This window comes from Pelodiscus sinensis, chromosome 30 (genome assembly GCF_049634645.1).
Source record: "Pelodiscus sinensis isolate JC-2024 chromosome 30, ASM4963464v1, whole genome shotgun sequence".
NCBI lineage: Eukaryota > Metazoa > Chordata > Testudines > Trionychidae > Pelodiscus > Pelodiscus sinensis.
In genome coordinates, this window is record NC_134740.1 from 5,096,702 (window position 1) to 5,166,492 (window position 69,791).

At 55.1% G+C, this 69,791-nt stretch overlaps 3 protein-coding genes and 1 gene segment (V, D, J or C); 2 read left to right on the plus strand and 2 right to left on the minus strand.

Moving 5' to 3' along the window:
* Positions 1-13,969: 13,969 nt before the first annotated feature.
* LOC142821131 (olfactory receptor 10A7-like) lies at positions 13,970-14,911 on the minus strand. Its single transcript, XM_075911930.1, has one exon. The coding sequence runs from the start codon at positions 14,909-14,911 to the stop codon at positions 13,970-13,972; it is 942 nt and encodes a 313-aa protein (XP_075768045.1).
* Positions 14,912-29,209: 14,298 nt separating this feature from the next.
* On the plus strand, positions 29,210-30,181 carry LOC142821132 (olfactory receptor 10A7-like). Its single transcript, XM_075911931.1, has one exon. It carries the CDS (start codon positions 29,210-29,212, stop codon positions 30,179-30,181), a length of 972 nt encoding a protein of 323 aa, XP_075768046.1.
* Positions 30,182-39,243: 9,062 nt separating this feature from the next.
* On the minus strand, positions 39,244-42,449 carry LOC106732663 (immunoglobulin heavy variable 1-2-like). The segment is given in 3 exon segments: positions 39,244-39,385; positions 41,701-41,989; positions 42,407-42,449. Coding segments are annotated over 3 exon segments (474 nt in total).
* Positions 42,450-67,519: 25,070 nt separating this feature from the next.
* Positions 67,520-69,791, plus strand: part of LOC142821133 (olfactory receptor 6Z7-like) — a 3,590-nt gene continuing 1,318 nt past the window's right edge. The window contains exon 1 of the mRNA XM_075911932.1: positions 67,520-68,398. Coding sequence (XP_075768047.1) covers positions 67,616-68,398 — 783 coding nt within the window. The 5' untranslated portion in view covers positions 67,520-67,615. The remainder of the gene's footprint in view (positions 68,399-69,791) is intronic.

Sequence of the window (69,791 nt, forward strand, 5' to 3'; positions counted from 1 at the left end):
GGGTCACCCACAGCCCACTGCCCTGCATTGCCACCAGCAAGGTACCCCCCACTACGTCACACCCCTACCAAACTCTTCCCCTCCTCTCTCTCTGGATTACCGTCCCATTCCTGTCCACACGGACATTCCTAGGCCCCTTTCCTCTCCGATTGCCAGCTCCTCTGCAAGGATGTGAGCCTGGGCGTGTGATTCTGAATTAATTCTAAGCGCCAACAGCATCTGGGCCCGGGGTGTGTATGTATGCCCCAGGTAGCGCCATCAGTAAGTTCAAAGGTCACTCCCGGGGAACAAAGTGGCCTCTTCGATAGGATGCTGCAGGGACCCAGAACAGCCCAGGTTGGGTTTCTTTGAAAGGGGTGGGATTTGAGGAGTCAGGACAGTGTGTTAGGGCCGGGGAATTGCAGATAGAAGCAGACTATACGAAGGACTTAACTTCCGGGATTGAACCTCTATATCCCTATATGCCCTGCTCACCGACGGGCTGTGGACAGGCTGTTTTTCAGGGGCGGGGCAGCGCGCTCAGACGCAGCGCTCAGCAATAGCTCAGGGCGGGCGAGCTGTTGCAGAGATGATGTGAAAGCTCCCAGGAGACGGGGCTGGGATATTCCGCATGGTTCGGGGGGATCGCTGGTCAGCGGCGATTTCAAGGACTCAGAAGATTTCAGTCCCCCCTCTCCCACACACAGAGCCCCCGGTACAATGGTTCAGACCTTGATACAGGGAAGCATCGAAGAATTTGCCGAAATCCGGCTCTGGGCGGGACAGTTTTACATTTCAGCCCAGTTCTCAGTCTCTGGCTGCACGTTGCACTCTGCTCTCAGCGGTGTCACTGGCTGCGGGAGACCTGCGGGAATATTTGTCTCGTGTCCCTAGAACACAGAGAGGTCCCGAAATATTCACCCGCTGCTCTGGCACCGACCTGCCCTTTCACACGGATCCCTGCGCTGACCGGACAGAACAGCCTGGAACTGCGAGTCGCTGCTGCCCCCTGCCGGGCGCTGGCAGAGCGGCTCTCGCTGCAGCTTGGTTTGTGTTCTGGGCTGAGCAGCTTTCTGCTCGCTGTGCCCGGCACAGTAATAGCGGGCGGTGTCCTCGGGCTGCAGGCCGGTCAGTTGCAGGTGCAGCAGGTTGTTGGGGATCTCCCTGGAGATGGTGAATCGGCCCTTGAAGGCCTCGGGTAGCTGGCGGAAGCCGAAGTTGGGTTTATATCCCCGATCCACTCCAACCCCTTCCTCGCAGTTTGGCGAAAACATCTAATCCCGCATCTGCTGAAGGTGAAGCCGGAGGCTTTGCAGGAGAGGCGCAGAGAGTCTCCGGGCTTCTTCACATCCCCTCCGGACTCCACCAGCTGCACCTGGGACTGGACCGGGCACTTGTGAATAAGGGGATGTTAGAAGAACCGGTATAAAAGCAGCGATAGTTGCCTGGGCTTTTGGATCTGTCATTTGATTAGGGGCCCAAAATACCTTCCAAATCCGCTACAATGAAAACCGTCGCGACCCAAAGTCTCATTGTCCCTGGTGCTGGAGGGAAAGTCCTCCAGGTACTGGCTGGTCACTGCGGATTGTCTCTGTGGGTGCAGAGTGCAGAGAGAGGCACAGATTGAAACAGGAACTTCTCACCCCTATTTGTATGTCCTGCTGCTTAAAACAGACCCAAGCGCCTTCCCCCTTGTGACGTAGTGGGGGTACCTGGCTGGTTTCTATGCTGCTGGCTCTGGGGTAACCCCCACTGGCTGCCGTGGGTACCACGACCCAGCAAAACAGGATGAGTCACTATGCAAACCAGTGACCAGACACCCCCCATGGAGAGGAACAAAGGAAGGTGGAATGCTGCCCTGGCTGGGGGGCAGGGCTGGAAGAGTGTTAGTTAGTTGCTGGCTGTCTGGGAGCATGGAGGAGACAGCCTAGGGCAAGGGGCTGGAGTTTAGGGGCCCAGTCTCCCCCATCTCCAGGGGGCCTGAGGCATCCTAGCCCAGCTCTGTGACCAGATTACATCTGTGCTGTGCTGTATCCTGGAGAGGCAATAAACTTCCTCTATTCCACCGGCTGGTGCAGTCTGTTTGTGCCATTTCTGGGTGCAGGAGACGGGGGACCCCCAACGCGCCGTCACACCCCTAGGCTGCGAATCTCTGGCTAAGGGCCCTGGGCGAAGTCAGACCCTCCCTTGCTGTGTCTGTGACGCGCTCAGCCCCAGGGCGATGGGGTGTCAGGTGGAAACGAAGCAGCTGCCGCGTGTGAGCCCAGTTCCTTGGTCATAAATCGAGGAGTTGATTTTCATCAGCTCATCTGGTCCCGGAGAGGAAGGTTTCCGGGTCCCCGCCCGTGCGGAGATGGGGTCAGTGTGGTCACAGGGTTGCACGAGGCTGGGGCTCTCACTGGAGGGTTACACATCAGGGGCTGGAGAGCGTGGTGGAGTCCTGGTGCCTTGCCAGGAGGGGGCAAGGAATGAAGATTTGGAATCAGTTCACGAGAGTGACACAGGTTCACGCAGGAGAAGGCAGCGATGATTTGTGTCGAGGGGCTCGGCGTGGGAAGGGCCGGGCGAGCTCCACACAAATAGAGGCCGAGCGATGGCAGGGTCTGTCCCAGCAACAGGGGAGTGACAGAGCCAGGGACAGATCCCAGTGGCCTCACCCCCCAAGGGCGCATAGTGGGATCTCAAGCCCCCCCCCCCCCTCCCAAAAGGCAGAGCAAGTTAGTTCTCTCTGTATCGTTTGGCTTTTCTAGTGTAGAGGGGGGCAGGGCGGGGATGGTGTTTTCCAAACCCCTTATATCCCGCGGGAAGAAAGACTCGGGACTCAGACTGTCCCTGCGCTCCGTGTTCTGGTCTGACAGACAATCGCCCCGCCCGGTCACTGCCCGACAGGAGCGTGTGGGCTGTTCGCATCCATCCCCGCGTGTGTCCTGATCTCTGAGAGGCCCCGCTCGCCCTGCTCTTCTGGCCTTGCCAGGCTGCTTAGAAACCGCTTCCCCTTTTTGTGCCAGGCCCGCTGCGCTCCGTGTCACTGTGTCTCCCCTGGCGCAGTAATAGGTGCCGGTGTCTGCAGCTGTCAGCGAGCGGAGCTGCAGCGAGAACTGGTTCCTGGCGGTGTCCGCAGAGATGGTGACTCGGCTTTGGAAAGACGGGGCGTATTCTGTAATCTCAACTGCTGGATACACAAACCCCATCCACTCCAGCCCTTTCCCGGGAGGCTGCCGGATCCAGTGCCAACTATAGCTGAAATCATCGATGGTCACACCAGAGACAGCGCAGCTCAGGGTGAGGGTCTCTCCGGGCTTCACTGTCCCTGGGCCCGACTGGACCAGCTGCGCCTGGGAGCGGACACCTGGGCAAAGGGAAACAAGGGAGGGAAAAAATGAGCCACCGAACCAACCCACGGATCTGTCCCTGATTTCCCCCACGTCCTTCTGTCTCCGCCACACTCACAGCGGGGGGCGGCGAGCAGGGCGAGGAAAAGCAGCAGAGGTTCCATTCTCATTCCCAGGCACTGAGGGAAACTCCCCAGTGGGCAGGGCCGGGCAGGGCTGTGTCTGGGCAGAGACTGAGGCTCCTAGACCTGGGGGTTTGTATTTGAACATCAAGGCCTTGGCCGGGATTTGCATGCGGGTCGCACCCCGGATATATAATGTGATAAAGGGACGTCTAAGGGGGTGGGGGAAGCGGTGGCTGGCGGAGCATCACGTGCGAGCTGGGATGGGGCGGTCACAGGGCTGTAGGAAAAGCCTTTCCCCTGAGTGCCACGGGCCTTAGGACAGGGCTCAGCAGGGTCGGTGGATCCCAGCCCCCCAGCTCCTGGGAATGGACAAGAAACAGACACAGAAGCAGCCAGTCGGAATGAGCTGCCGCGGGGATGAGCGGAGGGGAAGGTGGTTCCTTCTGTGTAATCATAGAATCATAGAATAATAGGACTGGAAGGGACCTTGAGAGGTCATCGAGTCCAGCCCCCCCCCCCCCCAAGGCAGGATCAAGCTCCGTCTACACCATCCCTGACAGATGTCTATCCAACCTGTTCTTAAATATCTCCAGAGAGGGAGATTCCACCACCTCCCTTGGCAATTTATTCCAATATTTGACCACCCTGACAGTTAGGAATTTTTTCCTAATGTCCAATCTAAACCTCCCCTGCTGCACTTTAAGCCCATTGCTCCTTGTCCTGTCCTCAGAAACCAAGAGGAACAAATTTTCTCCTTCCTCCTGAATAATCCTGAAGGGCTCAGACCGCAGACACCGCCAATGGGAAAAGTGGGTGGAGGGCGGGGGGGCGCTGGGCACTCGGCAACCGCTACAGACAAGCAGCTGCTGTGACAGAGGCGGAAATGGCGACTCGAAGGGGCGGTGCCGTTTGGGGGTTTGTGCCCTGAAGAGCTTTGGCTGCACCCGGGGAGGCGTAAGGGGCTTTCAGATTCTGCCCCTTCCAGTTTATGGTTTCGCAGGGACAGTTAGAACGACTTGACCTGACTCCCCACCCTCCCCCTGTCGAGAGCGGCCCCTCCCCCGCCCCCCGGAGAGCGGGAATCCCCTGGATAGGTGCTAATCGTGAGGCGAAGTGAATTCAGTCCCTAATGAAATCTGGGCAGTGAACTCACTCTGACCAGGTGTTTGACTGGGGCAATATGGTCCCGGCTGCAGAGCTGAGGGAATTGGTGGAGGTTCCATCATTAATGTAATGAGCGGCAGGGAGAAGCTTTCATGGGACACAGTTGGGAGAGTCCCCACCTGTGCAAGGGCAACACCAGCCAGAGATTTCCCGCTTGTCACAGCATGAGAGAGCAAGTGGAGCCCAGGCCAGTGGGACCCAGGACTCAGCAGCCCCATGGCTCAGGCTGCATCCCGGGGATCCCCTCCCAGCCTTTGAACAGCCACTGCAGATGTTCCCTGAGACAAGGCAGAAATGCGGAGCAGGAGCCTTCCAGGGCAGCAGGCATCGATCGCTCGGAATTCACACCCAGAGAGCAAAAGGCCTTTGGAAAGACACATCTGTTCCCAGCTCTGGCCCTGCAGGGCTTAGTGCTCTGTGCTCTAGCTGCAGGTTCCACGCAGGTATGTGGAGTTACTGGGTCTTTTCCTTGTCCCCATGTTTCTTAGGTGCCTCCTTCTGAGTCTTGAGAGGAGAAAACTGTTGGGATCTTTTGCCAACACTTGCCTTGCTGTGCACATGCAGAACTGTCTGATGCCTTAGGAGATGGAGGAAATGATGGGAAGAACAGACACATTTGCCCAGGCACCACTGGGTGCTGCATCCCTCCCCTCCACCTCACCTGACAGGTGCCTTGGCCAGCTTAGCCTGGTGCTGCCCTCTGGGACTTGTCTCCCACATGCTCCATGTGTTGTCAAAGAGAGGAGATGAGAGTAACTCTCCATTGCTGCCCGATCTGCAGAGGTTGCGCTCTCAGGGTCTCTGGGCACTCACACCCCCAGGGAATCACAACGGTCTTCCAGCTTGACAGTATTCTGAGAGTATTTTGAAATAACTGTCTGCTGTGTACACTTGGACTAAATTATTTCAGAATCATAGAATCATAGAACCACAGAGCTGGAAGAGACCTCAGAAGGTCATCAAGTTCAGCCTCCTGCTCTAGGTAGAACCAATCCCAACTAAATCAACCCAGTCTTGTCAAGCCGAGACTTAAACACCTCTAGGGATGGAGACTCCACTACTTCCCTAGGGAACCCATCCCAGTGCTTCACCACCCTCCTAGGGAAATAGTTCCTAATATGCAACCTGGATCTCTCCCACCACAACTTGAGACCATTGCTCCTTGTTCTGCCATCTGTCACTACTGAGAACAGCCTCTCTCCATTTTCTTTGGAAACTCCCTTCAGGGATTTGAAGGCTGCTATCAAATCCCCCCTCACTCTTCGCTTCTGCAGACTAAACAGGCCCAAATCCCTCAGCCTCTCCTCGTAGGTCATATTCTCCAACCCCCTAATCATTTTAGTTGCCCTCTGCTGGACCCTTTCCAATGTGTCCACATCCTTTTTGTAGTGGGGGAGGGGGGCAGAACTGGACACAATACTCCAGATGTGGCCTCACCAGAGACGAATAAAGGGGAATCATCACATCTCTGGATCTGCTGGCAATGCTCCTCTTAATACACCCTGATATGCAATTAGACTTCTTGGCTACAAGGACACACTGTTGACTCATATTCAGCTTCTCATACACTGTGACCCCCAGGTCCTTTTCTGCAGGACTGCTACTTAGCCAGTCCTCCCCCAGCCTGTAACTATGCTTGGGATTCTTCGGTCCCAAGTGCAGGACTTTGCACTTGTCCTTGTTGGACCTCATCAGATTTCTTGTGGCCGAATCCTCCAATTTGTTCAAGTCGCTCTGGACCCTCTCCCTGCCCTCCAGTGTCTACCTCTCCCCCCAGCTTAATGTCATTCGCAAATAGCGCTAGTTATTTCAAAGTAGCGTTGCAGTGTAGACCAACCCATAGACAAACCCTGGGGATAGAAACATCCCTTAATTCAAATTAATATTCAGAGTAATATATCTGTTCCCTTGCTGTAACAGTGCATGTCAGGGGAGATGCGACCTTCCAAAGCCGCTGGCATGAGCACTAAGTGGAGCCAAAGTCTCGTCCCAGGTGCTGAAGAGGAAAGTTCTCTGGGGACTGGCTGGTCACTGCACAGACCAAGGGGCTGCGAATAGTCCCCGCGGGTGCAGCCCGGGTAGAGTCAGATTTAACCAGGAAACTCGCACCTGGTTTGTGTATCACGCTCCCTATATTTCCAGCCCTCCAGTTCGATTCCGGGAAAAGCTTGGGAAATGGGTGTTTCGCTCTTTCCGAAATCCCACTAAAATCCTAGGGGAAATGGAAGCGGCTTCTAGTTAAACGGAATCAGGTGCCACGAGTTTCTAGGGAGCCCTGCACAGTGGGAACGCGTCCCTAACTGGCTCCGGAAAGGGGCTGTCAAAGCAGAAACCGAGGGAGGGAGAAATCGAGGAAGGAGCATCCGGAAAGAGAGAACAGAGGAAAGGACGCTGCAGCCTACGGCCGCCCAGCACCTCTTGGTCCCTGCGGATCGCTTTGGTTAGGGGATGCCGCAGAGAATAATTCCTTCAATTAGCTTTTTAAAAAGCATATATTGTGCAGGTTTTCTCTTCCTATGCGAATCTTTCTCCCGCTCCCTGCTACAAGCTGGGAAGGGCGGAGGGAGAGTCAGAGAGGGGAACATGTGATATCGGGAACAGCGGATACATTGACTTGGACACCTCCTGTCTCTGCCGCGAGTTCTGCCTGTGAACAGGGCCGCATGTGTCAGCAAGAGAAGGGAACACTCCCTGTGAAACCGGCCTTGCTAAGCTGTTCAGAGGCCGCTTTCACTTTTTGTTCGGGCCCCGCTGCGCTCAGTATCACTGTGGTGGGTCTCCGGGCGCAGTAATAGGTGCCGGTGTCTGCAGCTGTCAGCGCGCGGAGCTGCAGCGAGAACTGGTTCTTGGCGGTGTCTGCAGAGATGGTGACTCGGCCTTGGAGAGACTGGGCGTAGTACGTGGTCCCTTCTCTGGCTATTTGTCCCATCCATTCCAGCCCCTTCCCGGGCTCCTGCCGGATCCAGGTCCACCAGCAGCAAGTACTGGAGAGGGTGTCACTGGAGGGACCCGAGATGGTGCATGTGAGCGTGAGGGTCTCTCCGGGCTTCACCCCCGCAGAACCGGCCTGGCCCAGCTGCACCTGACAGAGGACACCTGGGGAAAGGCAAACAAGGCGAGCAGGGAATTAGCCACCCGAGGGATCTACCGGGGTGTCCTCAATCCCCTCGCTGCCGCAGAGACACTCACAGCGGGGGGCGGCGAGCAGGGCAAGGAAAAGCAGCAGAGGTTCCATTCCCATTTCAGACTCCCCGGCAGGCGGACCCAGGCAATTCTCTGGCTGGGCAGACACTGGGGCTCCCGGATTCGAAGATTTGTATTTAACAGGCAGCCAGGGCAGGGATTTGCATGCGGGATCCCTCAGTGGGTGTAAGGGACGGCACCAGGGAGGCGGGGCGGGGATGAGCGCTCAGTAAATGGCGATGTCCCCTTTACACTCCAGGGAAGCCGGGCGCCCTGGGCGGGTATAAGGGAAGTATTCGGTGCCAGCCAGTATCCCCCGCAGAGAGCCCTCAACCCAGCGCACCTTTCATTGCAATCGATGGCTTCCTGCAGGGGAAGCGTAAGGGGTAGAGCATGGGTGTGGGACAAAGGATTGGCTCTGTCCTCAGGATAAAGGGTGAAATTCACAACCACTCGACAGAATAATATTGGCGGAACCCCTGGCAGTTGCAGACAAAGGAGGGAAAGGAGTTCGCGGTGCGCGGTGCTTGTGCGCAAAATCCAGGTCTCCGACTCATCCCCTTCTCAGCCACAGATGCCCTGTGCGACCTTGAACAAGTCGCTTAGTCTGGCTGGGCCTTAGTCCCCCCTCGGCCACATGGGAATAGCAGGGAGGATGGAAGGGGCAATACCTTGGCCGGACTGTGAGGCTCAGGCCCTGAGGCGATGGCAGCCACCCAATGGCATATGGCATAAATATAAATAATCACAACATGCCAGCAGGGGCTTAGCAGCCTGGGAGAGGTGTGGTGCGGTCAGCGTGTGACAGGCTATAAGGGGGCCAGGCAGCACGGCGAGGGGCGCCACTGATGTGCCTGAAGCAGAGAGGTTGATGGAGAGAGGGAGAGAGAAAGACACAGTGGCACTTGGAGAGGAGAGAGAGAGTCTGTCTGTGCGCTGCAGGGAACTCGGAGACCCGCGCAGAGAACACCCCGGACTGTAGCGTGCGCGGACCCAGACCCCTGTGCGAGGAGTAGCTCTAGCTACTACAGAACGCCCCGATTCACTGGTTCCTGGCTCATGTCCCGGCTCGGAGAGGCAGGAGCAGCCCGGGGGCAGCAGTGAGATGTCGGGGCTAGAAGTTCCCGGGGCCTTTCCCTTCACTACCGGCAGCGAGACAAAAACACGGAGCAGGGGGCCGGGCGGGCAGGCTGATTCCCCACCTGGGGAGCTCTGATCCCCGGTGGAACTGGGGGTGCGAGGCGTCTCCGCCTGGGCGTGGGAGAGAGAAAAGCGGGGCTGGTTGATTTTCTCTCACGGCTCCAGAACAAAGAGTCCGAGTGTCCCTTGCTTGGCGCTGCTCGGTGCGGCGGGATCCGGACTCTGTGCGCTGAAGGGTCACACAACAGTAACCACAAGACTCCCCGAAGGAGCAGAATCCAAGGGACTGGACTTCAGCGCCAGTTCGCGTTCGCGTGACTCGCTGATGGGCGTGTCTCGGCTCCTAGCCCCGTTCTGCCCCATAACGGGCCGAGTGATTCGCTTGTTTGAAAGAAGGAACCAATCGATGCGGTTGCCCCTTGGGAAATATAAATATTCACAAGCTGGGGCGAGTCTCAGCTCTGTAGTTCTAGCCCCTGAGCAGAGAGGGGGCGGTGCTGGGGGTGGGGCTCACAAGGTTCCTTTGGACTGGAGCACCCCTGGCGCTGGCAGGAGGCTGGGAATGAATCCCCGGCCCAGCACTGACCCGCCCCACTGCCCTGTGCAGGGACAGAGAGAAACATTGGCAGGTGCTGCCAGAGGGAGACTGGGCCCATCGCTCCTGGCTTCGCTCCCTGGGATCCCTTTAGCTTCACTGAGAGGAGTTGTTTGCGGGAGGCGACAGCGCTGGGCCAGACAATGGAAACAGGACATGAAAGAGTTAATCCGTGACGTCAAAGTGCAGTAGCCTGCCTGGCCTTCGCTCCCCTGCGCCCCAGGCTGGTTGTTTGGCGCGTGTCTCTGCTGCCCCCGTGCGGCAGACGCGGGAAGTTCTGCAGCTCTGGTTTGTGCACGAGCAGCCGCAGGGTCCGTGTCACTGTGTGTCTTGCACAGTAATAGCGGGCGGTGTCCTCGGGCTTCAGGCCGGTCACTTGAAGGTGCAGCAGGTTGTTGGGATTGTCCCTGGAGAAGGTGAAGCGGCCCTTGAAGGCCTGAGCGTAGTTGATGGGAGATGAACTTGGGTGTATTTCCCCGACCCACTCCAGCCCCTTCCCGGGAGCCTGCCGGATCCAGCTCATCCAGTAGCTGCTGAAGGTGAAGCCGGAGGCTTTGCAGGGGAGGCGCAGAGAGTCTCCGGGCTTCTTCACATCCCCTCCGGACTCCACCAGCTGCACCTGGGACCGGGCACCTGCGATTTCCCTGTCTGGGCCTGCCTCACCTGGGAAATCGCTGAAGGGCGGGGTCTGTCTGTGTCTGTCTGTCACACACCGTATGACATAAGGACACGAGAACAGGCACGCAGCGTGGAACTTTCCCTACCGGGTCCGACCGCCAGGGCCGGATTAAGAAGGGTAAATAGACCCGGAGCGACCGATCCCCCTTTAGAACCGCGTACCCCGAACGGCTCGAGCCAGGTCCCGCAGGCTGCACTCCCCACAGTGGGGCCAGACCTACACAAGCTCAGCCATGTCCCAGCGCACAGCAGCTCCCCTTGTCACGCCCACTGCCTGCTTCACCCAGCAGCCGAGCCCCGACAAGCTACAGTCAATTCCCTGCGAGGCGGCTGCGGGTTCTGCAGCCTGGGTTTTTGTAGGAGCGTCAATAGGTTTCGTGTCGCTGTGTCTCGCACAGTAATAGCGGGCGGTGTCCTCGGGCTTCAGGCCGGTCATTTGCAGGTGCAGCAGGTTGTTGGGATTGTCCCTGGAGATGGTGAATCGGCCTTTCACGGCATCAAGGTACCCTATATCACTCCCACTGCCACTGATATAAGCGAGCCACTCCAGCCCCTTCCCCGGAGCCTGCCTAATCCAGTGCATGTAGTAATCGCTGAAGGTGAAGCCGGAGGCTTTGCAGGAGAAGCGCAGAGAGTCTCCGGGCTTCTTCACATCCCCTCCGGACTCCACCAGCTGCACCTGGGATCGGGCACCTGGGAACAAAGGCGCGACAGAAGCATTAATATCAAACATGCAAAACAAAATCTCCGTCCCTCTCTCCAGCGTATTTAACTAGAAAATACCTGGCAAAGCTGCCACCACGAACACTAAATAGACCCAAAATTTCATGTTCCCAGTTGCTGAGGGGCAGAGCTGGCTGGTAACTGCACAGACACCGGGAGCTGCGGGGTGTCTCTCCGGGTGCAGTCGAGGGAGGGAGAGACACCGATTTAAGCAGGCCCCGGTCACCGCCATTTGCATATTCCCCGCCTTATCAGAGACACAAACGCCTTCCCTGAACGAGCCGAGTCACTGCCATGGACTCTCCGGCAGGAGTCTCCGTCCCCCTCCCGGTGTGTTTGTGCAGCGCCTGGCACAGCGCGGGGGGTCCCGATGGGCTCTCACAGCTCTGGGGAGACACCGAGAAATGACGTCACTGAGCTCGTCATGAATGTCTAGGGGTTCCTGGGGATCGGCTGTGGTGAAGGGAAATATTTTCCCAGGCGTTAGTGGTTTCGGCTCACTTGGGGGGTGGAGGGGTGGATCCGTGTTTGTTGGGACCCCGGAGGTGCGAACATTTCCCCTCTCGGGTCAGGTTCGGCGGGATTTGCAGCTCCAGGCCTGGGGGCTCAGGGCGGTTTAGTGCGATTCTTCCCCCTTTACGCTGCTTGGGACACGCGAGCCCCAGTTCGCACCGTGTCTGTAACTCCCCCCCGATCGCTTCCCGCTGCGCTCGGTGAGTTCGATGCGGTGAGTGGCCCAAGCCGCTGGCCCATTTCTGGCCGCTCACCGGGATTGGGATGCGCAGCCGGAGCGAGGCACCTGCGTTGTCCCCGTCACACTCCCCCTCATTGGGGAACCCACATTTCTACCCCGGCCCCTTCTCTGCGACGCTCCCAACGCCAGCCCCGTGCGGACCGCGACTCACCAGCGCCCCCTGCCAGAGAATTTCTCCCCCGCAGCCTCAGGCGGGTTTTTGTCCGGGCGCAGGTAGGAATCAGCGATCAGTCTTCAGGAGTGAGGGGTCAGCGAGTCTGGGACTGTCCCTGCTCCCCCCCTTCCACCCCCAGTCAGTGTCTGCTCAGCCAGGCCCTGGGAGCAATGGCCCCGGCTCACACGCCGGGCGGTATCAGCCCGGGGAAGGGCGGTGTCTGACGGCGCTTTGCTCCCAGAAGCGTTTTCCAACCCACGTGGCATTTCTGCTCCTGAAATCACTAGTTCCTCCTCCCTTGGGACTGAAATCTCCGCGGGGGACGTGGTGGGACGGGGCAGCGGGGCAGCGCCGGGCTCCCTCGGGCACCTTTGAGATTCCAGGCCTAATTCACTCGGGGAAATCCGGCGTTCTCCGCCTCCCTGAGCCCCCTAGATACCAAGGGGCGGAATCAATCCCGGAGCCAGGCCCGATATGGGACGGAGCCTCCCCCGTTCCCTGCCCGGCTCGGCTCCCCCGGAATTCTGCAGGCGCCCGAGCGCACCTGGAACCGACATTTGGCAGGAAACGTTCCCCGGGCACCGACCCGGACACAGAGACGTGCCCCTGCCCGGCGATTGCAAAGTATCTGGCAAGCGGGGCGGGCCACTTGCTAATTCCCGGTTGGGTTCATTCCTCCTGACGCACCTGCCATTGGCCGCTGCCGGCAAACAGGACTGTGGGCTAGAAGGACCTCGGGTCTGACCCAACGTGGCCACTCCTATGGTTGCAGCTCTGGGCAGGGGATGGCGTTCCAGTCACTTGTCGGAGAAATGATAAAGGAACTCCTAGATACATCGACAGCTCAGGGGTCAGGCCGAGAGTTGTGAGTTCAAATCCTCCTAAAGCCTCAGGGACAGTGTCTACTTTTAAGTGTACCTAGATCCGTAGTGTGCAACAGGTTCACCTCTAATCTCTCTTCGGCTGCTTCTGTGTGGCTAGGTCGCAAGTTCAGAATTCGTTGGACGCAGCGGTTCTAGACGGTGATTGATCCTGCAGTGAGGGCAGGGGACTGGAGTTGATGGTCTTTGCAGGGCCCTTCCAGTTCCAGTGTTCGAGTCTGTAGGTCCCGCTTCCAGCCTGGCGAGGCGAACACCTCCCGCGGCAGAGGGACACTGGGCTGGCGGCTGCTCCTCTCTGGGGCTAGTAACGCCAGACCGGTTCTCCACGCGGTTAGTTTCAGTCCAGGTTTTCCTAGGTTCCCTCTCGCTGTGTGTATCTGGCGCAGCGATACAGGGCGGTGTCTGCGGGCTGCAGACCGCTCAGCTGCAAGGACACTGCCGCACGGTCACTGCTGCCCCCAGGCGGCTCAAGGCGGAGGTGCAGGCTGGGTTCTTGTAGAATCTCTACTAGGTTCTGTGTCGCTGTGTGTGCGGAACAGTAATAGCGGGAGGTGTCCTCCGGTTTCCCTAACCCAGCCCGTGCTGCAGCTGTTCCATTTTCACCTACGCAACCCTATGGGCCATAATCTTAGAACCCTTAACTGAGTACTGGGCACAGATGTAGTCTCCTCATCTCAAGAAAGATCTATTGGCATTAGGAAAGGTAAAGAATAGGGCAACACAACTGAGGAGGGGCTTGGAATGGGTCCCATGTGAGGAGAGATTAAAAAGACTTGGACTTTTCATCTTAGAAGAGAAGAGACTAAGGGGAGATATGCTAGAGGTCTATAAAATCATGACTAGTGTGGAAAAAGCAAATAAAGAAAAGATATTTACTTATTCCCTAAATATAAGAATTAGGGGTCACCAAATGAATTCAATAGGCAGCAGATTAAAAGAAAGAAAAGGAAGTTTTTCTTCATTCAGCACACAGTCAAGCTCTGGAACTCCTTGCTAGCGGATGTGGTGAAGTCTAGGACTTTAATAGAGTTCCAAAAAGAGCTAGCAAGACTCATGGAGGTTAGGTCTATGAATGTCTATTAGCCAGAATGGGTAGGAATGGTGTCCCTAGTCTCTGTTTGTCTGGAAATGGGTGAGAGGGGAGGGATCAATGAGGATTACCTCTTGTGTACTCTCCCTCTGGGGCACCTTGTACTGGCCACTGTTGGCAGAGAGGATCCTGGGCTATATGGATATTTGGTCTGACCCAGTGTGGAAGTTCTTATGTTCTTAATTCTCTGCAAGCTTTACACAGGGCCTCCTGGACCTCTCTGTTTCTCAGGGCGTAGATGAGTGGATTGACCAGGGGCGTCAGGACAGTGTAGGAGACAGAGAGAACTTTCTTGAAGTCGCTCAGGAGGTCGGTGGTTGGGAACATGTAGACAATCATGAGAGCTCCATAGTAAATGCTCACCACGATGAGGTGGGAGGAGCAGGTGGAAAAGGCCTTTTGCCTCCCAATCGTAGAGCGGATTCTGAGGATGGTCCTGAGAATGCAGATGTAGGACCCCAAGGTGAGTACGAAGGGGACGAGTAAGAAAATCAAGGCGACTGTGAACGCCAATGTGTCCATCAGCAGAGGGTCATTGCAGGAGAGTTTTACAAGGGGAATAAGGTCACAAAAGAAATGGTCGATACCGTTGGGGCCACAGAAGGTTAACTGGGACATTGGCACTGTGGTTATACAACAAGCAAGCAAGCCGCCTATCCAAGATCCCACAGCAAGCTGGAGGCAAGACCTGCCACTCATCCGAGCTGCGTAGTGCAGGGGGTTGCATATGGCTAGATACCGGTCGTAGGACATCACTGTTAGGAGGAGGCATTCTGAGCCTGCCAGAGCACCAAAGAAGTAAAATTGTGTGAGACACCCAGTGAAGGAAATTGTCCAGTCCCCAGTCAGGAGCCCGGCCAGCAGCTGGAGCAGGAGGGCGGAGCTGTAACAGATCTCCAAGCAGGACAAGTTGCCCAGGAAGAAGTACATGGGGGTGTGGAGGTGTCGATCGGCCACAACCAACACTATGACAACGATGTTTCCAGCCATGGTCACCAGGTAGATCACGAGAAAGAGCAAGAAGAGAGGAACCTGCAGGCCAGGAAGATCCCCGAATCCCAGGAGGATAAATTCTGTGACAGACGTTTGGTTTCCTTGTTCCTGCCTTGCCATGGGGTGTGTCTGTGGGACAGAAACAGGGTCACTGGGAGCAATAACTGACATTCATTGCAATATGGCAGCCTGTGGCACTGGACTTGGACAGGGGGTACAGACTCCCTGACAGATGTGACAGACGCTGGTTCAGACAGTCACTCCGGTCACTGCCTGGTAGCTAAAAGCTGAAGGAGGGAGGGGGAGCTGGGCCAGGAGGGAATATTTGACAGGGAGCTCCAGCAGAGAAACCAACCAAGCAAACAGGCCTGGGACTTGTAAGAGCCGGGTGAGGAGCTTCCCTTTGGCCTGGCCCCCGGTTCTCCTCCTCATCCGGTCCTTGGATCTCTCGCAAAGCCTAGGTGTGACTCAGCTCTGGGGGACTCATGGACACATGCAAATAAGGCCAAAGAGGGTGGGGGAGAGTCAGGAGTGCTGCCCAATCTTGCATAACTTGTACAGGACAGCGAGACCAGGGCAATTGGACCTGAAACAACCTGGTCCTAGTGCATCCCATTTTTATAAGAAAAATTCCAGAGACATCCGGAAAACTATTAATTAAGCACTTTTGCAATATTTTGGCCCAGCAAAATGTACCCTAAATATTGACATAATAGGTATCGTACACGATATGCAGTTGATTGGTAGTTATGACTAGAATCACCAAGTCTCGCTTTGCTGTAAATTGGGTTTAGTAAGGAGAATGATGGGAGGGAATAAGCAGGAATGACCCACAGGTTTTGCTTTTGCTGTAACTAGAAATACTGGAGCCCTTCCCCATACCCAGCATTCAAAGGAACCAAAACCTCCTGCCTGGTACTCTAGGTAGCATACGGATGAAGTACAACCAAACTAGGCTTAATTATTGTATGTTCATCTCCACCTTGAATGTGCAAGCAGGTGTGGTTGTCCTATCCCAAAAAATCTACACTAAGTATGGAAAAGGTGCCGAGAGGGCAATAAAACACGAGGGGCTTGGAAACAGTTTCAAAAGCGGGGAGAAGAAAAACATCGAAATTGCGCAGTTATAGATGGTCCGTGAAATCATGAATGATCATCTCCTGCAGGGGTGGGCACTAAAACTGGGCCATTTCACCAGGGTCAGCCCCTGCTGGGCTGCCGCCGCCATATTTACCTGCACCTGCACTGGTCCTGGAGATCGCAGCTCCCAGTGGCCAGGAATGGTGATCCATGGCCAATGGATGCTGTGTTCCCCGTACCTGAGGCGGTGCAGGTAAATGTGGTGGGGCCGGGGCCTACAGGGGTTAACCCCCAGAGACCGAACCCAGCCACAGGCCAGTATTTGCCCACCTCTGCCCCAGAAACGCGTCCAGCCTTGATTTAAATCTCAGCACAGCAGGAGAATCCCCCACAGGACAGGGTGGGTTATTCGGATGGCTCACTCCCCTCAGTATCAACACTGGGAACCTTTGCTCCAGTCTCTGTTGTTCTAGTTTCCACTTCCAGCCATTTCATCGCGTGACATTTCGGTTTGCTGGACCCAGCTCTGTGTTGCCCGGGTAGGTACCTACAGGCCAGGATTAAATTACCCAGCCAGCTTCTCCTTGCTAAGAGGAGCGTCTGGAGACTGTTACTGCAAGGAAACTTCCCAGAGCTTCAGACACTCTTGTGGCTCGTTTCTGAACACGCCTTAATTTCTCAGTAGCTTTTTTCAGATGGGCATCGCAAAACGGGACGTGGGATTTCCGCATGTGCCAAACACAGGGGAGAAAGGACACCTCTTCTCCTAGTAACTATTCCCCTGATTTAACAGCCAAGAAAGCAGTCAGCCTGTTAGGTCACAGGGTGACCCCCGCACCTGCTGGGTGTGGTTCATTGTCCCAGCTAGTGGCACCGACACCACCTACTGTGAGTGAGAGAGAATGAGCTCGCTCTACAGCCTCAGCGGGGACCCAGCTGTTGTTTTGCTCCAGCAGTAGCGGTTCTGAACCTTTTTCAGTCCACATACCCCTTGGTCTCAGCTAAACACATCACCTATCCCGCTGGGTGATAATATTTTTATAACTAAATTAAATAAATTACCTATACTTGAACATACGTGAACATCACGTACCCCCTGACAGGGCTTCATGCGCCCTTTGGGGGTCCATAGACCCTCGGTTCAGAACCCCTGCAGTAGAACCTCATGCCCAGGTTCAGTTCTGCCCGTCGGAGGCTCATGTTCTGCTGGTTTTTCACCACCCTGGAGATTTTTTTTTCAAACCCACTTTTCCTTAAGACTCATCCTAGAACATCTCACACAAAACACTTTCAGATGCCCCATTGCCGTTCATGTGCTTTACACGGAACAATATTTTTCAGCATTTCAAGGCTGGCAAACCTTTTGTGACGTAGTGGGGGTACCTGGCTGGTTTCTATGCTGCTGGCTCTGGGGTAACCCCCACTGGCTGTCGTGGGGACCACGACCCAGCAAAACAGGATGAGTCACTATGCAAACCAGTGGCCAGACACCCCCCATGGAGAGGAACAAAGGAAGGTGGAATGCTGCCTTGGCTGGGGGGCAGGGCTGGAAGTGAGTGAGTTGGTTGCTGGCTGTCGGAGGGCATGGAGGAGAGCCTAGGGGAAGGGGCTGGAGTTTAGGGGCCCAGTCTCCCCCATCTCAAGGGGGCCTGAGGCATCCTAGCCCAGTTCCTGTAACCAGATTACATCTGTGCTGCGCTGTGCTGGAGGAGCAATAAACCACCCTCAATTCCACTGGCTGGTGCAGTCTGTTTGTGCCATTTCGGGGTGCAGGAGACGGGGAACCCCCAACGCGCCGTCACACCTTTCCATGAAAATATATTCAGAATCCCACTATGGTAGATGTAAAGAATAAAATATTTTATCAGTGACAACAAGAAACCTGTTTAATACAACCACTGTGTGAGCTCAGAAAGTTTGAAGCTTTTAATGATCCCAAATTTATTCTAAAAGATGTACTTTCATTGTATCAGGAAAATACAATGTGTAAAAATATCAGTGCCCTACAGCCACCCCTCTCGGATTGCCTTTCATTTTTTCTGCCCCCAAATTAGTTGCCAAATAAAGATCGAATCTGCTCTCAGCGTCACATAAACCATACCATTCTATGGTAATTTCACAACTCAACCCACAACTTGGATTTTAAATAGAGGATATCTTCAGGATAGACATCCAGACTCAATGTAAAGAGTTCATGTGAAGGCATATTTACCACCTCTCTCATCCCAACCTGAACCCTAACCCAATAGGTAACAGCTCTCACTCTTTAAAACATGCACCTTACCTCTTGTTTCAATGTGTCTAACTTCAGTTTCCAGCCAGAGGATTTTTTTTTCTGCTAGATGAAGCAGTTTTGAACTTTCAGAAATCTGTTCCCCGAAAAGTCTTCTCTCCGCCTGTTCTTAAATAATCTGTTTGGATTGAACTTCACTGCTACATTTTTTCCTCCACCTTTCTGTATTCCTTGCTAGACTCTTTTTCTGTATCTCTTTCATTGAGCAACAAGATCAACACAGCAGCCAAAGTGCCACTTACTGTGCCTTCTAGTGACAGACTCAAGGAACTCAGTCCATTCCGTGTCACACAGAGACATTTCAGAAATGTCTTGGTTGCTCGTATGTAGTACCTACATGAGGAGTAAATTGGCTCTTCTAACAGAGACACTCAGAAATGCCCCACTGAATGGTGGTTGAAACAAGACAAATTCACACTAGACATAAGATGCACGTTTTAACATTGAAGATAATTAACAGTTTACCGAGGATTGTGATAGATTCCTCATAATGGACTGCTTTTAAATTAAAAGTGGATTTTTTTCTAAAAGTTCTCACCTTTTCAGACTGGCTGTGATTCAGATGCTGTAATCACAAATTAAATAAACGCCTCTCTCATTTTCCAAATTACTCTCTGTCAGTCTCCGTTGCTCTACCTCGCATGTTGCCTCTGCCCATCTGGGAAATAAACTTTGCCTGCATCCATTCTATAAATACGTTTTTTAAAGTGGGATGGTTTCATCTGGGCTCTGCCAATACCAGTGGGAAATTACAAATGGAAAAAGTTTCCTAGGACTTGTTGAGCTATGTAAACAAATTAAACAGAAAAATGGTCATCTTCTTTATGGATCACATTTTCAAAAAAAAAAAAAAACTAAAGAAGTTAGGTACAAACCTCCCATGGAATTCAGATGCTCAAATCCCATAGGACTCTTTGGAAATCCCACTCTGTAATTTGAAAACAGATGTCGGTGATTAATTATTTTTTTTAAATTTCTCACTTTTTGATTTTTTTTTCATTATTTTCCCCCCCATCAAAGTTTGGAAGGATGTTCTGAAAACACACTGGAAAATATTTCCCTTCAACTGTCACCAATTCTTTATCCATTTTGCAAGCACTTCTATGGATTGCATTCTTAAACACACAAACTGTAGGAGTTGTAGCAAATGAGTGTGTGTCAGAGTACCTGTGTGAATGAAGGTGTTCAGTGACCTTGAAAGTGAAAAACATATCTGAGGTGAAAAAAAATTAATTTACCTTTGTGAAAGCAAAAGTAAAAAAAACCCCTCCTAAAACTCTTCTTAGATCAGTTTCACCCCTGAAATGCATTGCTTCAAGTTTTACTGTTTTGAGAAACAACAATCAGTTTCACACATACTGAATAGGAAATGACCCAAAAGTAATGCACCACAAGCCAAATATGAGCCAGCAGTGTTACATGGCAAACATGATTCTGGGATGCATGAACATGAGTGTTGTGAGCAAGACACAAGAAGTCATTCTTCCACTGTACACTGCACTGAGACAAATTGTTCTCCTTGGCCTCTGATGATAGGAGGCAATAAGCTAAAACTGCAGCAAGGAAGGTTTAGGTTGGACATTAGTAAAAATGTCAGTTGTCAGGGTGGTTAAACACTGGAATAAGTTGCCTAGGGAGGCTGTGGAACCCCCATCTCTGGAGATATTTAAGAGCAAGTTAGACAGACACGTGTCAGGGACTGTCTAGAACGTACTGGGTCCTGCTGTGAGGGCAAGGGACTGGACTCGATGACCTCTCGAGGTCCCTTCCAGTGCTAGAGTTCTATGAATAATGGGTTGGTGCGAGGACAGTGGAGCAGCCTGGGACAAGACTCTCCCAACATGCAAACTGGTGTTTAATTAGGAACTGAACTATTTTCCTCATGGGGGGAAGCGAAAGAGACCCCCATTAGCCAGGCCCCTGACCCCTGTTAACCACGCCCCTGGCCCCCATTAGCCTCTGCAGGCAACATTCTCGGGGCAAGATGGACACGTGACCAAAAGTAACTGCTGCTCCTGGACGTGGCTGGCAAGTCCCTGCAGCCCCTGCGAGGCAGAGCAGGGAGTCGCCACACGCTGTCCTTGCCTGCGGACTCCGCTCCTGCAGCTCCCATTGATCAATATCAGGGAGCTGTGGCATCAGTCTGTAGCTGAGGGGCAGCACCTCAAACCATGGAGCCCTGCTGTAATTGCCAGCTGCTGTGAGGAGGGCTGTGGGACCAGGGCAGGTGTGAGTCTGACCTGGCTCTGCTGCTCCATCCCTGGGCCAGCTGTCCCCAGCCATTCCCAGGCTATGTCTACACTGGTGGGTTCTTGCACAAGAACACGTCCACACTGCCATGTGCTTTTGAGGAAGAACATCCATGGCAGTGTGGATGCTCACTTGTGCAAGAAAACTCTCATGGCCATTTTAGCCACAAGAAACCCCTGCCACGTGTCCACACAGCCCTCTTGCACAAGAGCTCTTACACTTGTTAGAACAGAGTGTAGCTCTTGCACCAGAAGCCCTCTCTTCCCACACTTGAAGCTATATCTAAACCTGCGGGTTCTTGCAAAAGAAGAGCCGTTCTTCTGCAGAGTGTCCACACTGCCCACCCACTTTTGCGCAAGAAGATTTACACTACGGCTTAGTAAGAGGCGACCTCTTGCACAAGAGCTAAGCTCTTTTCTTACAAGTGTAAGCTGTCTTGCACAAGAAGGCAGTGTGGCTGCACAGCAGGGTTTTCTTCACAAGAAAGCCCTATGGCTAAAATAGCTATCAGAGCTTTCTTCTGCAAGAGAGTGTCCACACTGCCATGGGCGTTCTTGTACAAAAGCACATCTTGCACATCACAGTGTGGACATGTTCTGGCACAAGACTTCTTGCACAAGAACCCTTGAGCAAGAAGCCACCACTGTAGACATAACCTCTCTGCCGGCTGAATGTGGGTGATGTAGCCCAGAAGTTTCCTGTCCCTTCCCAGCTCAGTATCAGCGTCTGTGGGGACATTCTCACACACACTTCAGTGAATCTCGAAAGGAGTCGGTTTAATTTCAGCGAGGCAGAGACTGCTCAGCCCTAGCGTTGAAGCCCCTTTGAAAATGAGATCCAAGCTCCCCAGTCACTTAGATGCTCATTATAATGACACCTGAACTGAACTGTTACAGACGCTGACAGGACAGGGACCTGGGTGTTTCTTTCCAAGGGCAGCAGGAGGTTTGTTTCCAGACGGGGCAAGCTCAGCCAACAATGCTGAAATTGTCCAACCCGCTTAAGGGAATTGGATGAGAACTTTGTGCCTAAATGTGATGGCGCGTTGGGGGTCCCCCATCTCCTGCACCCCGAAATGGCACAAACAGACTCCACCAGCCGGTGGAATAGAGGAAGTTTATTGCCTCTCCAGGATACAGCACAGCACAGATGGAATCTGGTCACAGAGCTGGGCTAGGATGCCTCAGGCCCCCTTGAGATGGGGGAGACTGGGCCCCTAGACTCCAGCCCCTTCCCCTAGGCTCTCCTCCATGCTCTCAGACAGAACTAACCAAATTCCCTTCCAGCCCTGCCCCCCAGTCAGGGCAGCATTCCACCTTCCTTTGTTCCTCTCCATGGGGGGTGTCTGGCCACTGGTTCAACAAGTTTGGCATTACCTTTGCATAGTGAGGTTTTCCCTGCTGGGTCTTGCTCCAGACAGCAGGGGTCACCACAGCCCAGCAGGTACCCCCACTACGTCACACTAAACCACTGAGGCAGCTCTGACAAACTCAGCCACACAGCGTGTTCTTGGTATCCGTGTGTTATTTCTTGAGAGCCAGCGCAGCCCTCGCCCGCCACAGAGAGATTTGCTTTAGGGCTCAAAGTTTCTCCCCTCTCTGAGATTTTGCCTTTGAGACTAGAAGTTTGCATCTGCTGATGTCATCTAGAAACAGACCAAACACCAACCTCCTTCGATGGTGACGTTCCCCGCGGGACTGGCACCTGAGGAGGCGGCCCCTGCCCGCACCAGGCTATACAGCGCACCGAGAAGACTTTCCACAACTGGCGCAGAGCTGAGGCGTGGGGCGGGTTACCGGACAGGGCGAAGGAGCCTCGGTCGCTGCTCTGGGCTCTGACGTTCCATTGACCGGGCCGGGGCGCAGGGGAACGCGCCGGGCAGAGATGGGCGGAGGAACCTGCCTCTGGCCCTGAGACGCTGCGTGCGGAGGTGGGAGCCGGGATCCCGTTGCTGCCCGACCTGCCTTGGAGGTAAATCGGCCGTTTCCTCCCTGCTCCCTGGCGCTCCAGGGCTGGGAAGCAACGTGGGTTTGGTAGGACACTAGTGGGGGAGGGGGGGAGGATTCATGGGGCACTGGGCGCTGGTTTCTCACAGCCCCGCTACCCTAAAGGACAGGATTTCAGATCAGCGAAGAGCTTTCAGCTCACAGTTTCCCTTGCTCCCGTCACCCTGGTATCTGAAACGTGTCTCTCCTTCCCCACCCCCATGCATTGCTACCAGCCCAGCTTGGCAGAAAGGCACCCGGTGCTTGGGGGGGACCAATCTCTGGAGGTATTTGGGCAGATAACGATGTGAAATCAATGTTTGCGTGGTACCACTCCCACGCTGACACTAGGCGCTGGTCTGAGGCAGTGACAGAGACTTGCTAATGGGCCGGGTGAGTCCCAGAGAGAGCTCCGGGCAAAGCTGGGACAGGAATAATAGAAACACAGAACACGAGAACTGGAAGGCACCTCGGAAGGTCGTTGAGTCCAGTCCCCTGCCCTCAGGTACCATAGACCTTCCCTGATAGGTCTCCGGCCAAGATTCCACAACCTCCCTAGGCAACTTATTCCAGTGTTTCACCACCCTGACAGTTAAGAAGTTTTTCCAAATGTCCAACCTAAACTTCCCTTGCTGCAGTTTACGTCCATTGCTTCTTCCCCTATGGTCAGCAGCCAAGGAGAACAAGTTTTTCTCCTTCCTCCTTGTGACACCCTTTTTGGTACTTGAAAACCGCTTGTATTCATCCTTCGTCATTTGTCATAGTTTCCACTTTTTATATGACTTCTTTTTGATTTTTAGATCATGCAAGCTCTCCTGGTTAAGCACAGGAGGTCTTTTGCCAGACTTTCTACATTTGCTATACAGCTGAAGAGCTTGCTTTTAGGTCCTTAATAATGTCCCTTTGAAAAACTGCCAACTCTCGTCAATTGCTTTTCCCATTAGTCTTGTTTCCCATGGGACCTTACCTACCAGCTCTCTGAGCTTACCAAAATCCGCCTTCCTGAAATCCATTGTCTCTGTTTTGCTGTTCTCTGTTCTCCCATTCCTTGGAACCACGAACTCTGTGATTGCATGATCACTTTCACCCAAGCTGCCTTCCACTTTCAAATTCTCAACCAGCTCCTCCCTATTTGTTAAAATCAAACCTAGAACAGCTTCCCCCCATTAGCTTCTGAGATGAAACAATTGTCTTCAGTGCAGTCCAAGAACTGCTTGGCTAGTCTGTGCCCTGCTGTGTTAGTTTCCCAACTCACATCCTGCACCCAAGGCAGCCTTGCGAACACCGGGTCTGCTTCCTGCACCCCTCCCTGTGTCACAGGGAGTGCCCTTCCCTGCTTGCCGGCCCTTGCAGGGCCATGGAGACAGGGGGAGGATGGGGCAGAGCTGACATTTGCTGCTGCCTCAGGCAGGAGATGTTGACAGGAGCCGGCCTGGCAGAAATGGCCTTTTCCCCAATCTCATGGACTAACCTTCAGGTTTATGGCTTTTTTCTCCATTTTTAACCAGTTGGATTGTTTACCCTTGTGGGGAATGCAGCCAGGGCAGGGTGTGGGGGAGGGGGATGTCAGTACCAACAGTGGGGTTGTGGGGAGATCCCACCCATGACAGCGGACATACAGCAGCCCCCTGAACCGGCAAGGGTGGGCAAGACATAGGGGGTCAGGAGCAGGGACAGCGGCTGCTCTGGCCCAGGACAGGGTCCATCCACAGCCAGGGCTGGCAGGAGGTGGAGGCTCCAGCCCCCTGATAATTTTGGGGTCCCTCCACTGGCCTCTCTCCAATATACCAGCACCCGAGAGCTGGCTGCAAATGTCAAAGGGCAGGAGCACAGGGAGCTGCCTTTTCCTGCCTAGTTCACAGTGGGTTTTAACACTCCCCCACCCCCCTTCATGTATGGGCCAGTTTGTGGGCCTGAGAGATTCTTGGAGGTTTAAGTTTTGAGACACTCGCACCCACCCCCCTGAGACTTGAGTGGGACAAAAGGTAAAGTGACGTGGCGCCATGTTTCCCCCCAGAAGGCGGGGCCTGCAGACCCATGAGGCAGACCCGGGACAGGGCTCACAGTGCGACAGGGCCTGGTGGGGAGGGATGTGTGAGCGCGCACTGCTCGATTGCCCATGTCTGTATCTTGGAGCCAGGCCCAGCAGCCAGATGGGAGGGGCAAGAGAGGTTGGCGGGTACCAGAGAAATGCTAAGCCCCTGATCCATACTGCCTCCCTCCTTGCCTCTCCCAAGGGGGACCACCGGGGTGGGACACAGACCCTGACTCATGGCCTCACCAGAATGGAATGTGCCGTCTAGCGGGTGTGTCTGGGCCGGGGGAGGGGGAGTGAGAAAGGGGGTGGGAATAGGGGAATGGGGCACTGGGAATAGGGGAATCAGACCGAGGCAGGTCTCTGCCGCACTGGATCTGGGGACAGAGCAGAGGGAGGAGGGAGCCCATTGGTGTGCGCGGCTGGGGGGTTACAGGAAGGGGTATGCTGTGTGTAGCGCTGCAGTTGGGGAAGAGGGAAACTCTGTCGGCCCACGGAGATGCACCCCAAGGGCACGCAGGGCTTAGGAATCCACCTGCTTGGACACTGGCCCCAACACAAGTCACTTCAGACTGTGCCCTGCTGCTTTCTGCCTCAAGGAGCAGAACCAGGGCCAGGGCGAAGGGAAGCCCCTCACACCGGCCCTGACAGGTCCCAGGCCCGTTTGCTTGGTTGGTTTCTCTGCTGGAGCTCCCTGTCAAATATCCCCTCCTGGCCCATCTCCCCAGTGGAATGGCCCCTCCCTCATTCGGCTTTTAGCCACCAGGCAGTGATGGGAGTGACGGTCTGACCCAGTGTCTGTCGCATCTCTCTGGGTGTCTGTACTCCCTGTCCAAGCCCAGCGATGCTGGGTTTGAGTGACTGGCGACAACTCTTGAGATGCTCCCCAAGAGCGCAGAGTGTGACGGCGCGTTGGGGGTTCCCCGTCCCCTGCACCCCGAAATGACACAAACAGACTGTACCAGCCAGTGGAATTGAGGGTGGTTTATTGCTCCTCCAGCACAGCGCAGCACAGATGTAATCTGGTTACAGGAACTGGGCTAGGAGGCCTCAGGCCCCCTTGAGATGGGGGAGACTGGGCCCCTAAACTCCAGCTCCTCTCCCTAGGCTGTCTCATCCATCCTCCCAGCCAGCCAGCAACCAACTCCCTAACTTCCAGCCCTGCCCCCCAGCCAAGGCAGCATCCACCTTCCTTTGTTCCTCTCCATGGGGGGTGTCTGGCCACTGGTTTGCATAGTGACTCATCCTGTTTTGCTGGGTCGTGGTACCCACGGCAGCCAGTGGGGGTTCCCCCAGAGCCAGCAGCATAGAAACCAGCCAGGTACCCCCACTACGTCACAGTTCTCCCCCCTCCGAGAGCGAACTGAGCAGGGTCACTCCGCTCGTGACCTAGGGAAGTTCGGGTCCTCTGCGTGGGAACCCGCCCTGGGTACATGGGTGCTCCCCTTGACTCGGGCCGGCCGTGGCGAGGCCCCACATGAATTGGCTTCCCTCTGTCCACTCGCCGCCCCGCTCCAGGGCGACTGGCACAGGCCTGTCCTCGGGGGTCACACCCACCCTTCCACTGGCCTTGATCTCTGGCCAGGGTCTCTCGGGCCGGGGCCATGAGCCCAGCGAGCCTTCTCTGGACAGCCAGGGCGGCTTCCATCCCCGATGCTCCATCCCGGGAGGACTTCCCCTCCCATAACTCTCTCAGCAAGCCCAGAGGGCCCTCTATCTGGGGTAGAGACCCCCAAGCCGCTTTCCTCCTGTCTTGGGCCTTCCCGCCCCTCTGGCAGGAGTCACAGGACCGGCAATACCGCTGCACGGCTGTAAAGATTCCCGGCCAATAGAAGTGCTGGAGCAGCTTCAGCCGGGTGCTCCGGATCCCCCGGTGGCCCCCAACGGGGGAATCGTGGGCCAAATACAGCAGCTTGAGGCGATACTTTCGGGGGACGACCAGCTGCCGCTGGACCCCCCATGCCCTCACCTTCCTGGGGGGGAGCCACTCACGGAACAGGAGCCCACGCTCCCGCAGGAATCTCTCCTGGCCACCTCTCCCCCGGGGCTGAGCTGCACGGAGGCCAGCCTGGTCCCTCAGCCTCTGCAAGGAGGGGTCTGCCTGCACCTCAGCCTGGAATTCAGCTGCTGAGGCAGGGATCGGGACCTGTTCCCCACCTTTGCCTAGGTCCGGAGTCCCAGCCTGGCTGGACCCCGTGTCCACTGGGATGGGACCCTGAGGATGCTGCCAGGAGTCCTTCCCTGGACCCACGTTGTCAGCCCCCCGCTGGCTCTGGCTCCGGGTAGTGACTAGAGCCCGCTGGGATTCATGGGGCCACTCCTCTAGGTCATTCCCCATCAGCACCTCGGTGGGCAAGTGCGGGTGCACCCCCACTTCCTTGAGGCCCTCCTTGGCCCCCCATTTCAGATGCACCCTGGCTACAGGCACCTTAAACGGGGACCCATCTATGCCCTTCAGGGTCAGCTGTGCGTGGGGTAGTATCCGCTCCGGGGCCACTATGTCGGATCGGGCCAGAGTCACCTCCGCCCCCGTGTCCCAGAAGCCCGTCACCTTCCTACCATCCACCTCCAGGGGTATGAGGCACTCGCTCCGCAGGGGCCGTCCTGCCCCCACCCGGTACACGGAGAAATCCGCCTCCTGAGAATCAGACCTCCCAGGGGAGGTGCACTGAGCATCCTTCCCCTCTCTCTGAGCTGAGGTTTGCCTGCCAGCCCCTGCCTCTGGGGCAGCCTGCCCTTCCTCCCGCCCCAGCCAGTTAACCCTGGAAAGTCCCCGGTCCTGGGACCTGGTGCACTGAGCCCTCTTGTGGCCTTTTTGCCCACAGCGATGGCAAGTTAGGCTTTGGGCTGTCTCTGTCCAGGCCCTGGCTGGTTCTCTGGGGCGCAGACGACCTGTTCCTTGGTCTCGCCCCGTAGTTGACTCCCTCCGTCGCTCAGCCGAGATCCGGTCTCTGCGCGGTTCCCTCTCTCTCCGGGACTCCCGTTCACACCCGGACCGGCTCTCCGTGAACTCATCCGCCAGTCTCCCGGCCTCCTGGGGGTTCTCTGGTCTCCGGTCCTTGAGCCACAGCCTCAGTTTGGGTGGGCACGCTTCATAGAACTGCTCCATCATGACCAGCTTGAGCAGCTCCTCTGCGGTCTGGGCTCCGACTCCAGACACCCACTTGCGGCAGTATTGCGCCAGGCGGGAGGCCAGGTCCACATAGGTCTCCCGTGGCCCTTTCTGTACCCCCCGGAACTTCTTCCTGTACATCTCGGGGGTCAGCCCGAACTTGTGCAGCAGGGCCTCCTTGACTCGGTTGTAATCCCCTGGCTGTAGGTCCTCCAGCTGGCTGAGCACTCCGGCCGCCTCCTGGTTCAGTGCGGGGATGAGCTCCTGCAGCCAGTCAGCTGGGGGAACCCGTTGCAGTCCACAGGCCCTCTCAAAGGCACTGAGGAACCCGTCTATGTCACCCATGTCCTTCAGTTGGGCCACCACGAGCCTCTCCAAGCGCCTGGCATCCCCGGGACTCTGAGGCCCATCCACTCTTGGCGCAGCCGGGGCCCCGCAGGTTCTCCGCTCTGCCATGGCCAGCTCATGCTGTCGCTGCCTCTCTCGATCTTGGCGCTCCCTCTCTCGATCTTGGCGCTCCTTCTCTCCGTCCTCTACTTCCAATTCCTTCATCCGCAGCTGGATCTCCAGCCGCCGCAGCTCCGCTGGGCTGGCCCCTGCCCTAGATGGGCTACGGCTTGCAGGCCTCCCGGGAGACGCTGTCTCATCTCTCCGGTGGGTTCCAGCGCTCCTCCCCCTCTCTGAGCCTGACACACTCTCAGGTGGGGTCTGGCTGCTTCCCCTGGGGACAAGATCCTGGCCCCGTGGCTGGTCATTCTCTTCCAGCTGGGTAATCAGCTGGGCCTTGGTTGCTTTCCGCACAGGCAAGCCCCTCTCTCTGCACAGCCCCACCAGCTCTGCCTTCAAGAGTCGGGCGTAGGCCATCTGCCCGCTGGTCCCCTCGGTGCAGACTCACCAGTCTAGTGCTGCAGCGCCCCACGATTCCCAGGAACCGCTTCGCTCTGTCTCCAGCACGCCTGGCTCCAGGGCTCTTGCTTCTACTGCGCCTTGTCGCTTGCCGCTGGAAGCTCCATCCACGGGGTGCAGTGCATCCCACCCCTGACACCAGTGTGACGGCGCGTTGGGGGTTCCCCGTCCCCTGCACCCCGAAATGACACAAACAGACTGTACCAGCCAGTGGAATTGAGGGTGGTTTATTGCTCCTCCAGCACAGCGCAGCACAGATGTAATCTGGTTACAGGAACTGGGCTAGGAGGCCTCAGGCCCCCTTGAGATGGGGGAGACTGGGCCCCTAAACTCCAGCTCCTCTCCCTAGGCTGTCTCATCCATCCTCCCAGCCAGCCAGCAACCAACTCCCTAACTTCCAGCCCTGCCCCCCAGCCAAGGCAGCATCCACCTTCCTTTGTTCCTCTCCATGGGGGGTGTCTGGCCACTGGTTTGCATAGTGACTCATCCTGTTTTGCTGGGTCGTGGTACCCACGGCAGCCAGTGGGGGTTCCCCCAGAGCCAGCCAGGTACCCCCACTACGTCACACAGAGACACAGTCTCTTTAACCTGCGCTCTGCTCAGGTATCGACTCTCTCCCGGGGCCAATTGATGGCTACCCCCACTTGGCTGTTGTGCACAGGCCGGCAGAGGGAGGCAATGAAGAAAAGCTGCCATATTGCAATGAATGTTAGTTATTGCTCACAGTGACCCTGTTTCTCTCCCACAGACACACCCCATGGCAAGCCAGGAACAAGGAAACGAAACGTCCCTCACTGAATTCATCCTCTTGGGATTCGGGGAGCTTCCTGGCCTGCAGGTTCCTCTCTTCCTGCTCTTCCTTGTGATCTACCTGGTGACCATGGCTGGGAACGGCCTCATTGTTGTGTTGGTTGTGGCCTATCAGCACCTTCACACCCCCATGTACTTCTTCCTGGGCAACTTGTCCTGCTTGGAGATATGCTACAGCTCCACCCTCTTGCCCCGGCTCCTGGCTGGGCTCCTCGCTGGGGACTGGACAATTTCCTTCACTGGGTGTCTCACACAACATTATTTCTTTGGTGCTCTGGTGGCTACAGAATGCCTCCTCCTATCAGTGATGTCCTACGACCGGTATCTAGCCATATGCAACCCACTGCACTACACAGCCCACATGAGTGGCAGGTCTTGCCTCCAGCTTGCCGGGGGATCATGGATAGGTGGCTTCCTTGTTTGTAGTATAAGCACAGTGTCAATATCCCAGTTAACCTTCTGTGGCCCCAACACTATTGACCATTTCTTTTGTGACTTTATTCCCCTTGTGAAACTCTCCTGCAATGACCCTCTGCTGATGGACACATTGGCGTTCTCAATGTGCTTGATTTTCTCACTGGTCCCCTTCCTGCTCACCTCGGTGTCCTACATTTGCATCATTAGCACCATCCTCAGAATCCACTCCACCACCGGGAAGCAAAAGGCCTTTTCCACCTGCTCCTCCCACCTCATTGTGGTGAGTGTTTACTATGGAACTGTCCTGATTGTCTACATGTTCCCAACCACTGACCGCCTGAGCCACTTCAAGAAAGTTCTCTCAGTCTCCTACACCGTCCTGACGCCCCTGGTCAATCCACTCATCTATGCCCTGAGAAACAGGGAGGTCCAGGAGGCCCTGTGCAAAGCTTCCAGGAAATTAAGGGTTCCAAGATACTGGCCCATTGGTTTGCTTAGGTGAAAATGGAATAGCTGCAACATGGGCCGGGGTAGGACCAGAATCAAAGCCTACCAAATAGAAGGTTCAATTTCCACTCGTATCTCTGACCTTCTTTCCCTGCACTTGCAGAGTCACAGCCCTGGGAGCAACGGGGGTGCAGGGACCTTTTCCAAAGCCTTTCTCTATGATATTTAGGACCAATGGACAATGCCACCAGGGACGTACCAATGGGCTGCAGGGGACGTGAACTGGTGGCTATGCCAAATGAAAAGAGCTGGAGAGACTGAGCTGAGAGAGAGGTGCAGGAGTGGGTCACATGCTCTGTGCCTTGGGCCAGCTCTGTGCCGAGAGCCAACCCAGCAGGGTGCATGTGACCTGTCCAAGAAGACAGTGAGCAGGGGTGTCCATCCCATTCCAGACGAAGAGCCACAATAACAGTGGAGACAGAGTGAAGAGCTGGGAGAAAGTTGTTGAGAAAAAAACAAACCACCACCATGCTGGGGGAAAATAGACAATGGTATATCCATCCCAGAGCATGGCTGCTCTTTTTGTTTGTTTGTTTGTTTTTTGGTTAACAACTTTTCCTCGGGGCCTTTTTTTGGCAGGGTGGGGGAGGAGGGAGATCTCAACAGCTTTGCCCAAGCTCTTCATGAGTATGTAGGGATAACATATTTGATTCCCCCAAGTGGAAGTGACTCCCTATAATTTGTTCCCCACAACCAAAAGTCTAAGTAGTATAAGTTTGTTAAGTAGAAGAAGGATATAAGTGTTTAGATTTATTCCTGTTAAAGTGTTTAGATTTAGTGTTATCAAGCTTGATAAGTGTTTAGATTTTTTTTTAAGATTGTTAAATGTTTAGATTTATTACTATGTAGCCAGAAACAGCTCCCCTCTCTGTGTCCCAGGCTCAAGCTTTTGCAAGGGGCTGCTTGAAATTGACGTTGAAGCGATACATTGTGACAATGCATTGCCAAGCCACTATCTCTGCTCTGGGAGCCAAGCCCTGTAATTGACTAAGGCCATTGCTATAACTATAATAGTAACTGACTCAGCACTCAGAGAATGTTTTAAGAAATGCCACCCAGAAACTTGTGACTTTTTGTAACTACAACTCTTGTATATGTAAAGTTATTATTATACAAAATACTGTGTGTGAAACATTAATTAGGGAATGTACGTAAGAGAGAGAGAGTGCTTGGCGATGAATGAATGGTTTTGAGAGGTGCCAGCCTGAGAATGCAGCAACAAAGGGCTGAAGAAGGCGTCAGGTGCCAGTGCAACCAAAAGGTGTCAAGTGGAGAAAACCAAGTACTGGAGGTCCACCCGATGAGATCACTGACCAGCACCTGGCAGCCACCCTGGACATCAGCATGATGCAGCAATTCCCATACACTGGCATAGGAAGAAATTCCTATAAGAACTGGACTAAAAGACTATGGAGTCAGAGTCCAAGGTTCTGCTGCCAGCCCACCAGGAGCTTCAGATGCGCATCTGATCAGGACTTCGCTCCCCACTCCCATCACTTGTGTACAGAGTACCTGGCCAGTATTCTGTCACAAGCAACTTCCAGGCTGGTAACTATAACAAATACACAGACCTTGAATGAATGGATGAATGAATGAGTGTGTGTGTGTGTGTGTGTGTGTGTGTGTGTGTGTGTGTGTGTATAAGGGTTAAGTAGTGATAGGAATAAGTAGTTAAACAACGTTGTTTGCTTCTATCTTTTCTTTATTCTTTATTATTATTTTTACAATAAATGTGGCTTTTTGCCTTATCCCCCTCATGAGATCCTGCTTGCTTTTATTGGTACAACACCCTCACCACTGCTACTGAACATCACAAAAAATGCACTGGGAAGGGGTGAGGGGTGCAAGCTCCAGGAGGGAATCTGGATGCAGGAGGAAGGAGAGAAGAGGATGCTGGCTCAAGGGGCCCCAGGCTGCAAAGTTTTGAGGTCAGGGGGTGGGTTGGGGTTGTGTGAAAACTGCAGGCTTGTAGCTGTGAGGGTGCAGGAGTTTGGGCTGGGGTGCATGAGGGGCTCAGGACAGGGAGGCTGGAAGTACGACATGCTCAGGACACAGATTTGTGGTGTGTAGATGGTGCAGGAGTGTCATGGCAGAAGACTGGGGATGTCAGGGTGCAGGAGTTTGGGGATGTGAGAAGTTCAGGACAGGGAGTTCCAGGGTATGATAGGCTCAGGTTTGGGGTGGAGAGCCATGCAAGAGCATTATGATACTGCAGTGAGATGGAGGCTTGGCCCCAATTGGGGGCTTGTTGGCCAGGATTCATTTTTAAATAAAATATTATGTCAAACAGAAAATGTTTCAGCATTGTCTTTATTTATGAGAAGGGCAGGGAACCTGTTTGTGTCAGGGGTCATTGACTCACAGAAAAGTCAGTCGGGGCCACACAAGTGAGATCCAAAAAACCAACCCTTCCAAACCCCCCAAGCCTCACTAACATGGCCTCAACTGTGCTGGTGGGGTCAGGGGACAGGGTCCTGGGGCAGGGTGCTGGGGCAGGGTACTCATGGGTGGGGGGAGATAGCTGGGGCCAGTACCTGTGGATCTAGGGTCTCAGGAAGTGCACTGGTTGCTCTTCCCTTCCCCTTCCTTCCCCCAGGCAGTCTCCTGCTCTAACCCAATTCCCCCTCCCCTTCCCAGAGTCAGGCACACACCCTCCAATCCATTCCCCTTTCCCTTCCCAGAGTCAGGCACACACCCTCCAATCCATTCCCCTTTCCCTTCCCCAGAGCCAGGCACACACATTCCATACTCAATCCCAACACCCCAGATCCAGACATCAGCCCTCCTCTATACCAATCCCCCTCTCCAACCTAATTCTCAGGTCCTGGAGCCACCACCATGGCTACAGTCATGCCTCTTCCATCAGGCGCTGAGGTGCATGAGCTGAGTAGCCAGCACGCCATGCACACCCTGCCCCCCAACCTCCCTTCCCTCCCCTCCCTTTCCCCAGAGCCAGTCACCTCTCCTCCCCCACTAATCTTATGCCCAGGTCCCGGAGCCACCACTGGCCCTGGCATCACCACCACATCCAGAACCGCTGCCACTGCCTGCACTCAGCAACCGACTGCTAGTACGTGCAGAATATGATGCTGGTGCTGGGCCCACAAGCGGAATGGTGCGGGTCGTGAGAGCGGCTGAGCTGATCGGCTTTGGTTTCTGTTCCGGTTCCATCAGGACCTGCAATTTTTCTCTTCACGAGTCGCAGGTTGGCCACCCCTGTGCTAGACTGTGGGTCAGTAGCAAGAGCGCTCATCCAGCTGCACAGCAACACAGCACAGGCCTGTTGTGCCATAGAACATACAGGAGCACTAAGACATGTAAGAGTCCAACAATGGACCTGCTCAGTCAGTGGCAGGAATTTCCACTGCCCCTAGACCAGAGGAAGGAGTGGGAGATGCTGTCCTAGAGATTCACCTAGCGAGGAGAATTCTAAACTAGGTTTGATGGGGGAAGGTGACCAAAACTCGCAGGTAAGTACCATAGATGCCTGTATGCAAATGCTAAAAAGTATGAATAATCAGGAAGAACTTGACGTGCTAGTAAATAAACACAACTATGACATAGCTGGTATCACACAGACTTAGTGGGATCATGCACAATGTAATCGGTCAGGACAGTGATGCAGTAAGTTCAGGATTCACTGGTGTGACATCCTGACAGCTGTCCTGCTCTGTCAGTGATGATAAAAGTTTGGTTGTATGTGTTTTTGTATGCTCCCTCAGTATATCATGCCAGCTCTGCACAGCCAGCTAGCATAATAGACCTCATGAGAGTCCCCAGGGCTCATTGACTCGGATGAGATAGGATGGCACCCAAGTCAGGTTTACTGTTGAATGAAGCACATTAATAGTTGTCGGTAGCCAGATGGCCTCTGAGCCCCTGTGTGTTTGTACCTGTGACAATGGACCCGGCTCAGTCGACAGTATGGATTTCACTATTGTCCCCTAGGCCGGCCCAAGGAGTTAAATTGAGGTACCCCAACATTTATAGAAGAGAGAAACAATCTGATACACACCCTAGAATCATTGTACTCGTTAACGACACATTTTGTACCTCCCCTTGTACTTTCCTCCCCAAGCATTCAGCACCCATCATTCTGCTTTCACTCCTGGGCTGTGTCCACACTCGCAGCTTCGTGCACAAGAACACCTTGCATAAGGGTTCTTGTGCAAGAAGTCTTGTGCAAGAAAATGTCCACACTGCCATGTGCGTGCCGTGCTTTCGCGCAAGAGCTCCCATGGCAGTGTGGATGATCTCTTGTGCAAGAAAGCTCCGACGGCCATTTTAACCAGAGGGCTTTCTTGAGCAAGAAATCCCTGCCAAGCGTACACACTGCCCTCTTGTGCAAGAGCTCCTGCACAAGAGGGCTTACACCTGTTAAAAAAGAGCATAGCTCTTGTGCAAGAAGCCCTCTCTTACCGCCGTACTGTAAATTTCCTTCTGCAAGAGCGGGCAGGCAGTGTGGATGCTCTGCGGATTCTTGCGCAAGAACAGCCATACTTGTGCAAGAAGCCGAGAGTGTAGACATAGCCCCTGAGCTACATCTAGACTGGCATGATTTTCCGCAAATGCTTTTAACAGAAAAGTTTTCCGTTAAAAGCATTTTTGGAAAAGAGCATCTAGATTGGCACGGACGCTTTTCCGCAAAAGCACTTTTTGTGGAAAAGCGTCCAGGGCCAATCTAGATGCACTTTTCCGCAAAAAAGCCCCGATTGCCATTTTTGCGATCGGGGCTTTTTTGCAGAAAACAAATCTCAGCTGTCTACACTGGCTCTTTTGTGCAAAAGTTTTGTGCAAAAGGGACTTTTGCCTGAATGGGAGCAGCATAGTATTTCCGCAAAAAGCACTGATTTCTTACAGTAGGACGTCAGTGCTTTTGCGGAAATTCCAGCGGCCATTATAGACAGCTGGCAAGTTTTTCTGGAAAAGTGGCTGATTTTCCGGAAAAACTGGCCAGTCTAGACACAGCCCTGGTGTTTTTAAACTGTTTTATCAAGTACTAAGTTGGGGTGTCCTTGTACCATGCTGGGGGGGATGTATTTACATATTTCATGTGCTTTTTAGCAGAGCCAACAGTTCTAGTGTGAGAGACACTGACTTGCAGGAAAACATCGGCTTTTGCCACAGCCTATCTATTACTCATGGGCTACATCTACATTGGCCTCTTTTCCGAAAGGGGCATGCTAATTTGACAGTTCATAATAGTACTTTCAGGTAGGAATAAGAGATCGTCCGGAAAAGGGCTTTTTTCCGGAGGATCGGGCCAGTCTAGACGCTCTTTTCCGGCTTTTCTACAAGCCGGAAAAAAGCGGCTGACATCTTTATTTAAATCCCACGGGGGATATTTAAATCCCCCGTGGATTTCCCTATTACGAACTGTCAAATTACCATGCCCCTTTCGGAAAAGGGGCCAATGTAGACGTAGCCATAGTATAACTCTTGCTCACTTTGGTTCAAGCACCAGGCCCATGCTTCAGGCTCTTTCTTTCTCCTACACACACGATTGGTCTATTGGTATAGAAGAGCCAAACTTGCTCAGGAAGGGTAGGCAGGGAAATGGGAGGAGATGTTGCTTTCTATTTTGAAGATGCTTATACTTGGACTGAGGTTGAGATGGACATAAGAGACAGACTTCCTGAGAGTCTCTGGGTTAGGTTAAAAGGGGTACGAAGCAAAGGAGATGTCATGCTGGGGGTCTACTGCAGACAGAAGTAGATGAGGCTTTAAAAAAAACTAACAAAATCATCCAAAGCACAGGACTAGGTGGTGATGGGGGTTATGTCCCACACACTCCAGCCCTTGCCTGGTGGGCTGCCAGCTCCAATACCAGAAATAATACCCAGTGTCATAGAGACTCTAGAGACAGTGCAAGTCAGGACAAGGGTCTCTCCAAGCTTCACCACGTCTGGGCTGGACTGGACCAGCTGCACCTGAGAGAGGACACGTGGGGACAGGGAAAGAAAGTGAGGGATGATTTAGCCATTGACAGTCTCTCTGTGGACCTGGTCCCTGGACACTCCCAGGAGAGGACAGTGAGCAGGAAACAAACACACACACACACACACACACACACACACACACACACACACACACACACACACACAGTCACTGCAGAGCAGCACCAGACAGTGGGAATCACAAAGGGCACAACAATGCAAAACCAGAGTGAGCCAGAGTGGGTATGAGAGTGAACGCAGCCCCCACTACGTTACTCATAGCGATGTCCCCTCGGGGACAGGTCTCCATTCACAGGGAGATTTCACATCAGCTCACATGACAGGTGGCGTCTGTAAGTGGAGGGAGGAGAAGCCAGAGAACAGGCCTCTAGGCTGGCACCCTGGGGGAACCGGCTTGGCCTGGGATTTGTGGTCTGTGTGCTTCTGCTCCCCCTCCTGGCTGTGGGGGGAAGGGCGATTCTGCAGCCTGGGTTGTTGCATGATCACAAACTGGTTTGATGTCACTGTGTCTCTCCCGCACAGTAATAGCGGGCGGTGTCCTCGGGCTTCAGGCCGGTCAGTTACAGGGACAGCAGGTTGTTGGGGTTGTCCCTGGAGATTGTGAATCAGCCTTTCACAGAATCTGGGTATGCAGTTGTGATGACACGTTGGGGTTTCCCCATCTCCTGCACCCCCCTAGTGGCATGAACAGACTCTACCCGCCAGTAGAATAGAGGGAATTTATTGCTTCTCCAGGATACAGCACAGCACAGATGTCATCTGGTTACAAGAACTGGGGCTAGGAGGCCTCAGCCCCCCCCCCCCCCGAGATGCGGGGTGGCTGGGCCCTAACATCCCAGCTCCCTCCCTAGCCCCTTCTCCCCGGCTTCCCAGACAGAAACTGATTCTCTTCCAGCCCTGTCCCCCAGACAGGGATTGGTCTCTGCCTTCCTTCCTTTGTCTCTCTCCCTGGGAGGCAACCTGTCAGACAGGTTGTGAGACTCCTGTGTGGTGGGGCGTCGGGGTTCCCCTGCCTCCTGCACCCCTGTAGTGGCATGAACAAACTCCACCAGCCAGTAGAATAGAGGGAGTTTATTGCTTCTCCAGGATACATCACAGCACAGATGTAATCCGGTTACAGGGCCAGGCCTAGGTGGAGGAGAGAAGGGGGCGGACTGGATCCAGTTACTGAGGGGTTGGGTTTGCCTGGGAGGGGAAAGAAGGTGGAAACTGAGTTCGGTGAGTGGGTGGGTGGGTGGGTGGGGGGGGGGGTCGGGATGTGTGTGGAGGGGAGACAGGACGTAGGCTGCCGGAGGGCGTGGTGGGAGTCAAAGAGCCGCAAAGTGAAAGGGGCGCTTTCCACCTCGGTGCCTGTCCTGCAGAGACAGGCTAAGGGGTGGACAATTTTTTTTTATGCTTGGGGCAGCAAAAAAACCTAGAGCCGGCCTTGAGTCTCAGACTCAGGAGCTGTGGGTCCCGTTCCCTGGGTATCCTCTGCCAAACGGGGATAATAGCACTGACCGATCCTTAGAAAGAGCTTCCACGTCCGATGAGAAGCTGGTACCAGGGCTGCTAGGAACAGACACGTGTGCGGGGCTGGTCCATGGACACACTGGGGAGATAATACCCTACGTGACCTGCTGTGGCTTGGAACTTGGTGCAGACAGACGCGGGGAGGATGGAAAGTGAAGGCTGAAGAAATGTAGGAAGAAGCAGGAGAGACACGAGCACCAGCCGAGGCCTCCTGCTCCTTGCTCAGGGTCCGGCTCCCAAAGTCCTTTGGGGCAACATGGAGCTCTGGACTATCAGGGGCTCTTCACTTCCTGTGCTACTGAACAGGAATCTGGAGGCTTCACCGGGGAGGTGGAGACGAACTCCATTCCTCCCCCTTTCCACACCCCCCCCCCCCCCATATCACCTGGGACCGGACATCGGGAATAACGACACGGTACGAATCTGCAGTTTCTGTCCCAGGACAAACCTTGGGAATCCCCTCCCCCGACAGGGGGTAAACCAGCTCCCAGCGCTGGCGAGCGGCGTCTGCCCCACCTGCCCAGAGTGACTTTGGCTGCAAACAGGGGACGAGGCTGGGCTGTGAAAGGGTTAAAAGCCCCGCGGCAGGTTTGTGTTTTACTCGCCTGGAGGCGCCTTCTCAGTTCTGTGCCCTGCGCCCGGTTGTTCGTGTCTCTGCTGCCCCCGCGTGGCGGCCGCGGGTTCTGCAGCCTGGGTTTTTGCAGGAGCATCAATAGGTTTCGTGTCGCTGTGTCTCTCGCACAGTAATAGCGGGCGGTGTCCTCGGGCTTCAGGCCGGTCATTTGCAGGTGCAGCAGGTTGTTGGGGTTGTCCCTGGAGATGGTGAATCGGCCTTTCACTGCATCAAGGTAGCGTATATAGCTCCCATCACCACTGATAACAGCGACCCACTCCAGACCCTTCCCCGGAGCCTGCCGGACCCAGCTCATCCCGTAGCTGCTGAAGGTGAAGCCGGAGGCTTTGCAGGAGAGGCGCAGACAGTCTCCGGGCTTCTTCACATCCCCTCCGGACTCCACCAGCTGCACTTGGGACCGGGCACCTGGGAACAAACACGATACAAACATAAGTATCAAAATCGCAAACACAAATTATCCGTCCCCTCTCCAGTGTATTTAGCTAGAAAATACCTGGAAAAACTGCCGCAGAGAAAACTAAATAAACCCAAAATTTCATGTTCCCCGTTGCTGGGGGGCAGAGGTGGCTGGTAACTGCACAGACACCGGGGCTGCGTGGTGTCTCTCCGGGTGCAGCCTAGGGAGAGAGAGACACCGATTTAAGCAGGCACCGGTCACCGCCATTTGCATATTCCCCTCCTTATCAGAGACACAAACGCCTTCCCTGAACGAGCCGAGTCACTGCCCTGGAGTCTGCGGCAGAAGGAGTCTCCTCCCCCTCTCTGTGTGTTTGTGCAGCGCCTGGCACAGCACGGGGGTCCCGATGGGCTCTCACAGCGCTGGGGAAGCACGTCACGTAGCTCGCCTTTCGTGTCCAGGGGTTGCCTGGGAATCGACTGTGGGGAAGGGAAATAGTTTAATTGGCGTTAGTGGCTTCGGCTCACGTGGTGATATGGGGGGGGGGGGGTCCGTGTTTATTGTGAGCCCGGAGGTGAGAACATTTCCCTCTGTGCAGATTTGGTGGGAATCGCTGCTTCGGCCCTGGGGTGCGAATCTTCAATACGATTCGGTGCCTGGATCCCACAGACGGTCAATTCGATCCTAGCTCCGAAGGTCCTGGACGGTGTAAAGGGGCCCGGGTCCTCTGGCGGGTGCTGCAGTAGCGGGGCTGGGAGACTCGGGCCTTTCTCATTTCCCGGGTGGGTTCCCGGCCCCACGGCGCGCCCTGCCGAGTCCGACGTTCCCACGCGCTGCTCTTGCCTGTGCCCCAGGGAAACCCTCGGGAGCTCCCCACTCTCCTGAGTCTCTGCTCCTCCCAGGGATCTGCCAACGCCCGAGTGTCACTGCGAGTGCAACACCCCCCATCACGACAGCGCGAGTGGAGACAAACAGAGGCCAGGAACCTCCCCCAGCCCGGTGCCCTCTGGCCCGGAGCCCCGACCCAGCCCCAGCGGGGCCCCGCTTCCCCTGCGCGGCTCCAGGGACCGCTGCTCCAGCTTCGAGTCCCCAGTTCCGAGACCGCCCCTGCTGGCCGCAGAGCAAAGGCGCCAGACACTCGTGTTTGCCCGGGGGTGCTGGCTCCTTCCTCTTCTTCCCCCGCCACTGCCTGCGGGGTTTGCCTGGCGCTGCACAACCCCATCCGGACGGCGGATTCTGCTCCCGGAGTTGCAGGGCGGGGGGAGGGGCGAGCTTTACAGAGGAAACTGAGTCAGAGAACTTACTTCTAATGAGCGCACAATGAACCCTAGTGCCCAGCGCCCTGCCGGGACCGGCAGGAGACTTACTGCTAAGAGTCAGCGGAGAGCCGGCCCTGAGGCAGTGGGGCTGGGCTGTCTTTCAGCTACACGCTCCGTAAGACTCCTCGGGGTGGAATAAGGGGGATCGGCACCAGGTGAAGCCTGGAAGAGCCTCCTCCCCGCCCATTGACGGTCGTCGCCTGCCACCTAGTGGCCAATCGATCCCATCTCGAGCTGCAGCTGCTCTGTTCATACAGGCTCTGTAGGGTACTTGGCCTCCGAAAAAAAAGTGGGCCATGAATGGAGGGTGCCCGGCGCCTGAGACAGTCAGGGGTGAGTAGGGCGTGTTCCCCCTGCCATTTTAGTGACATGCGGTCCCTAGCTGTCTGACCATCCCTATATGTCCGACCTGTCTGTCTCTTACTATCCATCCATCCATCTGCAAACACATCTATCTATCTATCTATCTATCTATCTATCTATCTATCTATCTATCTATCTATCTATCTATCTATCCCCACACACCCCCTCTATCTATCTATCTATCTATCTATCTATCGACCTAGTCTGTGAGGACCAGGAGACTTGGATGCGGATCGTGGTTTTCCCTTGGCTGCCGGATGATTGTAGGAAAGTCCCTTCCGCTCCCTGTACCTGTTTTCCCATCTGTGAAACGAGGCATAATAGCACTGACCGCTCCTTAGAAAGAGCTTCCGAGTTCGATGACAATCAGGTACCAGGGCTGCCAACAACAGACACGTGTGTGTGTGTGACCTGCTTGTAACCTGCTGCAGACAAGCGGTGGTCAAATACTGGCCCGCGAGCCGGATTCGGTGTCCCAGAGTCAGCACTTTGGGGGCCCCCGAAGTGCCGTATTTTTCTGCTCAAGTACCGGGGATCACAGCTCATGTTGGTTACGCGGAGAGTGAGGGGATTGGTAGGGGATCTACAAATGCCAGCCCGGTGGGTGGGGGTCTGCCTTGCGCAGCTTCTAGTTTTAACAAATTCCAAGGAAGGTTGGAGTCCCACCGGTGAAAGTGAGTTAGGTACCATACTCCAGTTGGGATTCACAGCCCCTTCCTGGAGGTCGGTGCCTCGGTGGATACTTAATAACACCGCCAAGCTCCCTGCGCCAAGGAAGGAGTTGGTGCTTCCTTTAAACTAGTGGTTAGAACACTTGCCTGAGAAACGATACAGCCAGGATCATCTCTCCGCAAACTGGTATGAGAGCAGGGGGAGTGTAGACACCCTCTCCTCTTTCAGCCTTAATGAGTATTCATTTACTCCCTGAGGAACAGCTTCAGCGGGAGATATTGAAAGACCCCCCCCCCCCCCCCCAGTCCCCCATCGTCTCATACTCAGGATATTTCCTCACGGTTCTATTGCTGCTGTCACAGGTGACTCTCCCAGGAGCCTAATTCATGTTTGGAAAAGTGACTTAGCGCTGCAGCAAGAAAAATCTAATTCCCAGGAGGCCAAAGTGAGTTGGGAGCCGATGAGGTTCGGGGAGAAATTACCCCGGATTGTTGACCTGGGCAAATGCTCTCGGGAGTGGTGCCACAGAACGATTTGTTGCTTTGAAAGGCTCCAATGTTGGAAGGACACCTGGGTTGGCAGGGCCTGGGTTCTCTCACTGGAGGTTTGTGAAGGGCTGTAGATGCGGTTTGTGTCACTGTGTATAGAGCGCAGTAATACGTGGCGGTGTCATCGGCTCGCAGGCTGCCCAGCTGCAGCCAGGCCGTGGTTATGGAGTTGTCCCTGGTGATGGTGACTCGCCCCTGGAAGGCCGAGGCATAGTCAGTGCCACCGCTATTTGGATTGATCCGTCCGACCCACTCCAGGCCCTTCCCGGGAGCCTGCCGTGTCCAGTTAATGTGATAGCTCGTAAAAGTGTAGCCGGAGGTTTTACATGTCAGCTTCACGGACTCTCCGGGCTTCTTGATTTCTGCCCCAGACTGGGTCAGCTGGACCTGGGAACTAACACCTGTGAATAAAAAAACCAAGAGAAATTCCATTAAGTCCATTCTATTCCTCCTCTTCCCTTATCCAAGCGCTTGCCTTGTTCAGGACAGTCTCTTGTCTGGCTTTTTATAGGAAGAATCTGTTCCCGCCATATTCCTGTGCAGTAGGGAAGTACAGTTACACGATTTTCAGAGGGAAACTGAGACATGAACTGGGCTGGAGGTTTTTCAGAGCTGCGTACCGGATTCCTGACACAAAATAATCAAAATTTGGCATTAAAATAGGCTACTAGTCTTTCAAATTCCACACTTTGCGATGTGCTCAGAGCTAGGATTTAGAATCCAAAGTTCCTGATCCACCTCCTAGGGCTTCACCTTCAAACCATCTTTGCTTCCCTAGCCCAGCTGTACCCAGCAGGGACTCGCATCCATCCCTTTACCTGAGAGAGCCGCCAGAACAAAACAGAACCCCAGACCGACCATTGTTATATTCTCCTCTCCCACCTTGTGTGCTGCAAAGCAAGAAACCCTCTGCCTGTTAGCGAGGGATCCTGGCTGTTTTTGTGTCAGTTTTCCTGCTTCATTTGCATGTGGGCGGGGCTACATCGTTTGACGAAACCTCGGCTGTGCCCGCCTGGACAAATAAATGGCCTCGGAATCTGGCGGGACACAGCCACGGAGGAGGCCAGAGCAGATCTATGGAATTTGGTCCCAGAACTAGGACAACACTGTAACTACTTTCACCTCAGCGGAGCGCCCGTGTGTCCTAAGGGACAATTGGTGAAGCTGAATGTTACGGTGCCCAGTGTCGGGCTGTCACAATGTCACACCCAATGGATGTGAAACCGACATAACACAGAGTCCAGTAATGTGTAAACACGGGCACTCTCCAGCGGGGAAATCTGCCTGTGAGCGGCGATCTCCGAACTTCCCTGGGGCGCTGGGCACCGAACTCGTGCTGAATGGGAAGGGATTAGGCTGGGCAGAGCCTCACGCTGAAAATCCATCCCAGCCTGCAGAGTTGAGGCCAATAATTCCTGGTGATTATTCTCCGAATCGGTCTCTGGGAAGAAACGTTTCCGAAGCGACCGTGACACTTTGCTGCCCCCGTGCGGATCTGTCCCTTCAGTAACCAGAGAAACGATTCCCCCTCTTCGCCCTTTTAGCTCAGGAGTGAGCAAAACGGCCCTCGCGGGCGGATGCGGCCTCCCGGAGGCCCAGAAGCTCCCCCGTCCCCAGGCCAACCAGGGGCAGAGGAGCACGAGAAGTTTCCTCCGCACTGACCCTGCCCTGTGAGGAGCACTTGGCACTTACAAGACTTCGAGCTCTTCTCCGTCCCCAAGTGTATGCTTAGCGGGATTTTTAAGAATACCGGAACACTTAGCCTGTATTGAGATCTATGGGACTTAGGCACCCGGCTGATTCTGAGAACCCCAGCCGGTGCCTGTCTGATTCCCCAGGCAGCTACAGAGCAGAGGTTTCGAGGTACCTGGACAGAGAGGTCCCAGCTGACCCTTCATCGTTGCATTCGGCGGTGCGAGGCCCAATCGATGTGGAGGCCTGAATCTCCTCTTCAAATCCCGCGAGACCTGGTGCAATTCGGGCCCGAGGACTGCAGTTTGCCCCCCTGTGAAAAGGAGCGATCCCGGCTCCGGGTCTGGGGAGGGGCCGTGCCCACGGGGACACCGGGCCGCAATCCCTCGGGGAGGGGAGATTTCCGCCGCGCGGAGAGGATTTGGGCCTGAACGTGCCCTTAGCTGAGCCGGGTTCGTGTCTTGAAACAGCTGCGGGGCTCCCCGGTAGAAAAAGCTTCGAGGCGGGGGGCGGGGTCGTGTGAGGGTCAACATCAAGATCATTTCCTTAGTTCATGATCTGTAAGACGCAAAGTGCAGACAGAAGCTTTTCCCTTGTCATGTTCAAAGCTCTTCTGCGGTAGGAAAGCGGCGGTTTTCAGAACACGTCCCCGCGGTGTAACATTGAGGGATTCCAATAGCACTGGTGCTACTAAATAATAACAAAACAAACTAACAAATAATAAAACAATTCCGTTCCCAGGCACTAGAACCGTCTCGCTGCAGCCACATTCCCATTCCCACGGCCACGCGTGTTCCATTCGACATCCTCCCACGCTGTCCCATCCACGCCCCGGCTGATGTTAACAACCCGGATTTCCCTCCAGCACGGGCCCTTCCCCACTGTACCTCTGTGTGGGGCTTGGCCTCCGAAAAAAACGTGGGACATGAAACAGCAGAGATGCGCGCTCCACGCCATTGCTGGTTCAGATCCGATCACACACAGACACGGGAGCCTTGTGACTTTCTTGCTCGGCCTGGCGCGGGATTCCCCGTGGAAGTGCTGCCCCCGCCCGGAGCAGGGGAGCGATCAGCGGCGAATATAGGGCAGAGCGAGCGGGGCGGCTGCTCCTCTTGCCCCGCGTTTCAATAAGCCCCGCGCTAGCGGGGTCACTTTCTAGCTCTCGCCACCAGAGGGCGCCGCTGCCCCGCGCCTCGCAGGGAAGCCAGGTGGTCCTGGGAGCGGGTGGGAGCCGGGCAGGGAGATGCCGGAGCGTGTGGGGGGCGCTCTCAGGGCCCTGTCCCACAGAGCGTCCCCCAGCGTCTGCAGTTCTGTCTAGAGCAGCCCGGCCGGCCCGCAGCGCTCGGGGGTCTCTGCTGGCGGGTGGGGACCGGGAGGCGCCTTTCCCCAGCTCCGCAGACCCAGACACGATTCCAGCTCCTTGAAAGAGCAAAACAGACTAAAGCGGCAGCTTCTGCAGCCTGGCATGGGGGGCGGGGGGAGCGACTCTACCGAGAGGGCCAGGAGCTGGCAACGCGGCGCTGTGCCTAGCCCCGCCCCGCCCCATATCTGCTGCCCCCCAGTTGCTGCCAGATTCCGCAGCCAGAGTCCTCTGCCCCAGCATGGGAAGGGGCGGTCTCGCTGTGGGGGAGCCCCGTCAGCCCCACACTAGCTGGTCTGTGTCTGGGCGGGGGCTGGGCATCGGGGGCTGTTCCCTTCCTGGCCCCGGCACCTAGTCGTAGAGCAGCCGGGCACCAGGGGCCCACACAGCTGCCTTGGTGCGGACACAGGGAGACTGAGCCAGGCGGTTTCCCCCAGCCCCAGCCAGGAGGGACCCAGCCCACAAGCTGGACAGCATCAGGCTGGCAGAGAGCTCTGCTCGGGACACTCCTGGGGCGGCGGGGAGGGGGGGGGGGTAGTGGCAGGCGAGTTTGCTGTGTCCAAGCTCCCTTTCTCGGCAGAGGCCAGTCGGGGCAGCCTCTATGGCCCCTCCTCTGACCCTGCCTGGGGCCTGAGGTGCCGTCACCTTTCCCTCCAGCTGCTCTGCAGGCTCCTGAGAGGCTGCTGGCTCGGACACAGCAACCAGCCCCTTCTAAACCGGGTCAGGATTTCCCTGCTTCCGGGCGCCTCGCTGCTCCAGTGCCTGGGGCTGCAGAAGGGGCTCATGCTGGAGAGAAGCCTTTTCTCACGGCTGTTAGAGACCCAGTTGCCAAAAGAGCTAGGCAGCTGTGACAGACTTAAATAGGAATGGAAATGTTTAATTATTAATGCAGAATTGTGTTTAAAAATGAATTACAATATAATTCAAATAAAAATTATCCAGCTAAATTCAGTTTCTATCAAATTTACCCAATAACATTTAATTTGACGCTTTTTTCTATTTTTTCTCCCAAGGAGGGCCCCCTGAAATTGTGCTACCCTGGGCCCCACAGAACTCCCATCCTGTTTAGATCCTTGCTCAAGAGGCTTTTTGTGCACAAAATGGGCCAGTGTAGCCAGATCCTTCTTGCGCAAAAGCCTGTGCCCCCAAAATGGCGGCTTATTAGATATGCAAATGAGGCACCAGGATAATCGTCGCTTAGTCTCATTTGTATATTGCTTGTGCAAAAAACAAGGCGGTGTCGACATAGTCTAGGTGCGATACTCAATCAGAAGCGGTGATTTTAATAACTTAAAACCGAAACGATCGTTCCCCTGGCGCCCCCAGTGCTCCGAAGGGGGTAACACACCTTCCCACGCGGCTACCAGGAACCAACGCAGCCCAACTGCCCGTCTCCTTCCCGCGGCTCGGGAGGCCGGCTGGTCACCTCACCTGGAGGCTGCAGGTTGTCTGTGCTGCAGTAGGACCGGCAGAGGCAGGCGGCTTTAAACAGGAAACTGCCGCCTCTGTCCGCACATCCCAGCCCCTCACAAAGCTGTTCCGCCCTTCTCCCTGCTGAAATCCTTCCGCCGCGCTCTAGTGAGCTGGCCTAGCAGCGCCGGGTCCCTGCGCGGGAAGGGGCGCGAAGAAGCCACGTGGGAACGAACGAGTCCCTTGAACCAGGCGAGCCGGGCCGTGGGAACAGGGCTCCCGCCTCAAGGCGCGTGGAAGAGGCAGCCAGCGATGTCCGCCCCGCAGGCTCAGTGGGACCTTGTGAACCGCACTGGGAGGGGGGACGTTGCTAGGCAACGAAAGGGTTAAAATCTCCCCCGGGGTTGTATTTCACCCACCGCAGCTTGATCTCCGCTCTGTGCCCAGCGCCGGGTTGTTCGTGTCTCTGCTGCCCCCTCGAGGCGCCGCGGGTTCTGCAGCCTGGGTTTTTGCAGGAGCATCACTAGGTTTCGTGTCGCTGTGTCTCGCACAGTAATAGCGGGCGGTGTCCTCGGGCTTCAGGCCGGTCATTTGCAGGTGCAGCAGGTTGTTGGGGTTGTCCCTGGAGATGGTGAATCGGCCTTTCACGGCATCAAGGTAGTATATAGTACCCCCGCTGCCACTGATATAAGCGAGCCACTCCAGCCCCTTCCCGGGAGCCTGCCGGATCCAGCTCATCCCGTAGCTGCTGAAGGTGAAGCCGGAGGCTTTGCAGGAGAGGCGCAGAGAGTCTCCGGGCTTCTTCACATCCCCTCCGGACTCCACCAGCTGCACCTGGGACCGGGCACCTGGGAACAAAGGCGCGACAGAAGCATTAATATCAACCATGCAGAACAAAATCTCCGTCCCTCTCTCCAGCGTATTTAGCTAGAAAATACCTGGCAAAGCTGCCACCACGAACACTAAATAGACCCAAAATTTCATGTTCCCAGTTGCTGAGGGGCAGAGCTGGCAGGTAACTGCACAGACACCGGGGGCTGCGGGGTGTCTCTCCGGGTGCAGCCTAGGCAGAGAGAGACCATTTTAAGCAGGCGTCTGTCACCGCCATTTGCATATTCCCCGCCTTATCAGAGACACAAACGCCTTCCCTGAACGAGCCGAGTCACTGCCATGGACTCTCCGGCAGGAGTCTCCGTCCCCCTCCCGGTGTGTTTGTGCAGCGCCTGGCACAGCGCGGGGGTCCCGATGGGCTCTCACAGCTCTGGGGAGACACCGAGAAATGACGTCACTTAGCTCGTCATGAATGTCTAGGGGTTCCTGGGGATCGGCTGTGGTGAAGGGAAATATTTTCCCAGGCGTTAGTGGGTTTCGGCTCACTGGGGGGGGGGGATCCATGTTTGTTGGGACCCCGGAGGTGCGAATATATCTCCTCTCGGGTCAGGTACGGCGGGATTTGCAGCTCCAGGCCAGGGGGCTCCGGGCGGTTCAGTGCGATTCCTGCTTCTTTACGCCGCTTGGGACACGCGAGCCCCAGTTCGCACCGTGTCTGTAACTCCCCCCCCCCCGATCGCTTCCCGCTGCGCTCGGTGAGTGGCCCAAGCCGCTGGCCCATTTCTGGCCGCTCACCCGGACTGGGATGCGCAGCGGCAGCGAGGCACCTGCGTTGTCCCCGTCACACTCCCCCTCACTGGGGAACCCACATTTCTACCCCGGCCCCTTCTTTGCGACGCTCCCAGCGCCTGCCCCGTGCGGACCGCGACTCACCAGCGCCCCCTGCCAGAGAATTTCTCCCCCGCAGCCTGAGGCGGGTTTTGTCCGGGCCCAGGTAGGAATCAGCGATCAGTCTTCAGGAGTGAGGGGTCAGCGAGTCTAGGACTGTCCCTGCTCCCCCCCCCCCCAGCCAGGCCCTGGGAGCAATGGCCCCGGCTCACACGCCGGGCGGTATCAGCCCGGGGAAGGGCGGTGTCTGACGGCGCTTTGCTGCCAGAAGCGTTTTCCAACCCACGTGGCATTTCTGCTCCTGAAATCACTAGTTCCTCCTCCCTTGGGACTGAAATCTCCGCGGGGCACGTGGTGGGACGGGGCAGCGGGGCAGCGCCTGGCTCCCTCGGGCACCTTTGAGATTCCAGGCCTAATTCACTCGGGGAAATCCAACGTTCTCCGCCTCCCTGAGCCCCCTAGAGACCAAGGGGCGGAATCAATTCCGGAGCCAGGCCCTATATGGGACGGAGCCTCCCCCGTTCCCTGCCCGGCTCGGCTCCCCCGGAATTCTGCAGGCGCCCGAGCGCACCCGGAACAGACATTTGGCAGGAAACGTTCCCCGGGCACCGACCCGGACACAGAGACGTGCCCCTGCCCGTCGATTGCAAAGTATCTGGCAAGCGGGGCGGGCCACTTGCTAATTCCCTGTTGGGTTCATTCCTCCTGACGCACCTGCCATTGGCCGCTGCCGGCAAACAGGACTGTGGGCTAGAAGGACCTCGGGTCTGACCCATCGTGGCCACTCCTATGGTTGCAGCTCTGGGCAGGGGATGGCGTTCCAGTCACTTGTCGGAGAAATGATAGACTGGTGCGAGATATAGCAGCCCCACAGGGCTATAGCTCAGGGGTCAGTGTATTGGTCTTAAAAGGCATAAGGTCAAATCCTCCTAAAGCCTCGGGGACAATGTCTACTTTTAAGTGCACCTAGATCCGTAGTGTGCAACCGGTTCACTTCTAATCTCTCTTTGGCTGCTTGAGTGTGGCTAGGTCGCAAGTTCAGAATTCGCTGGACACCGCGGATCTAGACGGTGCTTGGTCCTGCCGTGAGGGCAGAGGACTGGGCTTGAGGATCTTTGCAGGGCCCTTCCAGTTCCAGTGTTCGAGTCTATGGGTTCCGCTCCCAGCCTGGCGAGGCGAACACCTCCTGCGGCAGAGGGACGCTGGACTGGCGGCTGCCTCTCCCTGGGGCTGGTAACGCCAGACCGGTTCTCCGCGCGGTTAGTTTCAGTCCAGGCTTTCCTAGGTTCCCTCTCACTGGCTACGTCTACATTGGCCCCTTTTCCGGAAGGGGCATGTTAATTTCACTAGTCCTAATAGGGAAATCCGCGGGGGATATTTAAATAAAAATGTCCGCCACTTTTTTCCGGCTTTTAGAAAAGCCGGAAAAGAGCGTCTAGACTGGCCCCGATCCTCCGGAAAAAGTGCCCTTTTCCGGAGGCTCTTATTCTTACTTAAGTAAATGCCTCTCTTATTTTCCAAATTACTCTCTGTCAGTCTTCGTTGCTCTACTATCATGTTGCCTCTGCCCATCTGGGAAATAAACTTTGCCTGCATCCGTTCTATAAATACATTTTTTAAAGTGGGATGGTTTCATCTGGGCTCTGCCAAAACCAGTGGGAAATTACAAATGGAAAAAGTTTCCTAGGACTTGTTGAGCTATGTAAACAAATTGAACAGAAAAATGGCCATCTTCGTTAAGGATCACATTTTCAAAAAAAATTAAAGAAATTATGTACAAACCTCCCATGGAATTCAGATGCTCAAATCCCATAGGAATCTTTGGAAATCCCACTCTGTAATTTTAAAACAGACGTCGGTGATTAATTCATTTTTTAAATTTCTCACTTTTTGATTTTTTTTCATTATTTTCCCCCCATCAAAGTTTGGAAGGCTGTTCTGAAAACACACTGGAAAATAGTTCCCTTAAACAGTCACCAATTCGTTACCCATTTTGCAAGCACTTCTATGGATTGCATTCTTAAACACACAAACTGTAGGAGTTTTAGCAAATGAGTGTGTGTCAGGGTACCTGTGTGATTGAAGGTGTTCAGTGACCTTGAAAGTGAAAAACCTACTTGAGGTTGAAAAAAAATTACCTTTGGGAAAGCAAAAGTAAAAAAAAAAACCTCCCAAATCTCTTCTTAGATCAGTTTCACCCCTGAAATGCATTGCTTCAAATTTTACTGTTTTGAGAAACAACGATCAGTTTCACACATACTGAATAGGAAATGACCCAAAAGTAATGGACCACGAGCCAAATATGAGCCAGCAGTGTGACATGGCAAACATGATTCTGGGATGCATGAACATGAGTGTTGTGAGCAAGACACAAGAAGTCATTCTTCCGCTCTACACTGCACTGAGACAAATTGTTCTCCTTGGCCTCTGATGACAGGACAAGAAGCAATGGGCTTAAACTGCAGCAAGAAAGGTTTAGGTTGGACATTAGTAAAAATGTCAATTGTCAGGTTGGTTAAACACTGAAATAAGTTGCCTAGGGAGGCTGTGGAATCCCCATCTCTGGAGATATTTAAGAGCAAGTTAGACAGACACGTGTCAGGGACTGTCTAGAATGTACTGGGTCCTGCTGGGAGGGCAGGGGACTGGACTCAATGACCTCTCGAGGTCCCTTCCAGCGCTAGAGTTCTATGAACAAGGGGTTGGTGCGAGGACAGTGGAGCAGCCTGGGACAAGACTCTCCCAACATGTAAACCGATGTTTAATTAGGAACTGAACTATTTTTCTGCATCAGGGGAAGCAAAAGAGACAATTAGCCAAGGCACATGGAAGGCAAGTGCCTCTATGCAAGTCCCACTGGGCATTGTTAGCTCCAAAGCTCTGGAGACAAAACCAGTCAGCGGGGGAAAGGCTGGCGCTGGGCAGTCATGAAAAGTGCGAAGACATCAGAGGATACAAACTTCAGGATACGCTGAGTGGGGTCCCAGTGGGCCAGGCTGGGATTGCTCTGCTGGGGCAAATGGCAAAGAAGGGGGCAGACAGTCCCCCAAACTGTCAGTCTGATATTTAGATTGTCCAAACGGGGGAGCGAAAAGCTTCTGCAGGACTTTGCTGGTACCCAGGAGCCAGAAACACAGTTCCCTTAAATCAGTGCTGACCAACCAGTCCATGGGGATCTACCAGTAGATCCTGGAGCCTCTGGCAGGGGATCCCGACTGGTTTGGCCAGGAAGCTCTCAAGTGCTGGCACTAAAATTGCTCGTCCACCCACTGTCGTGCTGCTCCTGCCCTCTGCCTTGGAGCGCTCCCTTGGGAGCCTCCTGCTTGCTGGGCAGGTGTGGGAGGGGGAAGAGGAAAGGAGCTGATGTCAGGGTGTCCCTCCTCCACCCTCTCTGTGTGGGTTCAGGAGAAGGGGATGGCGGGAGCTTGGCAATGCAAATCCCTGCCACGCTCACAGTCTGTGTCTCTGTCATTTCTCTCTCTCACACACACAGACACAGACACTGCCCTTCCCTCTCGTCTCTGGTCCCATCATGTATGCGGGGAGGGGATGGGAAGGGGGGGAGGGGAGGTTACCACTTTCACTGCTTGCAAAGTGGGTTAGTTTGGGTTTGGCTGGGCTGTGCAGACATCACTTTCATTTCTCTGGGTTGTTTAAATGTGACTCTGAGCAGTGAGCTCTAAAATGCCAAACCTGCCACGTCTGGAGTCATTATCCCCGTGGCAACTGCTGCTCCTGGGTGTGGCTGGCATGTCCCTGCAGCCCCTGAGAGGCAGAGCAGGGAGTCGCCACACGCTGTCCTTCCCTGCGGACACCACTCCTGCAGCTCCCATTGATCAATATCAGGGAGCTGTGGCATCAGAGTCTGTAGCTGAGGGGCAGCACCTCAAACCATTGAGCCACTGCTGTAATTGCCAGCTGCTGTGAGGAGGGCCGTGGGACCAGAGCAGGCGTGAGTCTGACCTGGCTCTGCTGCTCCATCCCTGGGCCAGCTGTCCCCAGCCATTCCCAGGCTATGTCTACACTGGTGGATTCTTGCACAAGAACACGTCCACACTGCCATGTGCTTTTGAGGAAGAACATCCATGGCAGTGTGGATGCTCACTTGTGCAAGAAAGCTCTGATGGCCATTTTACCCATAGGGATTGTGACGGCGCGTTGGGGGTTCCCCGTCTCCTGCACCCCGAAATGGCACAAACAGACTGTACCAGCCAGTGGAATTGAGGGTGGTTTATTGCTCCTCCAGCACAGCGCAGCACAGATGTAATCTGGTTACAGGAACTGGGCTAGGATGCCTCAGGCCCCCTTGAGATGGGGGAGACTGGGCCCCTAAACTCCAGCCCCTTCCCCTAGGCTCTCCTCCATGCCCTCCGACAGCCAGCAACCCACTCACTAACTTCCAGCCCTGCCCCCCAGCCAAGGCAGCATTCCACCTTCCTTTGTTCCTCTCCATGGGGGGTGTCTGGCCACTGGTTTGCATAGTGACTCATCCTGTTTTGCTGGGTCGTGGTCCCCACGACAGCCAGTGGGGGTTCCCCCAGAGCCAGCAGCATAGAAACCAGCCAGGTACCCCCACTACGTCACAGTTCTCCCCCCTCCGAGAGCAAACTGAGCAGGGTCACTCCGCTCGTGACCTAGGGAAGTTCGGGTCCTCTGCGTGGGAACCCGCCCTGGGGACATGGGTGCTCCCCTTGACTCGGGCCGGCCGTGGCGAGGCCCCACATGAATTGGCTTCCCTCTGTCCACTCGCCGCCCCGCTCCAGGGCGACTGGCACAGGCCTGTCCTCGGGGGTCACACCCACCCTTCCGCTGGCCTTGATCTCTGGCCAGGGTCTCTCGGGCTGGGGCCATGAGCCCAGCGAGCCTTCTCTGGACAGCCAGGACGGCTTCCACCCCCGATGCTCCATCCAGGGAGGACTTCCCCTCCCATAACTCTCTCAGCAAGCCCAGAGGGTCTATCTGGGGTAGAGACCCCCAAGCCGCTTTCCTCCTGTCTTGGGCCTTCCCGCCCCTCTGGCAGGAGTCACAGGACCGGCAGTACCGCTGCACGGCTGTAAAGATTCCCGGCCAATAGAAGTGCTGGAGCAGCTTCAGCCGGGTGCTCCGGATCCCCCGGTGGCCCCCAACGGGGACATCGTGGGCCAAATACAGCAGCTTGAGGCAATACTTTCGGGGGACGACCAGCTGCCGCTGGACCCCCCATGCCCTCGCCTTCCTGGGGGGGAGCCACTCACGGAACAGGAGCCCACGCTCCCGCAGGAATCTCTCCTGGCCACCTCTCCCCCGGGGCTGAGCTGCATGGAGGCCAGCCTGGTCCCTCAGCCTCTGCAAGGAGGGGTCTGCCTGCACCTCAGCCTGGAATTCAGCTGCTGAGGCAGGGATCGGGACCTGTTCCCCACCTTTGTCTAGGTCCGGAGTCCCAGCCTGGCTGGACCCCGTGTCCACTGGGATGGGACCCTGAGGACGCTGCCAGGAGTCCTTCCCTGGACCCACGTTGTCAGCCCCCCGCTGGCTCTGGCTCCGGGTAGGGACTAGAGCCCGCTGGGATTCATGGGGCCACTCCTCTAGGTCATTCCCCATCAGCACCTCGGTGGGCAAGTGCGGGTGCACCCCCACTTCCTTGAGGCCCTCCTTCGCCCCCCATTTCAGATGCACCCGGGCTACAGGCACCTTAAACGGGGACCCGTCTATGCCCTTCAGGGTCAGCTGCGCGTGGGGTAGTATCCGCTCCGGGGCCACTATGTCGGATCGGGCCAGAGTCACCTCCGCCCCCGTGTCCCAGAAGCCCGTCACCTTCCTACCATCCACCTCCAGGGGTATGAGGCACTCGCTCCGCAGGGGCCGTCCTGCCCCCACCCGGTACACGGAGAAATCCGCCTCCTGAGAATCAGACCTCCCAGGGGAGGTGCACTGAGCATCCTTCCCCTCTCTCTGAGCTGAGGTTTGCCTGCCAGCCCCTGCCTCTGGGGCAGCCTGCCCTTCCCCCCGCCCCAGCCAGTTAACCCTGGAAAGTCCCCGGTCCTGGGACCTGGTGCACTGAGCCCTCTTGTGGCCTTTTTGCCCACAGCGCTGGCAAGTTAGGCTTTGGGCTGTCTCTGTCCAGGCCCTGGCTGGTTCTCTGGGGCGCAGACAACCTGTTCCTTGGTCTCGCCCCGTAGTTGACTCCCTCCGTCGCTCAGCCGAGATCCGGCCTCTGCGCGGTTCCCTCTCTCTCCGGGACTCCCGTTCACACCCGGACCGGCTCTCCGTGAACTCATCCGCCAGTCTCCCGGCCTCCTGGGGGTTCTCTGGTCTCCGGTCCTTGAGCCACAGCCTCAGTTTGGGTGGGCACGCTTCATAGAACTGCTCCATCATGACCAGCTTGAGCAGCTCCTCTGCGGTCTGGGCTCCGACTCCAGACACCCACTTGCGGCAGTATTGCGCCAGGCGGGAGGCCAGGTCCACATAGGTCTCCCGTGGCCCTTTCTGTACCCCCCGGAACTTCTTCCTGTACATCTCGGGGGTCAGCCCGAACTTGTGCAGCAGGGCCTCCTTGACTCGGTTGTAATCCCCTGGCTGTAGGTCCTCCAGCTGACTGAGCACTCCGGCCGCCTCCTGGCTCAGTGCGGGGACGAGCTCCTGCAGCCAGTCAGCCGGGGGGACCCGTTGCAGTCCACAGGCCCTCTCAAAGGCACTGAGGAACCCGTCTATGTCGCCCACGTCCTTCAATTGGGCCACCACGAGCCTCTCCAGGCGCCTGGCAGTCCTGGGACCCTGGGGCCCATCCGCACTTGGCGCAGCCGGTGCCCCGCCGGTTCTCCGCTCTGCCATGGCCAGCTCATGCTGCCGCTGCCTCTCTCGATCTTGGCGCTCCCTCTCTCGATCCTGGCGCTCCTTCTCTCGGTCCTCTACTTCCAATTCCCTGATCCGCAGCTGGATCTCCAGCCGCCGCAGCTCCGCTGGGCTGGCCCCTGCCCTAGATGGGCTACGGCTTGCAGGCCTCCCGGGAGACGCTGTCTCATCTCTCCGGTGGGTTCCAGCGCTCCTCCCCCTCTCTGAGCCTGACACACTCTCAGGGGGGGTCTGGCTGCTTCCCCTGGGGACAAGATCCTGGCCCTGTGGCTGGTCATTATCTTCCAGCTGGGCAATCAGCTGGGCCTTGGTTGCTTTCTGCACAGGCAAGCCCCTCTCTCTGCACAGCCCCACCAGCTCTGCCTTCAAGAGTCGGGCGTAGGCCATCTGCCCGCTGGGCCCCTCGGTGCAGACTCACCAGTCTAGTGCTGCAGCGCCCCACGATTCCCAGGAACCACTTCGCTCTGTCTCCAGCACGCCTGGCTCCAGGGCTCTTGCTTCTACAGCGCCTTGTCGCTTGCCGCTGGGAGCTTCATCCATGGGGTGCAGTGCATCCCGCTCCTGACACCAGTGTGACGGCGCGTTGGGGGTTCCCCGTCTCCTGCACCCCGAAATGGCACAAACAGACTGTACCAGCCAGTGGAATTGAGGGTGGTTTATTGCTCCTCCAGCACAGCGCAGCACAGATGTAATCTGGTTACAGGAACTGGGCTAGGATGCCTCAGGCCCCCTTGAGATGGGGGAGACTGGGCCCCTAAACTCCAGCCCCTTCCCCTAGGCTCTCCTCCATGCCCTCCGACAGCCAGCAACCCACTCACTAACTTCCAGCCCTGCCCCCCAGCCAAGGCAGCATTCCACCTTCCTTTGTTCCTCTCCATGGGGGGTGTCTGGCCACTGGTTTGCATAGTGACTCATCCTGTTTTGCTGGGTCGTGGTCCCCACGACAGCCAGTGGGGGTTCCCCCAGAGCCAGCAGCATAGAAACCAGCCAGGTACCCCCACTACGTCACAGGGATTTCTCGCGCAAGAAACCCCTGCCACGCGTCCACACAGCCCTCTTGCACAAGAGCTCTTACACTTGTTAGAACAGAGTGTAGCTCTTGCGCAAGAAGCCCTCTCTTCCCACACTTGAAGCTATATCTAAACCTGTGGGTTCTTGCAAAAGAAGAGCCGTTCTTCTGCAGAGTGTCCACACTGCCCACCCACTGTTGTGCAAGAAGATTTACACTACGGCTTAGTAAAAGACGACCTCTTGCACAAGAGCTATGCTCTTTTCTTACAAGTGTAAGTTTTCTTGCGCAAGAAGGCAGTGTGGTTGCACAGCAGGGGTTTCTTCACAAGAAAGCCCTATGGCTAAAATGGCCATCAGAGCTTTCTTCTGCAAGGGTATGTCTACACTAGCCCCCTAGTTCGAATTAGGGAGTCTAATGTAGGCATTCGAAGTTGCAAATGAAGCCCGGGATTTTAATATCTTGGGCTTGATTTGCATCTTCCCATCTGGTTGCCATTTTTCAATCCCCCTAGTCCGAATTAACTACCCACGATTACACACGGCAGTGAAACATTAACTTGAACTAAGTCCTTAGTTCGAGTTAACTGTTACACTTCCTGGAATGAGGTCATCCATGTGTAGCCCCTGACAATAGAGGCTAGAGACACCTTCCCTGCCTATTCTGTATAATAGCCAATGATGGACCAATCCTCCATTAATTTATGTAGCTCTTTTTTTCAACCCTGTTAAAGTCCTGAGCTTCACACCATCCTCTGGCAAGGAGTTCCACAAGTTGACTGTGCCTTGCATGCAGAAAAACTTCTCTTTGCTTGTTTTAAACCTGCTGCCTCCTATTAATGTCATTTGATGGCCCCTAGTTCAACTTCTTTGGGAGTTAGTTCCCCGGCGTACAGCCCAGTGGCCAATACCAGGGTGACAGAACAGGAGCTGCAGACTCGGTCTGGCATATCCAATTTCCCCGCAAGAGGCTTCTACAGAGCTGGGCGAACAGGGCCAGGGCCACAGGTTTCTTTTCTCACTTCTTAGGCAGGCTCCTGACCCCAGGCCCTGCTTGGGTGTGGTGCTGAGGTGTGGCAGGGAAAACTCCCCTTTCCTACAGATCATGGGCAGCTAGTTGCATTCCTCAGCCGGGGACAATTGACCATTCAGCTGCTGAGTTGCCACTTGACTTCAAAATGACTCATGGACACTGACACTGTCACAGCCAAGTCCTGGCCAGTCACAGCCCCTTGGGGGTTTTGGAACCAAGAGCATAGAGCAGGGACAGAAACCACCTGGGTTCATCACTGACCTCCAGTGAGGTGCAGGGACCCCAGAGCAGCACAGTCACTAGCGAGCAACCAGCCGGCCTGTCAAGCGCTGCAGTGTCGGACATGGCTCCATTCGCCACCTCTGGTGACGGGCTCTAATGACCATTTCTACCCCATTTTAATCTGCCTTTAGTGGCTGAATGCGGGTGATGTAGCCTAGAAGTTTCCTGTCCCTTCCCGGCTCAGTATCAGCGTCTGTGGGGACATTTTCACACACACTTCAGTGAATCTCGAAAGGAGTTGGGTGAAGTTCAGCGAGGCAGAGACTGCTCAGCCCCGGCGATGAAGCCCCTTTGAAAATGGGATGCAGGCTCCCCAGTCACTTAGATGCTCATTATAATGACACCTGAACTGAACTGTTACAGACGCTGACAGGACAGGGACCTGGGTGTTTCTTTCCAAGGGCAGCAGGAGGTTTGTTTCCAGACCGGGCAAGCTCAGCGAACCATGCTGAGATTGTCAAACCCGCTTAAGGGAATTGGATGAGAACTTTGTGCCTAAACCACTTAGGCAGCTCTGACAAACTCAGCCACACAGCGTGTTCCTGGGATCCGTGTGTTATTTCTTGAGAGCCAGCGCAGCCTTCTCCCGCCACAAAGGGATTTGCTTTAGGGCTCAAAGTTTCTCCCCTCCCTGGGATTTTGCCTTTGAGACTAGAAGTTTGCATCTTCTGATGTCATCTAGAAATAGACCAAACACCAGCCTCCCTCGCCGGTGATGTTCCCCGCGGGACCAGAGACTGGGGAGGCGGCCCCTGCCCGCACCAGGCTATACAGCGCAGCGGAGCAGACTTTCCACAGTTGGTGCAGGGCTGAGGCGTGGGGCGCGTCACCGGACAGGGCGAAGGAGCCTCGGTCGCTGGTCTGGGCTGTGAGGTTCCATTGACCCGGCCCGGGGCGCAGGGGAACGCGCCGGGCAGAGCAGATGGGCGGAGGAACCTGCCTCTGGCCCTGAGACGCTGCGTGCGGAGGTGGGAGCCGGGATCCCGTTGCTGCCCGACCTGCCTTGGAGGTAAATCAGCTGTTTCCTCCCGGCTCCCTGCCGCTCCAGGGTTGGGAAGCAACTTGGGTTTGGTAGGACGTTAGTCGGCGGGGTGTTCATGAGGCTCGGGGCGCTGGACTCTAGCAACCCTCCCACCCAAAAGGAGAGGATTTCATATCAGCGAAGAGCTTTCAGCTCACAACTTTCCCTGCTCCCATCACTCTGGTATCTGGGCACCGCACTCTCTGGAACGTGTCTCTCCTCCTCCGCCCCGTGCATTGCTACCCCAGCTTGGCAGCGGGGTGTCCAGCACACAGAGGGACTGATCTCTGGAGGTGTCTGGGCAGGTAACGCTGCAGTATCACCCCACACTGCCACAGAGCCCATTCTGAGGCAGTGGCAGAGCCCTTCTAATAGGCCGGGCGAGTCCGAGAGAGAGCTGGGGGCACAGCCAGGATGGGAATAATGGAATCATAGAACACTAGAACTGGAAGGGACCTCAAGAGGTCATCAAATCCAGTCCCCTGCCCTCAAAACAGGACCACGTACTGTCTAGACCATCCCTGATAGATGTCTATGTGACCTGCTCTTAAATGTCTCCAAATATGGAGATTTCACAACCTCCCTAGGTAATTTATTCCAGTGCTTTGCCACCCTGAGGCTGTTTCTACACTGGTCAGTTATTCTGGAAAATCAGCGGCTTTTCCGGAAAAACTTGCCAGCTGTCTACACTGGCCGCCTGAATTTCCGGAAAAGCACTGAAGATCTAATGTAAAATCATCAGTGCTTTTCCGGAAAAACTATGCTGCTCCCGTTTGGGCAAAAGTCTTTTTCCAGAAAACTGTTCTGGCAACGGGCCAGTATAGACAGCAGAGATTTCCTTTCCGCCAATCTAGACGCGCTTTTTCCGAAAATGCTTTTAATGGAAAACTTTTCCGTTAAAAGCATTTCCGGAAAATCATGCCAGTGTAGACATAGCCTGACAGTTTAAGCCCATTGCTTCTTGTCCTATCCTCAAAGGCCATGGAGAACAATTTTTTCCCTTCTCCTTCTGACACCCATTTAGATACCTGAAAACTGCTACCATGTCTCCTCTCAGTCTTCTCCATTCCAAACTAAACAAACCCATTTATTTCAGTCTTCCCTCATAGGTCATGTTCTCTAGGCCTTTCATCATTCTTGTTGCTCTTCTCTGGACCTTCTCAAATTTCTCCACATCTTTCTTGAAATGTGGTGCCCAGAGCTAGACACGATACTCCAATTGAGGCATAATCACCACAGAATAGAGTGGAAGAATGACTTCTGCTATCTTGCTCACAATGCTCCTGTTAAAGAGCCCAGAATCATGTTTGCTTTTTTTGCAGCAGTGTCATATTGTTGACTCATATTTAGCTTGTAGCAGAGTTGTTGGCTCGAGTCCCATGATTTGAACTCGAGTCAGACTTACGTTGCCTAGGTGACTCAACTTGAGACTCGACTCAGGCTCATTGTTTGTGACTTGAGACTGGACTTGAGACTTGCTTTTGTTAAATCGACCTGGTGAAAAAAATTATCAGAAAATACTGACATTGATGGATTGCACAAAAGTCACTTGACGTGTTTTAAATTAAGACTTGAGACTCGTCTTGGGACTTGACTCGAAAGTGAGTTCAGGGACTTGAGACTGAACTTGAGACTTGAACTGTAGTAACTTGAGACTTGACTTGGACTTGACAATGACGACTTGAAGACAACACTGTCTTGTGGTTCACTATGACCCCTAGAATGGGCAAGGAGTCCTGTGGCAGCTTATAGACTAACTGAAGTGTTGGAGCATAAGCGTTCGTGGGCAAAGACCCATTTCGTCAGACATGCATCTAACGAAGTGGGTCTTTGCCCACGAAAGCTTATGCTCCAACACTTCGGTTAGTCTATAAGGTGCCACAGGACTCCTCTTCGCTTTTGCAGATTCAGTCTAACACGGCCACCCCTCTGATACTATGACCCCTAGATCTCTTTCTGCAGGCGTCCTTCCTAGACAGTCACTTCCCATTCTGTGTGTGTGAAACTGATTGTTCCTTCGTAAGAGATGTACTTTGCATTTGCCCTATTTACCTCAGACCATTTCTCCTGGTTGTGCAGATAATTTAGAATTATGACCCTATAGTCCAAAGCACTTGAAACCCCTCCTCTCTTCGCATCATCTGCAAACGTAATAAGCATACTTTCTATGACAAAATCCAAATTTTGGATGAAGATATCGAACAGAGCCAGTCCCAAAACAGACCCCCACTTGTTATTCCCTTTCAGCAGGATTGTAAACCAATAACTATTCTCTGAGAACAGTTTTCCAGACAGTTGTGCACCTACCTAAGAGTAGCCTCATCTAATTTGTATTTTCCTAGTTTATTGATAGGAAGATCATGCGAGACCATATCAAATGCCTTACTAAAGTCCACTTCTTCTCCCTTATCCACAAGATGCATGATACTATGAAAGAAAGCTATCAGATTGGTTTGACATGATTTGTCCTTTACAAATCCATGCTGGCTGTTCCCTATTACCTTATTAATAAACACTTATTACCAGGTGTTTGCAAATGATTTCCTTAATTACTTGTTCCATTATCTTGTACAGAAGTTAAACTGACGGGTTTGTAGTTTCCTGGGGTATTCTTATTTCCCTTTTTATTTGTCCTTTTCCAGACTTCTGGAATCTCTCCTGTCTTCCAAGATTTTTCAAAGTTTGTACCTCCTCTATCAGCTCCTTCAGTATTCGGGGATGCATTTCACCCGGCCCTGGTGACTTGCAGATATATATCTTTTCTAAGTAATTTTTAACTTGTTCTTTTCTTATTGTTATTTTATCTTCTAAACCAGTGTTTCTCAATCTTTTTGTATAAAGTACGTCCTTTAAAAAACAAATAATTATAAGTACCCCCAGGACCTATAGTTTTCAAACACAAAAAAATATTTTCTACCATTTCAACACATTTGTTTAAACAGCGTAATTGTAGTCAGGCAGGCAATGACATTTTTGGGTGTAAAAAGTACAAAAACAACAAAGTGCTGTAAAACTTCAAACAAAAATTTGGTTTTCTCCAAATTTCAGTTGTGTTGATGTACCTCCCAGACTTCTCTCAAGTACCCCTGAGGGGACTCATACCACTGGTTGTGAAACGCTGTTCTAAACCTAGCCCATTCCCACTAGTATTCCCTATGTTAGGCATTCCTTCATCATCAGACTTCTCATTGAAGACCAAGACAAGGATGTCATTAAGCATCTCTGCCATTTCTAAGTTTCCTGTTACTCTTTCTCCCTCCTCACTGAGCAACGGGCCTATCCTGTCCTTGGTCTTCCTTTTGCTTCTACAAAATTTATAGAAACTTCTTTCCCTTTATGTCTGCAGCTAGTCTGAGCTCATTTTGTGCCTTTTTCTTTCTAATCTTGCCCCTGCATACCTGTATTGTTTGCTCATATTCATCCTTGATTTGCCCTACTTTCCACTTTTTATGTGACTCCTTTTTTATTTTTTAGATCATGCAAGATCTCCTGGCTAAGCCAATGCTGTCTTTTGCCATACTTTCTATCTTTCCTATGCAGTGGAATAGCTTGCTTTTGGGCAGTTAATAATGTCCATTTGAAAAACTGCCAATTCTCCTCAGTTGTTTTTCACCTCGGTCTTGCTTCCCATGGGACCTTACCTACCAGCTGTCTGAACTTACCAAAATCTGCTCTCCTGAAATTCATTGTTCCTATTTTGCTGTTTTCCCTTCTACCATTCCTGGGATTCATGAACTCTGTGATTTCATGATAACTTTTTCCCAAGCTACCTTCCATTTTCAAATTCTCAACCAGTTCCTCCCTACTTGTTAAAATGAAATATAGAATAGCTTCCCCAGTAGCTTTATTCAACCTTCTGAAATAAAAAGTTGTCTTCAACACAATCCAAGAACTTATTGTGCCGCTCTGTGTTAGTTTCCCAACTGATATCCTGTGCCCAACGCATCTGTGGGCCTGCTTTCCACTCCCCTCCCTGTGGCACAGTGAGAGTCCTTCCCTGCCTGGTGGCCCTCGCAGGGCCATGAAGAGGGGGCGGGATGAAGTGGGGAGTGCAGAGCTGAGATTAGTTACTGTTTCAGGCCATGGAGGAGATGTTGGATGGGGCCAGGCTGGTAGAAATGGCCTTTTCCTGCAATCTCATGGGATAATCTTTGATTTTATGTCTTTTCCCCATTTGTAACCAGTTTATTTGTTTACTGTTGTGGGGAACCCAGCCGGCACAGGGGGTAGGTGTGACGTAGTGGGGGTACCTGGCTGGTTTCTATGCTGCTGGCTCTGGGGGAACCCCCACTGGCTGCTGTGGGTACCACGACCCAGCAAAACAGGATGAGTCACTATGCAAACCAGTGGCCAGACACCCCCCATGGAGAGGAACAAAGGAAGGTGGAATGCTGCCTTGGCTGGGGGGCAGGGCTGGAAGTGAGGGAGTTGGTTGCTGGCTGTCGGAGGGCATGGATGAGACAGCCTAGGGAGAGGAGCTGGAGTTTAGGGGCCCAGTCTCCCCCATCTCAAGGGGGCCTGAGGCATCCTAGCCCAGTTCCTGTGACCAGATTACATCTGTGCTGCGCTGTGCTGGAGGAGCAGTAAACCACCCTCAATTCCACTGGCTGGTGCAGTCTGTTTGCGCCATTTCGGGGTGCAGGAGACGGGGGACCCCAACGCGCCGTCACACTGGTGTCAGAAGTGGGATGCACTGCACCCCGTGGATGGAGCTTCCAGCGGCAAGCGACAAGGCGCAGTAGAAGCAAGAGCCCTGGAGCCAGGCATGCTGGAGACAGAGCGAAGCGGTTCCTGGGAATCGTGGGGCGCTGCAGCACTAGACTGGTGAGTCTGCACCGAGGGGCCCAGCGGGCAGATGGCCTACGCCCGACTCTTGAAGGCAGAGCTGGTGGGGCTGTGCAGAGAGAGGGGCTTGCCTGTGCAGAAAGCAACCAAGGCCCAGCTGATTACCCAGCTGGAAGAGAATGACCAGCCACGGGGCCAGGATCTTGTCCCCAGGGGAAGCAGCCAGACCCCCCCTGAGAGTGTGTCAGGCTCAGAGAGGGGGAGGAGCGCTGGAACCCAACGGAGAGATGAGACAGCGTCTCCCGGGAGGCCTGCAAGCCGTAGCCCATCTAGGGCAGGGGCCAGCCCAGCGGAGCTGCGGCGGCTGGAGATCCAGCTGCGGATCAGGGAATTGGAAGTAGAGGACCGAGAGAAGGAGCGCCAAGATCGAGAGAGGCAGCGACAGCATGAGCTGGCCATGGCAGAGCGGAGAACCGGCGGGGCACCGGCTGCGCCAAGTGCGGATGGGCCCCAAGGTCCCAGGGCTGCCAGCCACTTGGAGAGGCTCGTGGTGGCCCAATTGAAGGACATGGGTGACATAGACGGGTTCCTCAGCTCCTTTGAGAGGGCCTGTGGACTGCAACGGGTTCCCCCAGCTGACTGGCTGCAGGAGCTCATCCCCGCACTGAGCCAGGAGGCGGCCGGAGTGCTCAGTCAGCTGGAGGACCTACAGCCAGGGGATTACAACCGAGTCAAGGAGGCCCTGCTGCACAAGTTCGGGCTGACCCCCGAGATATACAGGAAGAAGTTCCGGGGGGTACAGAAAGGGCCACGGGAGACCTATGTGGACCTGGCCTCCCGCCTGGCGCAATACTGCCGCAAGTGGGTGTCTGGAGTCGGAGCCCAGACCGCAGAGGAGCTGCTCAAGCTGGTCCTGATGGAGCAGTTCTATGAAGCGTGCCCACCCAAACTGAGGCTGTGGCTCAAGGACCGGAGACCAGAGAACCCCCAGGAGGCCGGGAGACTGGCGGATGAGTTCACGGAGAGCCGGTCCGGGTGTGAACGGGAGTCCCGGAGAGAAAGGGAACCGCGCAGAGACCGGATCTCGGCTGAGCGACGGAGGGAGTCAACTACGGGGCGAGACCAAGGAACAGGTCGTCTGCGCCCCAGAGAACCAGCCAGGGCCTGGACAGAGACAGCCCAAAGCCTAACTTGCCATCGCTGTGGGCAAAAAGGCCACAAGAGGGCTCAGTGCACCAGGTCCCAGGACCGGGGACTTTCCAGGGTTAACTGGCTGGGGCGGGAGGAAGGGCAGGCTGCCCCAGAGGCAGGGGCTGGCAGGCAAACCTCAGCTCAGGGAGAGGGGAAGGATGCTCAGTGCACCTCCCCTGGGAGGTCTGATTCTCAGGAGGCGGATTCCTCCGTGTACCGGGTGGGGGCAGGACGGCCCCTGCGGAGCGAGTGCCTCATACCCCTGGAGGTGGATGGTAGGAAGGTGACGGGCTTCTGGGACACGGGGGCAGAGGTGACTCTGGCCCGATCTGACATAGTGGCCCAGGAGCGGATACTACCCCACGCGCAGCTGACCCTAAAGGGCATAGACGGGTCCCCGTTTAAGGTGCCTGTAGCCAGGGTGCATCTGAAATGGGGGGCGAAGGAAGGCCTCAAGGAAGTGGGGGTGCACCCGCACTTGCCCACCGAGGTGCTGATGGGGAACGACCTAGAGGAGTGGCCCCATGAATCCCAGCGGGCTCTAGTCCCTACCCGGAGCCAGAGCCAGCGGGGGGCTGACAACGTGGGTCCAGGGAAGGACTCCTGGCAGCGTCCTCAGGGTCCCATCCCAGTGGACACGGGGTCCAGCCAGGCTGGGACTCCGGACCTAGGCAGAGGTGGGGGACAGGTCCCGATCCCTGCCTCAGCAGCTGAATTCCAGGCTGAGGTGCAGGCAGACCCCTCCTTGCAGAGGCTGAGGGACCAGGCTGGCCTCCGTGCAGCTCAGCCCCGGGGGAGAGGTGGCCAGGAGAGATTCCTGCGGGAGCGTGGGCTCCTGTTCCGTGAGTGGCTCCCCCCCAGGAAGGCGAGGGCATGGAGGGTAGAGCGGCAGCTGGTCATCCCCCGAAAGTATCGCCTCAAGCTGCTGTATTTGGCCCACGATGTCCCCGTTGGGGGCCACCGGGGGATCCGGAGCACCCGGCTGAAGCTGCTCCAGCACTTCTATTGGCCGGGAATCTTTACAGCCGTGCAGCGGTACTGCCGGTCCTGTGACTCCTGCCAGAGGGGCGGGAAGGCCCAAGACAGGAGGAACGCGGCTTGGGGGTCTCTACCCCAGATAGAGGACCCTCTGGGCTTGCTGAGAGAGCTATGGGAGGGGAAGTCCTCCCTGGATGGAGCATCGGGGGTGGAAGCCGCCCTGGCTGTCCAGAGAAGGCTCGCTGGGCTCCTGGCCCTGGCCCGAGAGACCCCGGCCAGAGATCAAGGCCAGCGGAAGGGTGGGTGTGACCCCCGAGGACAGGCCTGGGCCAGTCACCCTGGAGCGGGGCGGCGAGTGGACAGAGGGAAGCCAATTCATGTGGGGCCTCGCCACGGCCGGCCCGAGTCAAGGGGAGCACCCATGTCCTCAGGGCGGGTTCCCACGCAGAGGACCCGAACTTCCCTAGGTCACGAGCGGAGTGACCCTGCTCAGTTCGCTCTCGGAGGGGGGAGAACTGTGACGTAGTGGGGGTACCTGGCTGGTTTCTATGCTGCTGGCTCTGGGGGAACCCCCACTGGCTGCTGTGGGTACCACGACCCAGCAAAACAGGATGAGTCACTATGCAAACCAGTGGCCAGACACCCCCCATGGAGAGGAACAAAGGAAGGTGGAATGCTGCCTTGGCTGGGGGGCAGGGCTGGAAGTGAGGGAGTTGGTTGCTGGCTGTCGGAGGGCATGGATGAGACAGCCTAGGGAGAGGAGCTGGAGTTTAGGGGCCCAGTCTCCCCCATCTCAAGGGGGCCTGAGGCATCCTAGCCCAGTTCCTGTGACCAGATTACATCTGTGCTGCGCTGTGCTGGAGGAGCAGTAAACCACCCTCAATTCCACTGGCTGGTGCAGTCTGTTTGCGCCATTTCGGGGTGCAGGAGACGGGGGACCCCAACGCGCCGTCACAGTAGGTCAGTGCCAACATGGAGAACCCACCTGCGAAAGCAGAGATACAGCAGTCCCTTGCAACACCAAGGGGGGGGGGGCGCAAGATGTCAGGGGGCCAGGTGCAGGGACGGTGGCTGCTCTAGCCCAGGGCAGGGTCCATCCAGAGCCTGGGTTAGGAAGAGGAGGCAGCTCCAACCCCTCGATCATTTTGGTTTTCCTCCGCTGGACTCTCTCCAATGCTCCCGCACCCTAGAACAGACTGTAAATGTCAAAGGGCAGGAGCACAGGGAGCTGCTGTTTTCTGCCTAGTTCATGGAGGGTCCTCCCCCTCCAAACCATTAGCATCTGAGCCAGTTTGTGAGCCTGAGAGATTCTTGGGGGTTTAACTTTTGAGACACTCGACTCCGCCCCGCTCCCCCCGAGACATGTGTGGGACAAAGGGCAAAGTGACATGTTGCCATGTTTACCACCACCAGGTAGGGCCTGTGGACCCACGAGGCAGACCCAGGATGGGGCTCACATTGCTACAGGGGCTGGTGGGGTGGGATGTGTGAGCGCGTACTGCCCGAATGCCCCACATCTGTGTCTCAGAGCCAGGCCCTGCAGCCACGCGGGAGGGGCAAGAGAGGTTGGCGGGGAGGTCAAACACTCAGTGACCAGTGAAATTCTAGCCCCTGACCCATTCCACCTCCCCCCTTACTCCTCCCAAGGGGGACCAAAGGCGTGGGATGCAGACCCTGACTCACAGCCCCCCCGAATGGAACATGACGTCTAGCAGGTGTGACTGGGGTGTGCACGGCGGGTATTTCTGGGCCTGCGAAGAAGGAGAAGGAGTGGGAAGGGGGTTGGGAATGGGGGAATGGGGCACTGGGAATAGGGGAATGAGGAACAGGGACCCAGGCAGAGCTCTGCAGCATGGGAGCTGGGAACAGAGCAGAGGGACAAGGAAGCCAGTCGGTGTGCACAGCTGGGGGTTACAGGAAGGGGTCTACTGGGTGTAGCGTGGTAGTTGGGGGAGAGGAAAACTCTCTCACCCCACAGAGAGGTGCCTGACTGGTGCGCAGGGCCTGGGAACCCACCTGCTTGGACACTGGCCCAATACAAGTCTCAGTGTCTGCACTTCAGACTGTGCCCTGCTGCTTTCTGCCTCAAGGAGCAGAGCCAGGGGCAAGGCCGAGGGGAAGCCCCTCACACCGGCCCTTACAGCTCCCAGGCCCGTTTGCTTGGTTGGTTTCTCTGCTGGAGCCCCAAGTCAAATATCCCCTCCTGGCCCAACTGCCAGTGGAACGGCCCCTCCCTCATTCAGCTTTAACCCACCAGGCAGTGACGGGAGTGAGTCTCTGAACCAGCATCTGTCACATCTGTCGGGTGTCTGTACCCACTGTCCAAGCCCAGCGCCCCAGGGTTTGAGGGCCCAGCACTGTCTCTCAAGAAGCTCCCAGGGGTAGAGAGACAAGGTCTGTTTCACCCGCCCTCTCTCAGATACTGAACCTGTCCCTGGAACCCAGAGATGGCGATTCCCGTCCCTGCCCTCCATTCCCCACTCGGCTGCTGTGCCAGGGCTGGCAGAGGGAGGCAATTAACACAAGACTTCCATATTGCAAAGAATGTTTGTTATTATCCCAGTGACCCTGTTTCTGTCCCACAGACACACCCCATGGCAAGCCAGGGACAAGGAAACCAAACGTCTGTCTCCGAATTCATCCTCCTGGGATTTGGGGATCTTTCTGGCCTGCAGGTTCCTCTCTTCCTGCTCTTCCTCGTGATCTACCTGGTGACCATGGCTGGGAACGTCCTTATCCTGGCACTGGTTGTGGCGGATCAGCACCTTCACACCCCCATGTACTTCTTCCTGGGCAACTTGTCCTGCTTGGAGATCTGCTACAGCTCCACCCTCCTGCCCCAGCTGCTGGCCGGGCTCCTGACTGGGGACTGGACAATTTCCTTCACTGGGTGTCTCACACAATATAATTTCTTTGGTTCTCTGGTAGCCACAGAATGTCTCCTCCTATCAGTGATGTCCTACGACAGGTATGTAGCCATATGCAACCCGCTGCACTACACAGCCCGGATGAGTGGCAGGTGTTGCCTCCATCTTGCCGGGGGATCATGGACAGGTGGATTCCTTGCTTGTAGTATACTCACAGTCTCAATATCCCAGTTAAACTTCTGTGGCCCCAACGGTATCGACCATTTCTTTTGTGACTTTATTCCCCTTGTAAAACTCTCCTGCAATGACCCTCTGCTGATGGACACGTTGGCGTTCACAGTCACCTTTATTGTCGCACTGGTCCCCTTCCTGCTTACCTTGGCATCCTACGTCTGCATCATCAGCACCATCCTCAGAATCCCCTCCACCACCGGGAGGCAAAAGGCCTTTTCCACCTGCTCCTCCCACCTCATTGTGGTCAGCATTTACTATGGAACTCTCCTAACTGCCTACCTGTTCCCGACCACCGACCTCCTGAGCAACTTCAAGAAAGTTCTCTCGGTCTCCTACACCATCCTGACGCCCCTGGCCAATCCACTCGTATATGCCCTAAGAAACAGGGTGGTCCAGGAAGCCCTCTGCAAAGTTTGCAGGGATTTAAGGTTTACAAGGTCCTGGCCCATTGGTTTGCTTAGGGGAAAATGAAATAGCTGTAATATACACAGGGGTAGGGTCAGACTCAAAACACACACACTGTATCTATATTGGCATGATTTTGTGCAAAATCTTGCCACGTGTCTATACTGGCCGTGAGTACTTGCGCAAGAACACTGACGTTCTATTGTATGAAATCAGTGCTTCTTGCACAAATACTCTGATACTCCCACTCAGGGATAAGTCCCCTTGCACAAGTGGTCTTGCACAAGAGGCCAGTGTAGACAGGTAACATCAATTTCTTGTGCAAGAAAGCCTGATAGCTAAAATGGCCATCGGAGCTTTCTTGCGCAAGGGAGCATTTACACTGGCACAGATCCTTCTGAGCAAAAGCAAATCTTTTGTGCAAAGGCACATGCCAGTATAGATGCTCCCTTACTCAAATACTCTAACGCAAAAACTCTTGCATTTAGAGTATTTGTGCTAAAATCTTGCCAGTCTAGACGTAGCCACAATGTATAAGGTTCTATTTCCTCTTGTGTCTGTGAGCAACAGCCCTGGGAGCAATGGGGGTGCTGATGCCACCGGGGAAGTACAAATAGGCTTCAGGGAGACATGAATTGGCGGCTAATCGAAATCAAAAGCCATGGGGAGACTGAGCTCAGAGAGAGGTGCCGGTGTTGCTCGCTGAAATGTGCCGTGTTCTGTGCCAATAGCCTACACAGCAGACTGCATGTGACTGGGTCAAGAAGATACTAGGCTGCAGGTCAGGAGCAGCAGTGCTGGTCCAGATGTACGTGAACACACCACAGGCTTGGTGTCCTGCAGACTGTACAAGAGCACTAAGACATGTAAGCATCTTACAGAGGACCAGCTCAGTCAGTGGAGGGAGTTTCCACTGCCCCTAGACCACGTGAAGGGGTGACCATGGTATCCTAGAGGCTGACCTAGTGTGGAGGACTTTAAACTTGGTTCAACAGGGACAGGTGACCAAAACTCACCTAACAGGGGGGCAATTCAAATCAGTACCTTAGGTGCCTGTATAGAAATTGGGGATCTTGTACATTTCAAAGTGGAAGTGCCCTCGTGGAGTCTGGAGTCAGCCAGGGACTCAGAGTTCCCTGCTGAGCCTAGACACCTTGTCGCGCTGCTGATTTGAAATGACACGTGGAGCTCAGGGTCAGCTGGGGATTCCCCTGCTGATCTCAGGATCTGCACTGCATTTCAGAGGAATTTGGGATCAACCCCAGGCTCCACACAGCCTCTGCCTCTTTGAAATGCCACCTTAGAATTACAAAGGGGCAGCACTGCACAGCTGAGCCAGGGAGCACTGGTGAAGTGCTGCCTCTTTGAACACCACGTTGGTGGATCA

Excerpts from the sequence above, each read along its gene's own strand:
- LOC142821131 (XM_075911930.1), bottom strand. The coding sequence starts at position 14,911 with ATGGCAAGGCAGGAACAAGGAAACCAAACGTCTGTCACAGAATTTATC.
- LOC142821132 (XM_075911931.1), top strand. The coding sequence starts at position 29,210 with ATGGCAAGCCAGGAACAAGGAAACGAAACGTCCCTCACTGAATTCATC.